Source organism: Dioscorea cayenensis, chromosome 14 (assembly GCF_009730915.1).
Source record: "Dioscorea cayenensis subsp. rotundata cultivar TDr96_F1 chromosome 14, TDr96_F1_v2_PseudoChromosome.rev07_lg8_w22 25.fasta, whole genome shotgun sequence".
Lineage (NCBI taxonomy): Eukaryota > Viridiplantae > Streptophyta > Magnoliopsida > Dioscoreales > Dioscoreaceae > Dioscorea > Dioscorea cayenensis.
Genome location: NC_052484.1, coordinates 21,117,650 through 21,174,052, shown reverse-complemented (window position 1 = coordinate 21,174,052; position 56,403 = coordinate 21,117,650). Strand labels below are relative to the sequence as shown.

The following is a 56,403-nucleotide window of genomic DNA, read 5'->3' as shown; positions in this document are numbered from 1 at the left end:
GACAGCTCTTGAAACGTTGCATGGTTTTTTTTTTAACATCATGTTACTTTGTCTTCCTTTCACTTAATTTATATAATAATATGATTTTGTGTTAGCATCATTATTAAACAGTTTAACAACGGTCGGACTGATCAGCCACGGTCAACCAAAGAGTCAAGTTCCACAATCGAAATGGCTCGTGGCTCGGCTTCGGGCTCAGGCTCAGGCTCAGGCTCGTGTAATGGAAGCTCAAACCATGGTCCAACCGCACCGGCTCCTTCACAAGACAAGAGGTCTCATCGTCAAACCCTTCAGCCACGAACCCAATCGCCATTCGCCACCAGCAACTGGATCTCGAATAAGAGAACGTAAATTCCAAAAAAAAAGAACCCGCGCTCGCCGCCAATCTCACCCCAAGCTCTCCCTGAGATGAAAGCCTCCCCGCCTCGCCAGCATGAAATTTCGAATCCGTGATCTAGGAGGAGGAGGAGGGCGTAGTAGAAGAGCCGAATGGGTAGTGCCAGATCGAGGATGGGAATCAATGGCGGAGTGGTCTTAGAATCCCTTGGAGAGGAGAGATAGGGAGGAATGGTGGGAAAATTTAGGGATTGGGTTTTCATCACTTTGGAGAAATAGATGCAGACATTGCAAAGCTTGCTTCAGAGATTGGAACACTGATCGAGCAGATATATCATATTAAGTACGTTCCCTGATTTTATTTACTTTAACTTACATAACAATTTTTCTAAAAATCTCTGTTTTTTAATGCATATATATATATATATATATTTGTTATTTCAATTGTCATTTTGTTTTTGTGTGGGTGGATTGATGTAATTTATTTTAACTTAAATGTAATAAAGATTTATTGTCGGTATCTTTCCTAATCACAACATCTCAGATATAGAAAACTATTCTAAAACCATCACAGAAAGCGGCACAAATCTTTTCCGTTTCCACAGCAAACTGGAAAATTGAGTGTAGACAAGGCTATTATCAATGGCAAACCAGGTCGACAAGGCCGAGATTTTCAATCTGAGCAACGGGAAGATCACAGTCAAAATCAGCAATTGGGGCGCCACTATCACTTCTCTTTTGGTTCCCGACGCCCATGGTGCCTGATCTGGATCTCCTTTGTTCACTCCTCTTTGCTTTCCTTTAATGTCCTTTCTCCTCTGTTTTCATTTTTCAGGAAGTTTTGCCGATGTGGTTCTTGGTTTTGATTCTATCGAACCCTACATAGTAAGTTCCTTCTCCCATGGTTGTTTGTTTGTTTTAAAAAAACTAAATTTTATATGCAAAGCTTCTTTTCCTCCCCCAAAGATCATGCCTTTGATATCCTGAAAAGCAAAAGCGAACGCCTTTTTTTTTTTTTAATTTTTTATTTTCTTTGCATTTTGATTCTTGTTATTTATCATCTTGTGCTATGACTAAGGGCCCATTGCGTGAGAATTGTTATGTCAATCAAAATTTGTAAAATGATGTATGCTTTATTATGATTATTGTTACTATTTTTTTTTTCCATTGAAATGAACTTATTTGATGGTGGTTGCTCATTGATCAGAACGGTGCAGCTCCTTACTTTGGTTGCATTGTTGGCCGAGTTGCAAACCGGATCAAAAATGGGAAGTTCACTCTCAATGGTGTGGAGTATTCCTTGCCCATCAATAAGCCCCCGAACAGCCTTCATGGTAAGAAACATTGGTTTTGTGCTGAGTCCTGTTACCAGATTATGTTATTTGTGTTTATACATTTTGCTGGACTTGTTTTTGAACTTTTATCACAACATTTCATTGCTGTTGAATTTACAGAACCAACCTTTTCAGTAATATTGTGGATTATCTAGTCTTCCCTTCAACAAACTGTGTGTCGTTAACAGGATTCAATGACTGATTTCTTGCGGAGAAGATTTTGAATGAGAGTTCATGTTACTTACTCTGCTTTGTTGGCTATTGATGTCATGGAGTTCTTCCTTGGCTTGTCAATTAGCTATGTTGCCTGTTTCCCTCTTGAATCAAAAGTTTCCACTTTGAGTTTTGGCTTTCATTGAGATTCTTGGTAGAAATAAGGGTGTTCTTCTTATCCATGATAAGCTATATCAGGCATGCATCTCTTGTGAATGGAGGCTGGAAACACTTGCTCCTGAGTCCTGAACATTTGACATTTAAGGGGCATCAGCTATTTATCTCATTAGAGTAAAAAAAAAAAAATGCATCAGTAGCTGCAACATGTTTACAATCTATCACTGTCAACAAGTTTTGATGCGTACTGCTATTGAAGGCTTGTATAGATCAGGTTCATATCCATATTATATTTGAGCAAGCTCCGTGATTTGTGATTGTTTCAGTCAAAATTCAAAGTTGAGAACTAATTGGGTAGCCTGGTTAGCAAATTGTTGGTATATCTTTAGCAGCATACTGTGCTTCTTTAATGAAATGTATCAAATGGTTTTGCTGCATCTGACATATATTTGTTTGTGTGAAAGAAGCGAAGGTTTGTTTTCGCCTGTCCTCCCATAGATGACCTAGTGGGAAGGGTTTTGTATGTTCCACCCAAATCCCCTCCCCCTTATCCTAATATAAGCTATATATGCATATATGTGTATATATACACTAGAGAGAGAGAGAGAGAGAGAGAAGCATAAGTTTATAAGATCAAAAAGGGTAGGGATAGACTTTAATCAAACATATGCCTTGGATAGGAACATTGAAAAGGAACTGATCACATGAAATATGATGTTTTCCCACTTTCCTGTTAATTAGTGAATCAAAAGGAACAATTCTAATTCTGTATTGTATTATCTACAGGAGGAACCAAGGGCTTTGACAAAGTGTTGTGGGACGTTGCTGAATACAAGAATGGTGAAATCCCATCTATCACCTTCAAGTACCACAGTAAAGATGGAGAGGAAGGTAATGACTAATGATACTCACCCTGATACCAACTAGTAAAAGAGAGAAAATCTGAAGTCACCAACCAATCTATTTGTTACAAAACAAAACAGGTTATCCTGGTGATGTTAGTGTGATTGCAACCTACTCTATTCCTTCTAGCACCACATTGAAACTCGAAATGGAAGCTGTACCTGAGAATAAACCTACGCCAATCAGCTTGGCTCAGCACACCTACTGGAACTTGGCTGGTCACAACTCTGGCAACATCCTCGAGCATTCTATTCAGATATGGGGATCTCAAGTTACTCCTGTAGATCAGTACACTGTTCCAACAGGGGAGTTTATACCTGTTAAGGGAACCTCTTTTGATTTCACAATTGAGAACAAGATAGGCAGCAGGATTGACCAAGTCCCTGGTGGATATGATCATAATTATGTTCTGGACCTTGGAGAAGAGGTGTCAGGCTTGAAACCAGCGGCCAGTTTGAGGGATCCTTTGAGCTCAAGGGTCTTGAAAATCTGGACTGATGCACCAGGAATGCAGTTTTACACCGGGAACTATGTCAATGGTGTAGTGGGCAAGGGTGGTGCAGTCTATAATAAGCATGCAGGAGTCTGTTTGGAGACTCAAGGATTTCCCAATGCTATCAATCAGCCAAATTTCCCGTTTGTTGTTGTTCATCCTGGTGAGAAGTACAGGCACACTATGGTGTTTGAGTTTTCAGTAGAGTAAGGATCTATGTTAATAATCTCTCAGCCTGTGCAAAACTTAAACCCTTGTTGGTGTTGGTGATGAATGAATAAAGATAACCAAGTGTTGGCTTTGAGCTGAACTTGCATCTTGATTTCTTTTGCTGCTGTTGAAAACTCATGCATAATGTGCTCGTTGTTGAATTGAAACTACATTTATCAGGGGAGAACAAGCTGCTCTCGAATAGAGTAGAGATGTTACACTTTTAGGGTTAATTTTGAGTGTGAAACTTATGGTATTTTTTTTTTTTTAAATTTTGATGTCTGAATTTTAATTTGCGTCAAAGTGATATCTTAGCTTATAAAAAGGTCATAGTTAATTGAAATACTGAAAAATAAACTCTATATTTTTATCAACTTATAAAAAGTAGAAGCCATGCAGGCACAACCTCCTATTGCTATTGAACTATAATAATATTATAAATACATTTGACTTTGAAGACTGAACTAAATTCTAGTAATTTTTCAAATGTATATATATATATTTGTATTGAACTATTGAACTATAATGTTACAAACACTTTTGACTTTGAAGACTATATTAAATTTTTTTAGTTTTTTTCTCAGGGTAGTTTGTATGTATGCTTTAGTCTAGAAACAACAATCCTTAAGTTTATAATCGTCTCTGTATCTATTTAATGACGTTCCTTTTCCAAATGCATGTATCCAAATAATTAACATATTTGAAAAGGGTGTAAATGCAATATATATATATATATATATCCTACCTAATCAAAACTTACCATATATCGTCTTTTTAAAACCAAGAAGAAAGAGCGAGAGAGAGAGAGAGTGCGGCATGGCGGACACGTATTGCCCGGACTGCAAGCGAAGCACGAAGGAGGTGTTCGACCACTCCGCCGGCGACACGATGTGCTCCGAGTGCGGCCTCGTCCTCGAATCCCGCTCCATCGATGAGACCTCCGAGTGGCGCACCTTCGCCAACGAATCCTCCGACAACGACCCCGTCCGCGTTGGCGGCCCCTCCAATCCCCTCCTCTCTGATGGCGGCCTCTCCACTCTCATCTCCTCCAGCACCTCCGGTGCCGGCCACCGTTCTGACTCCCTCCCATCCTCCTCCCTTGGCCGTTGGCAAAACCGTGGCACCAACTCTGATCGATCCCTCATCATCGCCTTCCGTACCATCGCTGTCATGGCCGACAGGTCCATCTCAATGCTTCATCTTGTTTTTCTATATGTTTCTTTTCTTCTTCTTCTTCTTCTTCTTCTTCTTCTTATTTTAATGTCTATTCGATGAGAATTCCATGAATATTTATAAAATCATCATCAAGTTTATTTGATTATTTTCATTACACGATGTCACTATGTTGCTTCAAATGCTTATAGTTCCTTTTTTTAAATTTTTTTTTTTTTGCAGGTTGGGCCTTGTAGCCACTATTAAGGTACTGCTTTGTTTCTGTTTTTAATAAATCGTGGTTTATTCGCTGATAGTTATCCTTCTCATCCTCTCTTTCTCCAAAACCGTAATTTGTTTTTAATAAATTTAAATACACTACTCTGCATCTGTTCATGGATGTTGTTGAGCTTCATAGATATATACCCCTTGCATGTTGATAGTCAAACATTGATTATTGGTTCAGGATCTTTCTTTTGATATATCAAATTGGGTTGTTCTAATAAATAGTTGAGAAGACAATGACATGTTATAAAATAATCAACTCACTTTTTTTCTTTGTTGGGGTCAATCCATTGGTTTCTTGTTCAATAATCAATATCCAATAATTCATCCAAAATATATATAAAGCTTTCACACGGCAGCATTTCATTTTTGTCTCAGAAAATTCAAAAGATATGTACCTAACATTGCTGATACTGATAAGACTAGTCTTGTTCTATACTGTTGTATTTGATGTGCATGGTTTTAGCACAAATTAAGGTGCTATATATTAATTATATATGGACAATCATGCATAGTTGGGTGATTTGTATAACTTTACATGTTTATTCCAAGATATAACTTATGAGTTATTATTAATACTTGATAATGGGTGGCAGGATCGTGCTAATGAGATTTACAAGAAAGTTGAAGATTTAAAGTCTGTCAAAGGAAGAAATCAAGATGCAGTTTTTGCTGCTTGTATATACATTGCTTGTCGACAAGAGGACAAGCCTCGTACCGTAAAGGGTATATTTGCCTTTGGTCATGTCTGACATCTGGCCTTTTCTTGTTTTTATTACCATTAAATTTTAGAGATCGCCCTGTATTACTTATTACTTCCATTTAGAAATTTGTTCTGTGGCAAATGGAGCTACAAAGAAGGAAATTGGGCGTGCTAAAGAGTTTATTGTAAAGCAGCTTGAAATTGAAAAGGGTCAGTCAATGGAGATGGGTGCTATTCATGCGGGAGATTTCTTGGTCAGTCAATCTTTTCCCTCTTTTTTTTTAAAAAAAAACTGTATATTTACTGTTTATATATGTATATATCCTCTGCTCAATTAATATTGCAACAACCATATCTATATATAATCATCTTGTATAAGCTTTGGATATGCAGAGGCGTTTCTGCTCTGGTCTTGGCATGAACAACCAAGCAATCAAGGCTGCTCTAGAAGCGGTACAGAAGTCAGAAGAACTTGATATAAGGTGCTCATTGGGAACATTTTGGGAGAACCACCAGTTAATTATATTGTAGCCTTATTAGTTTCATGAGCTGTGGGCTATATACAGTTCTGAAACTTGGTTCGTTCGTATAATTTTCTCTAATTTCCTGCTTCACTTTATTCACCATATATGATATATGATATATGATATATGATATTTCCAAATCACATGCTATGCCTATGGTAGACTTGAATTCTTTATTTTTTGAAGGCCTTTAGTCGGCCATTTTAAGTCTTCTAAATAATAAATATAATGAATTAGTCTAGGAGCTTTGAGGGGTCATTCTTATTTGACCTATCAATTGAGCTTATAAAGCTGCAGCATAATCTTCAACTGGAGTTTGGCAGAAAAATACCATTTTGTCTTTGCTTTTGAAAATATGTGGTGAATAGGCCTTTTGTCTTGGAGTTGTCACAATCAATAGTTAAATCCTCAAAAGAATTCTTGTATTGGTTTGTTTTAGGAATTTACTATTGTTTTGAGATTGAAGATGGTTGCTTTTCTTTTACCCTTTTCCTTGACCACTGAGATTCTATTAATTTGCAGGAGGAGCCCCATTTCCATTGCTGCTGCTGTGATCTACATGATAGCTCAGCTGTCAAATGAGAAGAAGCATCTTAAAGGTTTGTGTTTCAGGCCATATATATTTGGTATCTAATATCTGATATGTGTGTATACCATCAAAAATTGAAGGCCATTTGTGTTTGCACTTTGTAGATATATCTCTGGCAACTGGGGTGGCAGAAGGCACCATTAAAAATTCCTACAAAGATTTGCATCCTTATGCTTCAAGGATCATTCCATCTTTCTTTGCTAAGGATGAAGATCTAAAGAACCTAGGCAGTCTCTGATGATGCTGCATATAAATCCTCACATAACATATTAACATGCATGCGGTCTGTTGATGCTTGATAGTTGATACACATCATAAAGTGCTCTGCGATTATCATGGATTTAACTCTTTTTTATTGTTATGTGATTTATATATTGATACTAACAGCAGCCAAAGATTAGTTTCAGATTATATTATATTGAGAAATTAAATTTCTCTCATTTTATATTTGCCAATTTGTTTAATCTGTTCTGCTGTATGTACTGAAATTTCAAATAAGCAAAAGGTTGTGTGTTTTTATATATATATATATATATATATATATTGAAAAAGTGGATAAACTACGTGCATTACTAAAAATATATATATATAGATAGATCACCTAAAATATATTTAAAAAAAACGACTATAAATAGGTTGGTTTTTCTGTTTTTCTTTTCTTTTATTTAACTGCATTACTGCTTTGGATGTCAGAATTGAAATTTCAAATAAGCAAAAGATTGTGTTATATATATATGTGTGTGTGTGGATAGACCACCTAAAATATATTAAAGAAAAAAAATGATTATAAATAGGTTGGGTTTTTTTTCCTCGTTTCTTCTTGTATTCTTAACACCTCATTGAGAGACTTTTGGTTTTCTTTCTATCTTGTTTGTGTTTATGTTTTTTTTCTTTTAATTTAATAAAACTGTGATTTATCTATTTTTATTAAAAAAAAAAACAAATACAAGTACTAAGAAGTTAGATGGTTGGATAAATACAAAATACAGAAGAAGCGAGTTGGAGTCACACAAGACTAAATAGTTAGTTCCCCTATAACTAGCTATAAGAGAAGATGTGGGAAAACATGATGAGAATTTCAATGAATAACCACCAAATTAAGGGAATCATCCTTCTATAGCATAATTTTTTTTTTTTTTAAATGGATAAATCGTGAATACATCACTGAAACTACAAAAAAAACTACAAAGATCTTCAATCACGCTACAAAATGCCAAAAAAAAAACATATGATCTATTTTCATTATAATCAAAATGGGTGGAACTATGAGAGGAGTTTATTAAATATGAGATTATTCTTCTCCAACCAAATATTCTAAAAAAAAATTTCTGAATAAGGAGCTCTAGGGTGTCCAGAATCAAATTTCAACCATTAAGGTTGGATTCCTAGTGAAGCAGTATCACAATGATTATGCGGTTTTATAGTCAAGAAACATAGGGGCACTATAGAAACAAACAATGTATCAACTCCACAGCAACATGATAAGAGAGACATCATATTATTTGATAATTTTGTTATTCTAAATAAATTATTTAAAAATATTGATTTTCAAAAGACAAAGGATGTTCGAGAGTGTGGGTTACAAATAGGGAAGAGCATAGGTCAGATCATCCAACCGAATTATTGGTTAACAAAATCAAAATATGTTAAAAAATGATAATTGAACTAAATAAAGGTAAAATCGAATTTTTCGGTTCATTTCGATTATTAACAAAATTTTGTTATTTAACATAAAAAATTATATAAAAAAGTTTTTAAATAATTTGCAGGATAATTAATTGAACTATTAATTCATAATTTTTTTAATTCATCATTCTATCATTTTAGGCAGATAACTTATCAAGTAATGGGCTATAAATTAATCATATGTAACTTATAAAAAAAAACTATATATATATATATATATATATATATATATATATATTATTTATATTACATAATTTGGTTCGGTTTCAGATAAATCAAATTTAAAAAAAAAAAAACTGAACCAAAACGAATACCAAATTATCAATAGAATATTCGATTTTCCAAAATAATACTCACCCCTAATTCCAAAGGGCACTCTAGATTTAACTAATAAAATCCTATTACACCTGGGAGTCGATTTTTTAAAGTTGCCACGAAATCATTATTTTTTAAATTTTCAGTATATCAATATTGTTTTGTTTTTATTGGGGGAAAGATGTTGGATGCGGAACTCTGAGATGGATATGAAATAAGATTGCAGTTATGTTAATCAAGGTTGTTGTAGCTACTTTTTTCCTATTGAGAAAAAGATGTTCAATAGTTTATTGAATGCCATTGATTCTTAAAACCGGAATTTCTGCCAAAGTGCATATGACTTGCTTGCTTGCACGATTAGAAAAATGATTTTTTCTTAATTATTTAATTATTTTATTTTGTTAATGGCGCTATATATGTGTGTATGTGTAATTGTATATTTACTCTAGCTTACTCTAGTTATTTGATATTTTTAATTACCATGTTAATAAATAACTTTGAGTTTGGTAACTGTCATTAATTTATCTGTTAATTTATCAAATACAAACGTCAAACTTCTTTGAAATAAACACAAAATATTTTAACTAAGCCAAAAATACTTTAATATGAATTTTTATAATTAGTAAAATTACAATGAGATAAGAGCCAAAATAAAAAAATAAAAAAAAATTAATAATGATTTATCAAAATTGAGCAAAGCAATTTAAAATAAATTAAAACTAGAAATTTTTGTGTTGATGATACAAATTTTATTATAAAAGATGTTTTATAAAATTTTTATTATTTATAGTTTAAAATGCACCGAATATAGTGGTAAAAAAAAAATTTCTAAATGTGAAAGTGAGTATTGCAGTCTAATCCATACATCCATCAAATGAGTACACACAAATCATATAATCAATTTTAGATACTACATACGCTCTTGTGCATGTGCATGACTTGTTTATTTTGTGTAAAAAAAAATAAAGTACAAATTATATAGGCTGCAATATGAAAATGGGAAGGTTCCCAACCATTCCCTTATTTATTTATTTATTTTCAAAAACTTTTTTTATTAGTGACCGGCATCCCCCAATGTAGTTGAAGGAGGTTCTTCATTGGGTCAAACAGTTCATGCAACATTGTCCGCAAAATATCTCAGATGATCATATCTAATGGGGAAATTTGTGCAAATGTAAGTGAAGACGGACCGTGCTTTTGCCAAATAATTTTTTTTATCCTATTAATGGTTAGAATGAATGCAAATTCATATCCGTCTAAAAATGAAACCTTTATTATTTTATTCCCTTTTAATTATAAAATCTCTTTGTCTAGTGTTTTGAATGTCACAAGTTATTCTCTTGTTTTTTCCACAACCATTTTCAATAACTAACAGAAACCACATATGAAGAGCTTTGGGCAGATACAAAAGGTTGTGTGTGTGTACACATGTGGACCCCACTCTCTTTAAAATTATCTTTTTGTTTTTTTATTTAATTTAATTAGTTTCATTCAAAAGTTTTATCTTATCCTTTTATAACCTTCTACCCAGGCAACCTCCCACCTGCGCGATTTTTTTTAAATCTCAATAAAAAGGGATAACTTGCAGTCTTCTCCCTATCGTCTCTTTAGCGTTGTGGTGGCGAGAATCGAGAGGTTCTCCTAGTCCCGATTGTCAAACGAGGATCTAGCGACTTTCCAAATACTGAGGTTAGGCGATCGTCGATTTCATGACCTTGTGGTGGTCTTGTTTTGGCGATGTTGGGTGTTTGTTTGGTGTTGTATGTTAGATGTTCTCGCATGTAGGTTCTTCATGTTCTTTTAAGTTTCTCATTAAATACGTTCTTTATAGTTCCTGCTAGTGGTTTTCGGTGAATTCGAGCAAAGCTTTTACTTCTCCATGTTTTTATCCCAGTTATTTATGGATGCCATTGTGTGAATTTATATTATCCTTCAAAGGTTAATTAGTAATGCTTTTAGCGATTTAATTTTTCTTCTTGATGCACTGTACTGTTTGGGTTAGGATGTGCAGTGTTTTGATTGAGGTCTTATAGTATCCAATGATATTTATGTTCTGATCCTTTATAAGATTAAGTGTTATACTTGGAATCCAAGACTCCTAGTTAATTTGTAAAGTTAGGGTTATTGAATTGATTTTATGTCTATAGGTTCTTTTGTGGAGAGTTAAGTGGGAGTCAACTTGGATTTTTGTGGGTTTAGCGAATATCAGGTAAGTATCCCACATATAAATTATACTATGTATATAGACTTTTTGAAACTTGTTAAATTTGTGAAAATATGTATTTTTATTTATTTATTTTGGATAATTAGATTTCTGTATATTATTCAAATTATATTTATATAATTAATACTAATTTCGGAATTATTTTAAATTATTTAATATTCAAATTAATGAGATTCTTTAGAATTCCCACGTGTTGGTTTAGTTAAATTCCGAATTTTCAAATAATTCTTTTAAATCCTGATTCTTTTTACTTTTGAAATTTCATATGATTTATGACTGTTCAAAATTTCTGAATTTCGGATAATTATTTAAATTTTTGAATTCATGTGTTTAAAGTTCAGATTATATATTTATTTATTTATTTTGAATTTAGGGTATTATTTAAATTTTTTTATTAAAGAATATTATTATTTTTATTATTTGTTCATATTTGTATTCCATTAACCGGGTGTATTTTTGATATGACAAAAAAATGGGATCATATTCTTTGTATTCTTGTACTTTGCTTGTCTTGAATTTTTGTTAGTTCATCGTTTTTGTGAACAAGGTACTTTGATATAGAAATTAGTCCCCAACTAACTTTTGCGATAACCCCATCATCTGGGGGTTAAACACTGGCCAGGTGTCGACACGTATTTTGTTCTAGAAACTATAGTTTCCCACGCTTGCCGTCGGTGCGGAATATCGGCCTTTGTTAATTTTTGGCTCGGGTCACCGAGGGTAAAAAAAATATGACTTTTTGTTTTTGTCTCGGGACAGAGGGTAAATATATGAATTTTTGTGATTTGTTTTTGGGCGATAGTTGTTTGGGGGACCTATATGCTTAATTTTTTTGACATCTATGTTAAGTGAATTAAACTTATGGTTGGTTTTTGCAAATTATTAAATTATGATTTTTTTGATAAGTGATCCCTATATTTTTTTAGTGGGTGCTTACTTTGAAATGTCAAGCTCATAAATTTTGTTGTTATTTTTTTCTTTCGGATCGGGGAGTAGAGGTCGGTGACTGGATAGCTTAGTAGGATCGTTGGCCCACCGTCAATCTTCTTAGCATGTAATAAGTCCCGTTTGTTGTGGGCATAGTTTTTATTTGATTAAATTTGTAGTATCATGCAAAGACACTTAGTTATTTCTTTTTAGTCTTTGAACTCCATTCTTGTTTCTAGCGCTTTGCTCTCGTTAGACTTTTTTTGTGATTTGTTGAGAGCAGGGTTTTGAGGGCCTTACATGCCCTCTCTGGGCCTCAGCTTGGTGGGTGTGTGGCCGTTTGTCAGTGCACTGGGCCTGGGGAGCCAGGTTCGGGGCGTGACAATACAAGTCTAAATATATATACTACAAAATAAAACTTATATAAATACAGGGGTTACATTAAAAAAAAAAACTATATAAATCATTTTAAAGAAACATAAATAAAAAAAAACCTCCTTTTGTATGCATATAAAGGACAATGCAAATGGGCCACGGTCAAATACTTTGGAAGTTACTTATTTTAAATGGCCAATGGCCATCATTGTCCATGCAAATCCAAGTGTAATCCAATAATTTATAATAGATTGAACATCCTTTTCACTTTCATGCCAATGCTACAACTGAAATATATTTTGTAAGTAAATAAATTATAATTTTGTTTTTTAAAAAATAAGACGGTACAAACACGAAAGTGTAACAAAAGATAAAATTGAGATGCAATTAGAAGCCATGATTAGGTATTTTTACCTAACTTTTTGAAAGGGTTAAAAACACAAGGTTAATTAGAATTTATAAACGATGATATGTGTCATGGACATTTTGGGTCACCTCCAATTTAAAGATTTTCAGGTTTCAACTATTGGGTGAAAATTCCTCTCTATACTGGAAGAAATGTATAGAAAATTGAACCTATATATTGTAACTTTTTACTTTCTTCATGAATCATATAATGTTAAAAACCTAAATAATATATAGTTAATTTTGATAATAAATGAAATTGTTTGGAACGAAAATAATTTTATTTATTTATAATCAAATATTTTTAAAAGCTGTTGATATTCATGTCATGTTGAGTCTCTTGGTCTCCAGTGGTCCTTGCTAAGGAAATGCACAGGCTTGAGGAGTTTATTACTGCGGTCCGGCGCTGCATCCAGTTCTCAGACCCCCCTCGCGAGGAGATGGAGCTCGATAGGCACGAGGAGCTCTCTGGCTAGTGTTCCACCGTGGTCCTGAGTCTTGGAGGAGTCCCTCCCTCCTCCCTTCTGTGTCTCATGGTGTCTTTTCTGTTCTTGTTAGACTGTTTTCGTGTTTTTCTGTCTTTGTTTTTTTTGTTTCCACTCCTAGTGGATGGTCTGTTTGTCTTTTGTGCTTTGTACTTGATTTCTTTATTTGATGCATTTGTGGTTTATTCACTTTATAAAAAAAAAAAAATTAAGTTAGGCATCTAAAAAACTAGGGGATTACTAAAATACTTATATTGAATTTTATAATTAAATTTTAAATATTTTGTTCTTATTCAGAATTAAATAAAATATTATTAAATTAAAATATAGTTTTTTTGGGAATAATAATAATAATGTTTGAAATAATTTAATTAGACTTAATTTTGAAAATCACGCGACAAACGTGAGCCTGTGACGCCGAGTTTCCAGTCAGATAATCGCGTCGGACACGTCAGATGGCCTCGTCGCGCCTCGCCGATTCCCGGAAATAATCGCCGATTTTTTACCTCACTGAATTCTTAATTTTTTCTTACTGTAATAATTAATGGTTAATAAATTAATAATAAAAGATTAAAAGGTTTGCCAATTTCGTAACTTTTACTCATCTCGCGTGATTGGTTACTTTTTGGTAACCTTTTTGGGTTTTTTTCGTGGCTCTTTTCGGTTTTCTCTGCTTTTCCTACTGGCCCATGTGCCCATCTCGCTTCACTATGTTTTCTTTAGTTTTTATTTTTAATAGCATATTATTTATTTATTTATTTATTTATTTGAACAACAGAAAACAACAAATAAATTCTTTGTACGGACTCCCTCATGGAAACATGCAGACTTGTTAAATTTTACTATCTTTGGAGTGAGTTGGTAAATTAATAAATTTTCACGAATTATTTTTTATTTAATTTAAAACAATAATTTTATTTGAATTACTATATATATATATAATAAATAGGTTACAACCGCTTTTATTTAAAAAAAATAAAAACAGACATATATGTATTTAACAAATTTAACAAATATATTCGTTTTCCCTTTAAATGAGTTTTGAAATTAAATGTCAAATACACTTTAAAATAAACACTTTATTTAAAGAACCCAATGTAAATAGATCTATTATTTTATTTTTTTTAAGAAATAAAATTACATGAATATGCTAATTTTATTTATTTCATAGATACGGAAAACTAACCATTTGATTTAGATAAAAAAATTATTCATTAGGCTAATTTTGTCTTATGGTAAATAAAGATGGTTTCTACATTCTTCAAAAGTCACTGAAATAAGCTGTGATTTTTTTACATCCATATTTCTCTTCCTCATCCACTAAAAATATTCTACCATTTTACCGACTAAAATACACTGTACCTGTAATTAACTATTATATATTTATATATATATCTTAAGTAATTAAAAGAATGACGTAAATGTTCTTGTTGACAACGGAAAAAAAAGGGGAAAAGAAAGAAGATTTATTTGATTAGTTAAGACAAAAATTATTGAAAGAGTTGGAAAGGGCATTTAATTAAGAAGAGAGAGAGAGGAAATGAGGAATTGGTTAATAATCCTCATAATTAAAGCAGTATAAAGGGAGGGGCAAAGTGGGGGAGAAAGGGAAAGCATGGGCAAAGTGCCCCCACCACGTGGCCCCCACTCTGCCACATCACACACACCTTTCATGCAATCACAGCCGTTCATCTTCTCGTTTCCGATTCCTGCAACGCCCAACCACCGTCTCCATCACACAATGAGCTCGTGACCAAACCCCACAGAATAAACAAATCCAACGGCTCGTATCACTCGATCTCCATCAAGTAGGAGAGATCGTGGCCGTCGGAGACGAGAATGGGATGGCTCCTGTGTCCACGTGGCTGGGGATCGGACGGCTGAAGAATGTCCAGGGCCCACAGCGGCGATCGTGGATGACGTGATTGGGAGCTTCGCTGCGTGTCCGTATAAAGAGCGCAGAGAGAGGGAGAGAGAGATAGAAAGAGAAAGAGTTAGAGAAGAGGCTGAGAGAGAGAGAGAGAGAGAGAGAGAGAGAGAGAGACTGAGGAGCGGTTTCGGAGGTGAAGCTTCGATTTTTCCGTCCTTTTTGGGGCGGTTTTTGAGAGAAAAATCCCATCTTGGTCCTTGGGATTTTGTGAGGAGGACGTTCTTGTATTCTCGGCAACGGCACCGACGCCGTTTCCGGCTTCGAGGGGTATATGATTTATAGCTGTGCGTGTGATTTGTGTGGGTATGTGGGTCCTTTGGATTCTTGGGATTTGATCGCTGTCGTGGTTTTTTCTTCTTCTTTTTTGGTGCATTTTTCTCATTTTTTTAGGATTTTGTTGTAGTTTTATTGGTTTGGGAGATGCTTGCTCGGTGTTTGTTTTTTATTTTTAATCTAAGCTTTCTTTTTACTGATTTTTTTTTTTTATGTTAAACTGTGGCTTTTCATGTGTTTTGTTCTCTATGTTTTCGATCTGAAACTCAGAAAGAAACATCCTTTATTTTCTCTTTAATTTTTCTATTTTTTTGGGATTTTTTTTTAGCATGCCATTCATTCTTTATTTATATTGAAGCCTTTTGCGAAAGGTAACGATTTGGAGGAGATTCTGGGATTAATGGTTGGTTTTCTCTTTTCCTCGTCTCATATTCGGAAAGATCCTTTGGGTTTCTGTCTGACTGGCTGCTTTAGCTCTTGGTGCTGAAGAGAACCAGATTCCTCTGCACTTCTTTTTCTCTCTTCCCTTCTTTTCCTTCTCTCTTTCTCTCGGTTAAACCCCCATCGATCTATGGGACTTCGTCCCGGTATTCACTCACTCATCAAACTTTTAGGCTTGAGAGCCATAGATATCCGCAAAAACAATCCAAAAATGGATTTTTTTTCCCTTTCATTTTTCCCCCCAAAATAGAATGAATATAAGATAAGAAAGCCACGTTTGTGCTAGTATAAACAATCACTATCATCAGTGCCTTCTGTCTGGTTCTTTGTTCATCTGGGATTTTGGTTTTCAGGATCTAAGAGTTCCGGCGATCGATGTTGGTGGAGAGGATATCATGGACGGAGAGAAAGGTCGAGATTTGCGGCGAAGCTCAGGGAAGCGACATCTGAGGGCGTTATCGGGACACATTGCTCCCTCTCTTTCAGGTACTTTGGATCTTTTTGGTCTCTATCCTTTTGTTTCCCAAAATACCCCTCTTCTGGTCACATCGCTAATATTAAAAAACAATGGTCTTTTTTTTTTTTTTGGTTCCTTTGGAGATGAGGAAATGACTTGAAATTGTTTGATGGGTTGGTTATTGTTTTTGTTTTATGTTTTCTTTTTGGTGAGCTGTTGGTTTTGTCTTCAGATTTCTTTTTTCTTTATTTTTCTTCTCCATCAAGTCAATTGATTTTTGTTTCCCGAAATGCCCCTTTCGTGCTACCAAATTTACAGCCACTGGGGGCTATGGTGCTGATTCTTCTCTGCTCTAGAAAAAGCAAGGAAACGATAGAGGTCTTTGTTGTGGCCTTAGTATTTGAATGGATAATGATCCTTTTTTTTTTTTCTTCTTATTTTCCTTAATTTTTTTTAACCATATTTTGTTTCTATTCCCAGAATGCCCCCCTTCTTCTCATTTATTTACAGCTGCAGTTGTGATGAAAGGAAGACCAGAATTTCCTTAGACTGGCTCTTCTTCTTCTTTCAGTACATGATGATGCTCTTTGTCTTTGAGAAATAATTGTTTTCTGCGTTTCCCAAAGTGCCCCTCTTCTGCCTTCTTATTTACAACCACACCTTCAAAACAAGTTCTGACTTCTCCTTCTTGGAGAAGAAGGAATAAAGAATAAATTTTGGGATGTTATTTTCACTGACTTCTTGTTTGGATGATGCCTTTGATCTGTTTCTTTTCAATAATTTGTGATTTTTTTTTCCTGGGCCTTTTTATTTAATGAATGATCCATTTCATATGATTAGAGTAAGGACATATATAATTCAAAACTCTTTTGCAGTTTTGGGCAATACCGTTAATGGAGATGGAGTTGAGGAGGAAGATGGGTTGGAGAGATTTAAGGATGTGAGAGGAATGTGGTTAAGCTCAAACAAGGGAGATGGGGAGATCAGTGGCAGCGGCACCACCGGTAGTGGGTCTGAAGGAGATGCAGGCAGCCTGACTCGGCCACCATTTACTATTGCGACCACCAGTACGCATCATAGTAGGAAGAAACCCAAGTTACAAGCCAAGGTTTCTTGCTTTTCCTCTCGGCATTTTCAATGATTCATTTCTTTGTTTAATGCTGATTCCCTTTTTCTTCATTTGTTTAATCAAGGCATTGGATGACTGCAATGCCATAGATCCTGCTATGGTGCCTAGAAGATTACGGTCGGGTATGAGAACTTAGTGATATTGCTTTGATTGGATTTTTAGTTTGTGCTAATATTATAAATTCCTTATTTTAGTCATAGTCATGTCTGACTTTTTTTTTCTTTATAAGATGCCTCTGTGTCGAATATTTTAGTAGGATTGAGCTTTTGTTTTCTCTTCATGTCTAAGTTTTTGGTCTAATTAGATTCCAGTCAGCTATTGTGGTTTATCCTAAATTTACCGTCTTCACGTAACTGATTGATCGATGTTTTTCTTTACCTTTTTCAAAGAGAACTGATCAATTGGTATTTTGAAATTTACCATGTCATGGTTGCTGTCTTGGTTAATTTAGATTGTTTTTTGTTTCAAAGTTCTAAATTTAAGATCTTTCTGTCTATTGTAAGTTTCATGCTTACTGTCTTTTTGCCCAGCTATTAATAAACGCAACAGCCAATCAGCATCCCCACCAATGTCAGATGCAAGGAAGAGGCACCAACATGTCTCTAGTGGGTCACTAGTGTCCAACATCAATGGATCCAAGAAACTCAAGCAAATTATGGTTTGTCCTTTTTCTTCACTTCCAACTGTTCAGATCTTCAATTATTCTTGTTTTCATGGAATTTTCCTGATAGATCTTCCTTAATGTTTTGGTTCAATTAGCCAAGTGATCCATTCACAAAAGAAGAGGAAGAAGTTGCAGAAACCTTGTCCAGCTTAGCTAGTATGGCCATTCTTCCTGTCCCACTTGTGCACACAGAAAATGGAAGGTCTTCTGAAGAGAATTCTGAGGCTAAGGCAATGAGTGCTGCTCTGGCAGGTAAAGTGTAATATTCTACTATGCCCATGATTCCATCCATGTATTTATCTTGGTTGATGCTTTTTGAGGTAAACATGATATCTGGTTCGACAATATCGCTCTTTAGCTGACTGTGATTTATTGATAATGATACTATTATTCTACCTAACAGTCTCCAAGGGGGAAGATGCAAAATCTTTACTTCCTTGTAACATCAATGAAGTGACGAATCTATCACTTAAAGAAGCTGATAAGGCTGGACCATCTATGTTGGCGGGTGTCACTGTCAGTGGAAGCCAAAAGTTCAAACCTGATATGAATGGAACTGCTCAAAGTGCCACCAAAGGAACTTCTCTTCTATCTGGGAATGAGCAAGTGGACCATTTGACTTTGAGAGATACAATAAACCCTTCAAAATGCACAGAAGCTTCAGTCCATTTGCTTTCTGGAAATGGGTGCGCATTTTTTCTCTTTTTTATATAATTTATTAGTTGTCGATCTGCTAATTCTTTATATACCTGGCTATGGAGGAATTATGGTTCCCATGTCCTTACTCTACTTCACTTCAATTTGCTGACAGATCATCACAACCAACACAGTTTGATGGTCCTCCAGCTCATAATCTGGAAAATGGGCTTTGGCCGGTGATTCTTTTATCAACAAATGCCACAATACAGAAAATTCTATGACTTAACAAGTGATTAATTTTGTGTTATTTTCAGTTTGGATCTGTTACCGGGGAGATCAAACTGCAATCATTCAAGCAAATCACTGATGGCAGCTTGCAGGATGTTCACCGACAAGGTAACCCCATTTGTTCTTATGTTTTGGGCAGAGAATCTATTTTGAAATATAGAAACACTTTCACTTTCATGCTTTACACAGCGGTTTGTTTTTGTGTTGTAAGCTATGATTGTTATTTTCAGCTAATATTCCATTTTGTTTTCTTTATATGACTTATTGGTTCTCTTGGGGTTTTCCCTTTTACAAATCAGTTATTACCCCCAACATCCAGCCTGGCTTGCTTGCTGCTGGTCAAGGGCATTCTGCAAAGTAAGTTAGAACTGCGCTTCTCAAACTTAAGTTTGCAATTCACACGCGTACACTTTTGACAATTTGTTTTGGTTTATTATTAATCTGGTGTTTTGCTCCAAATGTTGCAAATCTGCTGTCATAGGTCTTCTTCAAGTAAAGCAGCAATGTGGCCGGATATTGCCTGCACCAGTTCTTCTGGCCCTAGTACATGCAAGAAAACTCCCGCCGAGAAGGTGAAATATGTTCCTCTGCTTGTGAATTTTCATTTACTCCTAAAAGCTCCAAAATGAAGAAGAGAATAAAAGAATGCTTAAAAGAACTTTCTCAATCATGGTATACACTGTGTCAACTAGTTGTATAGTTCATTTCTTGTGATCATTAGCCAGCTTGTTTATCCATATGATTAATTTCTTTCAACTACTTAGACCTATAAATTGAATATTGTACATATTAAACCCCATGCATGTTTTATCTTATCAGTGAACCATTTAAAGAGGTAGAATCTCTACACTAATAATATTTCTTCTGTTGGACATCATTTTTTGTTCATGCAGCTTCCTCCATTGTTAGTCGACAGGAAGCAGCCATGGAAAAAGTGTGCTATTCACTTACACATCAGCCATCTCATCCAGAACCATCAGAACATAGAAAAAAGATGCATGTTCTCACTTCCACCAGGCAAATTGGATGTCAAAGAAGGTGTAAGTTCAAGTGCACAACCTGCCAATGGGTCGTCAGTTGGGCCAAGGAATGGCATAACCACCATGGCAATGTCAGGAACTGATAGTTCTGTCATGGAGAGGAATCTGCATGAACCAAGGACACACATGCTTGTAGATAAAAGGTTCTCACAAGTACAACAGGCACCTGTCTCTGCTTCCGTTGGAGCATATCCTCAACCAAAGCCGGTATATACTCACATTTCTATACAAAAATTCCTTGTATTGTACTCATTTATTCTGATGAAGCGATGTCTCTTATTGTTTAGGGTTGTGATTTTTCATCCACATCAGCCACTGTCGATAGTAACAACCCTGGGAACAGTGTGAAGTTGCATGGTCAGTTTCCTGTACCTTTTCAGGTACAGCATCACACAATGTTCCCGTTCCCTTTTCCACATGGGCCTTATACAGCTGCCTTTCCAGATCAGTTGGCAGCTGTGGCAAATCAGCAGGTCTGTTATCTTATCGCAAATTATGGATAATTGAGTTCAATGATTATTGATCTATCATACTTCTGGACTAAAACTCCACTTTGCATGGTATGCATGTTACATGTTAGAATTGCAGAATAAGCATGGATTAATCTCTGACCTTTCTCTTATTCAAATTTTCATTTTATATTTTGAATCATTGTATGACTTGTTAAAATTGTTTGCTATTTGGGATTTAGATGCAGCTCCAGCTGCCACATTATATGAGTAGCCCACTTTATGGTTCCCATATGGTCCATCCTGGAATGAAGCACCAGCACCAGCACCAGCACCAGCATCAACATCAACACCAGCACCAACATCATCAACAGCAACAACAGCAGCAGCAGATGTGGCAAGCACATATGGCACACTACAGACAACCAAAGTGGCAGAATGGAAGGCCACATGACTCATTGCCGCCTCTCCTTCCCTCTGGTCAAGCTTCATCTGCACCTGCTGCAGAAGTGCCTGCAGGAGCCGCATATCACCATCCTCCGCATCAACACCAATTTCTTTCCATTCCTCTGTCGATGACGACCCCATCATCAAACAGACAACAACAATTAGACAATGCAGGATTCAGACCAGAAGGTCCAATTCCGATGCAGCTTCTCTGCAATGTCCAGCACATGTAAGCTCTCTGAAAGGTGGTGCAGATGAACATTTGGTTCATTGTTCATTCTTTAATTCCTGACTGTGCCATATTCCTAAAGATAACCTGCTGAACTCTCAAACCGAACTTATCAGAAGGTAACAATGATAACACCGATATCACCGGGATCCACTGGCCTTACAAAGCTCAGGTTGGTAACTGCAATACAGTCGCCTGATACCAGTCGTTATGCTGATGATGAACTGCAGTTCAGCATACAGGCAACTGGGTCATGGTGTTGAACTTGAAGCAGCAAAATAGGAGATCTTCAGTGGGTGCTTACTGTTTGCATATACAGATGATGATTATAGTGATGATCTGTGGCGTGTCCTCATCAAGGCAAAGAAGAATAGATTTATAGAACTTCAGAGAATTTGGATATATTCAATTTAAAGTATGATGAGCTGTCATAGATTAAGGGCTTTTCTTTCTAAGTGCTTGCATCTTTTTGTGAATTGTGTCTTTGAAAATGCCTGCGTTCTTTCAGCTAATTCTGAATTATATACAGTATTCAATCTTGTTCAGAAATTTTGGAAGGAAATAACTATTTTGGTTCTCACAAAATGACCTGATGGAAGTTGAATGACATGAACTTTTGTTGTCTCATAAGTTTTTACGAGGTTAGGTGATTGCAAACTGTGACAAGCAGCTCAATTCATAGAGTTGTGTGCAATAAACAACAGCAATCTCTTTAATTTTTAGTTAAATATATTGACTTGAAAAGTGAAGCCAATTGTGATTGAACTTCCACACAATACATTAGGTCTGATGAGACATTCATTGGGTGAATGAGGATATTATTAGAGAATGTCGACAACTCAAGGAGGATTATTAGAGATTGTCACAAAAATCCCGAACTTGACCAAGTTGTAAATTTCACTCCATAAAATTGTGCGATACTTGTCTGGAAAGGGTGTTCACCGTCCACAACAACATCAAGCAGCCACTTTCTTTGATGTCACTGAATTCACAATTGTAGCAAACTCAGGACCCTGCCAAAAACAATGAAAGACAACAAGCATTAAGAGCCAACTATAAATAGCTTGATGCCTCAACGTACAAAATGCATGCTTGTGCTTGCCATCCTCCTTTGCAAACAGTACATTGATTTAAAGTTCTTAGAATAATACGCGCTGGGTGAAAAGCTCAGCTGTCTTGTCTATCAATATAAACAAATGCACGAGCAGCGATATGTAATGGGATGCACTTTTGCATTTAATTGGATCCAAAATCATAATTAAGGTGAGGATCAGCTATGGTAGGATAATTGGTACCTGATGAAGCTTGCCAACACTCATGCTTGGCATGTGGGAGATGATGAATGGCATTAAAGAAAGCTAGTTTTTTTTCTCTCTTTTTATTAAAATAAAAGCAGTATTTCAAGAAAATGATCATTGTGTGTCTTTTACCGCTATCATGTTATCGTAATTAAAGAAGAGTGGGTTTTGCTGAGCAGTACCTTCAAGGAAGCACCACCAACAAGAAAGCCATCAATATCTTCTTGTTTTGCAAGCTCAAGGCAATTACTCCCATTCACTGAACCTGTAGACAAAGTGTGACATTTTAAATCACATGAAGTCGTCTTCAGATGGAGCACTCATACTTGCATAGCTTGTATAGCTAAGGAGGGGCTTCTACCAAAACAATGAGACTATCTTGATGTTCAAAGTTAATGAAGTTCCTTGAGATTAAAGGATTGTTTCCAATAGAATAGCTAAGGTCAAAGGCAACCACATCTAGCATCACAACTTTGAATGTGGGCGGTAATCCAGGGTGTACTGACTGGGACTAAAAAAAGTAATTTAAATACAGGTAATAGATGAGAAAATAATTACGGACCTAGAAGTTCAGGTTTCAGAGCTTTTTTCTCATTGATATTCATGCTATTCAACAAAATCCTGAAATCAAACTTGATCCTAATTATGTTTGTAAAAGGCTTTAATTGTTAAACAGGTGTTCACAACTTATATAATGCTTCCCTACAATCCAGAAAATAGCTTTATTTATAAGGATGAGCATAAGGCTGAAACAATAGTTGCAAACTTACCGCCGTAAATAATGCGAGTAGTAGTGGCAACTTCTGGTGAGATATTCTCCTTAAGCCAACCCCTAACAACAGCATGCACTTCTTGAGCTTGCTGAGGTGTAGCTACTTGTCCAGTGCCAATAGCCCATACAGGCTCATAAGCGATAACAACATTTGTCCAACTCTTCACATAATCTACAAGCACATCCAGCGTTTTAGTATGGGAAGAACTTCTTATATTTGTCTATGAAGAATTGCAATTCTGTTTTAGAAATTTTGAGGAAGAAAATCACCTGCGAAAGCCTTCAACTGTTGAAAACAAACATCAAAAGTTTTCCCTGCTTCTCTTTCGTCTAACTTTTCTCCTATACAGGCAATAACTTTAAGATTCTGGTCCAATGCATAAGCAGCTTTCTTCCCAATGAACTGAAAGAAAGGATGAACTGTTGAGCCTAACGTTCTTTCATAACACTGAAAATCATTAGATAGTAATTCTCTGTAGGTACCTGATCATCTTCACCTATAACATGCCTTCGCTCAGAGTGACCAAGAATAACCCATTTGCAGCCAATATCTAACAATTGGTCCGCACTAGACAATGTTAAAGCAAAAGAATTTGCTGTCAATGGTTTGAATAAAGATAGGACTAAAAAAAATCAATAGGCAACATTCAATAACATCCCTAAATAAATAAATAAGAAAATTCAAAATGATGGAATAGGGTGTGTTCTTCAAAATCCTGTGTGGTTGCACGTGTGAGCGTGTGTCGGAGAAACAATATTAAGATAATTCATTAAGAGAATTCTTGGAAGCAAAATGCATGTGATAACCAAAATATATGGTGATGCAATGACAACATCTAGATACTAAACGGTTAGCTATGATAAGGGTAGTGAACAAAATCATCACCTGATTTCCCCCGTAAAAGCTCCTCCCTTTCCCACCCAACAATTCTGGGCAGATATCTCCATACGATCAGTCAATGAATTCTTCACCTGGTCAACATAAATATATGGTGGTGCAACGACAACATCTGCAAAATCCATAAACCAATAATTAAACAGCGTTCAGAGTTACAGCAAGACCAATAAACAACTTAAAATTAGTACAACCTTTTGGATTATAAATCTGCGAAATCTAAAAGTATATATGGTAGCCAAAATGGCTCTGAGTTCCTGACCTAGATAGCATGCACACATAACAAAGAAGTTCAAGTCCATCTAACTGTTATATCATTTCCTTAACAAAGAGTGAGAAGATGATAGGAGGAAGTCTGGAATTTATAGAAAGGATCAGATCACAGGGGAGGGAGGATGCTAACAAACCCTTCTAATGGACACAGCAAAAAGAACAAAAATTGAAATCCATCTTGGAGGATTTAGGATCTTATAGTGAGAAAATGAACAGAGAATTGATGGGATTAGCTGATGCTTGTAATAATTATTAATGCAAATGTGAAAAATCTACTTTTTTTTTTACCATATGATAAATAAAGAAACTAAAAAAAATTCTGCTACTATAAAGATCAAGGCCAAGATAGATCTCAAAATATTAATTACATGATGTAGCAATCTAGCATGTCAAACACAGGTTTAAAAGTTGAAATACTTCACATTTGTAACCTTGAATGTTAAACCATGATGATTCACAGCTAAAAAATTGTTGCTAATTCACTCCTTACATCTTGATCCTTAATTAGACCACCAAGCAAATTTTCTAATTGGTGAGCAGTCATGTGTGACTAGTTTGTAAGTTTGCATGATACAAATGAAAAGTTATATTAAATCGAAGTTTGTAACAGATAGGTTATAGGAACAAAATGATGTCAGCGGCAAAACTAAGGCAAATGAGGATAAGAACTTAAACATTAATTGTGACAATAAGAATTTAACGAGTTATCTTACCAACATCATCCTCCAATTTTGCACCATTCAAGTCAGTCACAAGTTTGCTAATAGATTCTTTTGTTCCATTCTGCAAATCACCAAAAGAGTGAGACAAACTTAATAGACAGTAGTCTAGAGGAAGCATTCTTGTTAAAGATAACTCCAATTAAGACTAATTAATTTATAAAAAAAAAATCTAAGCCTCAAGTGTTGACACCAATTGTCAGAAAATACAAGTACAACACTAGCATATATGCATAAAAGATGTTGGTACTCAAAAAGAAGCAAAAATAATGCGAAATACTAAAACAATTTATATGAAGAATTAATAAGCTGAACAGCTATCCCTGCAGCATGTTGGCAACTTCTCCGGCTCATAGCTGCATCAACTAATGCTTGGTCTGTCTGTTATCCTCACACAGTTGCTGACGCAACATGGACTCTTACAATAAATCAACAGAAAAGAACAAAAGAAGAACGCAGAGGATTGTTTTCAGAAGGAGACTCTTACACACTTCCAGTTGCCTCCGACAAAGAACTGCAACAAAAGAAATCCAGTCATCAAAAAGGGAAATGTTGAGAAAGTGATAAATGTCTAAATTCCTTGCAATTGAAAAAACATAATGCACTCGGATTATCATAATTTAATGGGAAATCAGGGAAGCTTAGTATTTGCAATTTCATGGCACACCAGTAATCAATGTACTTTTCCTCTTTCTCTGCACTCTTTTTTTTTTTTATTTGGCAACACCTCATTGCACGATCAACGAAAAGAGCCAGGCAAATCCAAGCAGAAAGTCAAACATTGGTTGTGCCAAATAACAAGAAATATGGCCTAATTCCATTTCTAACCACAGAGTAATGAAAAGACCACAATTCAAAAAAGACGAAGAAAGACAGCATATTGAATATGCTCACAAGCTTCCTGATGAAAATCTGAGACGAAGATCACGAGAAGGACAAAGCAACTGCAGTGCGATAATGGAAAATACAACAAGAGAAGTAAGAAACGGGTGAAAACCAATAATAATAATAATAATAATAATAACAACAACAACCTTTCCAGATCCAGCCATGGCGACGACTCCTCTTGTGGGGGTCCTCCGAGAAGAGGAAGAGAGCCGAAGCTGCGCTTGAGCATGCTGGAAGAACAGCGCCTGAGCTGCGGAGGACTCAGTGCCACGGCGCAATCCAGAGAACTGGGGGCAGGCGAAGGTCCAGGCGGGTCTCTTGATGCCCGAATGCAGCTGAGACGATGCCAATGAAGAAGTGGAAGCCATGGCCGCCGCCATCGTTTGCGCCTGATTGCAAACCTAGCGAGAGAGCCTGAGAAGCAGTGAAAGAGAAAAACAATGGCACTGAATCTGGATGGACTTCACGAGAACCTTTTTTTTTTTTAAATAAAAATTTTTAAAAAAAATGTTGCATTTCGTTCATTAGTTCTCTGGCGGAGCTGTGACTTGATCGGATAGACCGAGGCGCCCCTTCAATGGACACGTGGCTATCTCATGAGGACGCACTTCTTCTGAACAGCGTACAGCGCTGTTCAGACGAATAGGAGACCGCCACGTAGATTCGTGAAAATATCTTATTAGTGATCGACGATGGTTGGTGGTGAATGGAGGACGGTGGGAAAGCGTGATGTGATATGTGCGACACCGAGCAGCAACCACACCTACCAATATCCGTTGTATGACTGGACCAGGTCTTGGATCTGGTTTGAGTTTGGTGAAGCCCATGCCGATGACAATAATGAAAAACGGATAATTGTTTACTCTGATGATGGGGACTCAACGGGTTGGTCCCTTGAAATTCAGCAAACTTAGTTGATTTATCTTTTTGTTTAGATTATTAGATGTTTTTAATTGAAAAATCTTTCCTAGATTTTCTTTTCGAATACTTAAAACCTTGACAGGTGATGTTGTTATATTATATATATAGGTGTAATTAATATTAGCATTTTCACCATTGAAAGTCATACATGAGTCTACAGATATAATTAGAAAAGTTCTACATGGCATGACTTGAGCTGGTAAGCAGCACCATCACATAATCCCGCCACATCCAACCAGCAGTGACTTATTATCACAGCAGTTCAATCAAATTGGACCATCTTTTTTATCTATACTTCTTATGCTATAGTTGTCCCCATTAACAGAACCTGTGTATGTGGGAATGGTCATCATACTGTACATTCTATGGTATGAGGCTGTCAAATGGCATCAGTTTGAAGTTTATCGGTTATCAGTGACCATCTCATCGCCAGCACTAGTGCAGGAACTATCAGGCAAGACAGAGGAAGAACACATGCTTGAGCTGGTCGCTTCGGTAACAATATTGACTTTTGGATGAACAGATCCTGACCACTGTTTCCTTCTCTTACCCTCTTCAGGACTTGGGTCCTGCACAAAAAGATATCAGAACTTGGTGTTATTGACTCTTGATTGAATACTCGTCCGTGTCTCTTGTGTATACAAGTGCACAATGGCAGATCATGAAGGTGTGGGCAACATTTAATTAATAATGTATGAAATTTAAATTAATGTGGTAGCTGCAAGCAAGAGTTCTAGTCCCAAAAGGAAGTGAAATTTGAACCTGATCCTTCGCTGCTTCTGAATGCGCGGAAGGCACAGAAGATCCAGGAGTCTTAAGCTCCAACTCAGTGGCAACATCACTAAAGTCATCACTTCTTTCATTGCAATTTTGCCGCTGATCATTGGACGTCTTTTTCTTAGAATCCTGTGCACTAGTGGTATGAGAATTATTGCTGCTTGCGTGATGATGAGGAGTGCGTCGATGGTTAGATGATGGGTCAACCTGAGCATTAGCAAAGGAAGAAGAATATGGCGTATACATGGAATAAGGAATGGATATAGTTCCAGGATTTTGATTTCTAAAGAAGTGGTATGGTGGTGTTGGATGGACCGGGAATGGACCAGAAGCCATTGGAACTGGCATTGGGAATGAATACGGAGGAGGTGGGCCCATAACGACTGAAGGATCCATAGCAGCCCATGGAAACAGAGCCCTGAGCCTTTGATGATATTGAGCATTCAGATTATCTATATCTGCTTTCAAAGTTGCTTTCTCTTCTCTGAGCTCATTCTTCTCTTGTATCAACTACAAGGATAAAATAATTTTAAATTTAAAAAAAAAAATTTAAAAAAAAAACACTAGATACAACACAAGCATTAAAAACAAATGTTTCTGATCAATCTGTTATTATTATAATGATGAATTACCTCTTGTGACTCATCACATAGAGATGCATGTTCAACTTTCATTCTGTTCACTTGAGCAGTCAAGTCCTTCAGCACTTGGATTGCATCAGTGAGGATGGTTGCCTTGTCATTCTTGGGTCGATCTGGGTCTACATATGAAAAATTAGCAGTGTATCAGCAATTAAGAGAGGGAAGAATGGTACATAAGAATTTAGTTGGCCATATACAAGAATTTAAAATTTTTCAGTGTAAGGCTACCATAACATCCACATAAGCAGCACCAAGTTCAACATAGGGGTGACTGATAATTAGTACTTGATTGAAATTTAAGTCTAATTACTAGAAAACGGAAAATGCAAATCATGAACATAGTCTATCAGTTCCGAAGGAGGCAATGCTCCCTGGCTTTCATCAACTTATACTCTGAAAAATTTCTTAATCAAACAATATGTTGTATGGTCCAAGACAAGTTATGGTTTGCTATCATAATCTACCCCCAAAATTAAAACATATAAAGCATAAACTGATGCTGAAGATGATTTATCAAAATATGAAAAGTATGGTTCCTAACATGAACTTAATGATGTTTAATAGCAAGAACATCACATAAAAGTCATACCGCAGAAAAAGTTAAGTACGCAAATAAAGAAGTTACAAACAAAATGTAAAGTGAATCAGTTAACCCTCAAGTTAACATTATTTATGAGCCCCTGTATCCTTGCATATTCTTATGATATTCTGTAATGAAAAGGATTAAAAAGATCAAGTACCTAGTGTGTTACCCAGTTCTGAAAATTGTTCATTTAGTTTGTCCCTCCTTAGTTTTTCCCGATCAGCTTTCTGAACTTTCCGTGCAGAAATAGTATCTTTGTTTTCTTGTTCAATCTTTTGACTATGAAAATCATAATGCAAAAGAACTTCATTTATTACAGTAGAAATGGAAAAGAAGAAATACATGAGCCCTAAGGTGCAGAATGGTCATTAAATGGTATAGTGACAATATAAACATTATGAGATCAAATAAAAGTTCACAGATACTAACAGGAGTCGAGATGGTTTTAGTACATCTACTTCTGAAGTACAATGTCCAGCCCAGACAATACAAGGAACACTTAAAAGTTAAAACTATCTTCTCAAAGACAAAGTTCTGTTTCTGGTTCTCAATTGAATAGTTAATTCAGCAGATTAAAATAGGTAAAAAAGCATGAATAATGTCAACTGACTGATATTGCAATCCTAGAGTATGCAAAAGACTTTAAAATTTTAAATAAAATTTCGCCTTTAATATGATGACTGGACAATCACCACTAGTTGAATAAAGGCAAATAGAAACTATTCTTTAAGTGAAAAACACACCATACAAAGGATGGATAGGAAATCCCAAGCCAAACCAATCCAACCAACCGTAGAAGCATTGTTACTACAACAAAGTCTCCACAACCACCATGAGGTTCTCTCATGTGAAAAAATATTCTTAAGAAATGATTATATTTTCTTCATTCATTCACAAGGGCCACTTATCAGGAACCCAGTTGTAAGAAAAATAATCCTGCAACCATGTCATCTTCAACCAGCAGGACACAACTTTAACCATCATGCCACTGAGTAACGTTACCATTACATTTCCCTAAAAAGTTGATAATTTCACCATTCTTCTACCACCTTTACATCATTCCAACCAGCAAATTGCAATTATTTCAATCTATGGTAAATGTTTAGTACAAGAGACATATTATGGTAAGTTGGCAATGAGATGGGTCAGATGACCACATAAGGGCATTAACTCTATCCTCACTCAAGCTACCAAACTCTCGGCACAGCAAAGCAATAATTAAAAACTCAAAAGGACAAAAACATGCTACCAAACATTTAGGCACATATAAGCTCTGTAATTCTCCAAGGAAGCGCGAATAACAATAAAATTATGTGAGGAAAAAAAAAAATTTCACCGCAGACTTCATGTCCTAAATTATTAAGTACTAGCATTGATTCCAATTCTACTGTTTGGGGAGAAGCTTAATAATAACCAATGCTCTTACATGAATCAAATCTCTTCGTTCAAAACTTCAAAATGGCAGTACGTTCAACATCTACAGTGACAAAATTAGGGTTTCTCACCATTCAGCAAAGAAACAAGCGCACGCACCCACAAACAACAATCCTCGAATCAAACAATTAATTATGCAAAAGGAATGATAAAGGAAAAAGTAGAATCTAAGAAAGGTAATACCAACTCGAACCCGGCTGTTGTTGGTCGGAAGAGGGTCGGAGATCAGCGCAGGAGGTGTGGAACCCGGAGGTGGTGAGAGGAACGGAAGGCGGGGGCTGAAAGAAGGCGTCCGATGGCTTCCATGGATCCATGACACGAGAGAGAAAGGAGGGAGGGATGGGAATGGAGAGGGGTTCCTGAGTATGGGCGGCGGAGATCCGGGGGAGGCTGAGCTGGGACTGGGCGGCGGCCCCGCCACGAGTGCGCTTACGCGCTGATGGCGTGTGGTATGTGCACTGGGGTAGTGTGCCGCTGATGGATATTCCCGCAATTTCCAATTTCTATATATTTATTTTCAATTTGCTGAAAATAATAATATATATATATATAGTTTTTATTTTCAAGATAAATATATAATATTTAAAAAAATTTAAAATAATTGTGTACTTGTTCATGTATACCATTATTTGTATGTGAATTAAAATATACTAGTAGTGTCTTTTTTTTTAATGTAAAGAGGAATATATACTTTATTACTTGTAGTTATTATAATTTCTTTATATCAAATTTCCTATATTGAGGTCATTTGAGGGATTAATAGGGTACATAATTACAAGATAAAAAAATCTTGACAAAAATAAAAAAACTATCAAATATAGTCTTAATTTTTTATATACATCTTATGGTTAAGAATGTTCTCGTATTCATATAATTGTAAAGTCATACAATATCTTTTAAGATATAGTTTGATAAAAAAACTATAAAAGACTGCAATTGTTATTATAAAAAAAATTCTAATCTATTTTTCTACATATTTTCTATTTTTAACTATTTTTTTTATATAAAGATGTCTAATTATTACTTGTAGTCTGATTTTAATTTTGCTATTCATATGTAGTCATTACTACTGTATATGTAATTACCTCGCTTAAGATATTTTCAGTGGTTACTCTATTTCTATATATTTTTATTATTTTTATTTTTTATATAAAAAAAAAGCTAACAAAACTCTGTTATGGTTGGGGCAAATAAAACCTATAATTTAAAAAACGAGACATGTGGGTCACCATCCACTAAAAATACTAAAATAGACGAGGTCACGAGCATATAATGTTGAGTGACACACATTCCCATCCATATATAAATTTTCCAATGCGTGCAGCTAATAAATCGGTAGCTTATCTAAACCAAATAAATATTCACATGAATAATAGTAACATGCACGCCATTAATTATCTTTAATGATGATTTGTAAAAAAAATAATAATAATTAAAAAAGCGTCACATGAGAAACAGTAAGAATGACGACAAATTATTTTATAAAATATAAACCGAGCAACTTTTATAAGGAAAAAGCTATTTTTTAAAAAAATATATTTTAATAATATTATCATGAGATGGACCTAGTAAATGGCACGCATGATGCATTTCAACAACAGTGCATAGTTAATAGTTTTATTTTATAAAAAAGTATAGGAAAAAAAATCACATTGCAAAAGTTTCTGTCTCATTAAAAAAAAAAACACTATAAATCATAGCAATTTTTTTCTCATATTTATAGAAGGTTCAAATGAGAGCTTTGGATTTAATTTTGGTAATTTTATTGGCATAACTTATTCTTATAACACGTAGTTTAATATTTTTTTATTTTTTATTTTCTTATAGGATAATATTTTGAGAGAATGTAGTGATTAGTTATGAGTATATATGCTTCAAGTCAGCTTTGCAAAAGTAAATATATAAGAAAATTTTGTTTAGTTACATATAAAAGGAATATATATTTTTAAAAAACAATATTTTTCATTAACAAAAAAAATAATAAAAAAATTCAAAGTAAACAAAGACAAAGCAAGGGTCTTTCGAGCGGAAGATACTAACAACGGTCAAATTATTAACAAAGAATTTATTTATTTAATATTATTTTATAAAAAGGCATTTTCAAAATCTGATCCTTTACATTCGAAATTAAGGGTTGAGATGTTTTCCAAATGGATTAAAATATTATTTTATAGAACAAAACTTAAAAAAGGCAAGTAATAAAAATAATAATAAAAAAAAGAAAATAGAAACTCATGAATTCCATGGATCCATCCTAGAAATTATTATATATCACGTCACTTCATCCCCTTCTCGCTCTCGCTCTCTCTCTCGCTGAAACCCCCACCCACCTCTCCATTTGCTTCTTCTTCGCCGAATCACTCACGATGGAGAACTCGAACGAGCTCAGCGCCGGAGCTAAGTCCGCCGATCAGAATCCTAATACCAACGCTGCTGCTGTCGCTGGCGATGGGGATCCTGCCCAAGCCGTATCGCGGCCAACCCGCACGCCGTTCACTAACCTCAGCCAAGTGGATGCCGATCTTGCCCTTGCGCGCACTCTCCAAGAACAGGTTTAATCCCTTACTAATCCCTTCATATGGTTTGGATTTCATTGCTTTTTTCTTGAATTTTTTTGATGGCCTGGGATTGGCGCAGGAGGCGGCGTACCTGATGTTGATGAGCGGCCGTGGAATAAGTGGTGACTATGCGAGTTCAGTGGGGAGCTATGAAGACGGTGGGGAATTTGATGTTCATGATCATGAGGAGGGGAGTGAGTATGAAGAGGAGTATGAGGAGGATGAGTTCGTTGAAGATGGGCATCTTGTCGATCCGGCGGATTTCGATAGCGATGAAGCGTATGCTAGGGCGCTGCAGGACGCGGAGGAGCAGGAGATCGCTGCTCGGTTGATGGCCTTTGCCGGCTTGAATGATTGTGAGGACGCCTTCTTTATGATCTCTTGTTTATGTTTTACTTTTTTGATGTTATGTTGTTGATGATCGGCTTCTGCTCTGAATGTTTCTTCAGGGGGAGTGGAACATCACAGGGCCCATCATGCTGGAAATCCCCGGGTACTTAACTGAGTTGCCTGTGATTTCTTTTTACAAATTGATTTAAAACGATAATCATATGTGAACATCAAAATCAGAAATGGTTTTGTGTTCATTTAAAAATACAAGATTTTTGACTGTCTGAGTTTTCTCTCAGAAATGTATTGAATAATGGAATTCTTGTTGCTAATTTGATTCTGGTTTCTAGCATCCATGTGTAAGTATTAGGCAACTATGTAGGTGTTAATATATGTCTATACATCTGCATGTGTTTTCCTATGTGTTACAATTTCTCATATCTGTCTTTTGCTGAATGCTTATATGTTCTGTTATTGCTTATGCTTAACATTTCTCATTTACATCTCATAACATCATTTTCATTTGTATAATGCACACCTGAATCAATTGTAAAACTATTCTTGGAGCTTTTAATACGCATAACTCTTTTTCCATGTTTTTGACTTTTCTAGCATGATCTTTCTCTTTTTGAGTTATAAACTAGGATCTTAACCACAACATGCTTGGATTATGGCTAGCATTATCATGCTTAACCACCCAAAATGGTTATTTGGTTTTATATAACATGGCTATTTTGCCAAGTTTTTCATGATTGTGGTACATTTGGAATAGACAGATCCAAACATATAGTGGAAAATTCTTAAGAGAAGTGTGATTATTAATGAAGAAAATTCTGAAAATTACTTGAGTCATTGACAATACCAATTTGTTTTTTGTTTTTAATTTTCTTTGGATGCCTTAATGTGCACATGCATTTCCCCATGCTTGTTTAATCTGTGGATTACAAACACAGGTGCTGGGGAAGAATTCTTTTTTGATTATTTTTCTTGTCTTGTGTGGTAGACAATTGTGATGGTTGGAGTAATTCACGAGAAGAAAATGTATCTTGATATGATACAACTTGGAATGCATATAGGGTAGTAAAGTTGTTGATATTATTTTGAAGCATGTTATAGCCATCATTACTTGCTGGGTTCAAGGGGCACTGACCATCTTTGCACTTTATTGTGCTATTGATTTTGAGGGATGTCTCCTAAGTCCTAACTTTTAGTCTCTAGTCCATATATGCCTTGTTTATGAATTCTTTTGCATTGTCAAATCCTTTAAATCGCTCTCTACATGCTTTCCTTTTCTAAGGACCATTTGATGTTTCTTCATATTTCTGAAGAAGATGGGCTTCTAAGTTGTATTTCTGGGCCCTATGTTATCAAAGTTCGTTTTGGTTGAGAATCTGAAATGATGCTTATTTTTCTATGGATGGAACTATACTTCTGGAGTTGGGCAAGGAAATTAGTGTATTAGGATCACATGTTTAATGCACCTTGTCAGGACTTCTCTAAGTATAGAATTCATGAATCACATATGGCTATTGAAGCATGGTTAAGTATTTCCCTTAATTGAATGTGAAAGGCTGTATTCGTTTATATTTTCTCAATTGAATTTTTGAAAGCTGCAGTGCGGGCTTCTTGATCGTCAATTTATCTGTTGTTCTGAGATCAATAATGCTCTGAAGGTCATTGAATTTCATTTCATGATAGTTATGCAATTTATATCCTTTACATTTACATAGCATTCAAGAAGCATGCCCATTTTATCTACATGGTACACGAAGTTTGTCATCATCAGTCTTAATTCTGTAATTCTTCTAATGAGCACACGGTTTCTAGTTGTGGTAATTTATAACACATTCTATAGTTCTATTTAAATTGCCTAAGTCAAGTTTCTACCCCAAGTCCATCCAGACTGTGTGTGTGTGTGTGACATACTTCTGCTACTCTTATTTTAAACTTATTTTCACTCTTAGTTGCATGTAGGCATCCACTGGCAACAGTTGTCAGACTTTCACTTGAATATGAGTTGTTGATCATTTGTCTTTTAGTATAGGTTCTGCTCCTTAAGCTGACGTGAATGGGGCTTTCTCAAAGTCTTCTGGTCTTTGCGGTTATATCCCATTATTATCATTAATATCTTAATCACAATACCTGTCATTATCAGTTCGTTGTTTTGGATGTTAGATCTTCAGAGTTCACCATATTCAATCATTCTTAACTTATTCCCCTGAAAACTCGATTCAAATTGTTTGTTAATGAATAGAATCACAAGCAGTCCTCAAACTGTTATATTTCCCCTTTTTAGATATTATTTTGCTTACCTCAAAACCCCATTCTCTTTTGACAATGATACTAATTGCGTATGTGCCTCGGTGCTTACCATATGACTTCTTTTTTCCAAAGTTGTTTGTGGTGTGGTCAATTCTGAAACTAAAATTTTACAGTTGCAAGGATAAGTTCTTATTCTTTTCTTTGTCTAATATGTTTCAGGATGCTTGGCAAGATGTTGACCCAGATGAGTTATCATATGAGGTTAGCAATTTTGTTTCTTTCATGCTTGTGCTGGATTAAGCTTATGAAAAGCGGTAATATCATGTCAGGAACTTGTTGCATTGGGTGAAGTAGTTGGAACTGAGAGCAGAGGCCTTTCTGCTGATACAATTGCCTCTTTGCCTTCTGTTGGTTACAAAGCTGAAAGTGCTCAAGATGGAGATACTGATCCGTAAGTTTATGTTTTTAGATAACTTTTTTGTGCAAGAAACCCTAACTTAATTATATGCTAACTATATGTTACAGATGCATCATTTGCCGAATGGATTATGAGGATGGTGATTCTTTGGTAGTGCTTTCATGTAAGCATGCATATCACTCTGACTGCATAAACAAGTGGCTGCAAATTAACAAGGTATTTTTGCATTTTAAATTTTATCTGGAATTGATACTTTCTTATGTGGAATTGATACTTGTGTGAATTCGGTGAGCACTGCTGTGTGTCTTATTTTATTTGCTAAGCAGCACCATTGTTTGGTTTTTGAGGGCACACAAGTGGGTTAGGTTTTTTTTTGACCCAATTCATCAATCTGACTCAACCTAATCCCCCAAATAAGATGGCATAGAGATGTTTCTTTAGTGGCTAGGTATTGACCAGGAGCTCATGATCCACACATTATAAATGGATTGGTGAGTAGGTGTGGATCAGACAGAGCAATGCTTCCAATTATCCAAATTTTTGTTGCTGTTTGCTATTTCAAATTATCTTTCAATTTTCCAATTTACCTAATGTAATAGTTCCTCTTGATATCACATATTTTTTTCATGAACCTTCGCAACTACTATTTTAGGAGAACCAAAATTTATGTTGCTTTCATGAATCCCGAGTAAGTCCATGTGGACAAACCAATCGACTATGCATTATTATAGAGGCAGAAAATATGAAGAACAACTAATTGGAAATTTTTTCTATTTCACTTGACTTGCGCACCTGATCAGAGAGTCATTGCATCTAACTTGCAATATATGTATGAAGCCTTCATCTCCAGTGGAAATTTTTTTACTTTTAAACGTTTTTATCCATATGCTTTTGAACGAGACAAAGATTTGACACTGAAAGAAAAAACAGATCACCAGATTTATCACAATAAGTCAATCTATGCATCCAGTTTTCTTATGTACATTTTGAAATGTTGAAATGAGGTTTTTTAATGTATTCTAATTTTGTTGCTGTAGCTGACTATGATTTCTTCTTTCTTCTGTGCAGTTATGCCCTGTCTGCAGCACTGAAGTTTCTACATCAGAGAATGGGCAACAAGCATGACCTTATTTTGGATTGAAGAACACTCCTGGTTTTATTAAAAAAGCCTGCAGCTGTTGTTCCTTTTTGCCTTTTTGGCAAATGAAATTTACATGTTTAAGATTATTTGTAATTGACCCTATAAAAGTTTGTTGTTTGGGGGTTAGATGTTCTTGTGGATGTTCCAAGATGATGTTCATAATTTGATAATTATCTCCTGACTCTCCAGTGCAGGCCATTGTTTGTAAACCATATTACATTTACATTCACATTGATCAAATCAAATGAAGCTTTTAGGTCCTTGTAAAATTAAATAACAGATTACCGGTTAAAGTTTTATGTTCCAAGGGATTAGGGAAAATGAAAAAAATTTAGCTTTGTGACATGCAATTGAATTCTAGTCAAATTGTTGCGAATGGCACGCTTAATGTCTGGGGTTAATATTTATATGTATTTTCAGATGTAGCATGCATTTGTGTGTATATACATATATGATTTCTTTTGCCTATATATATATATATATATATATATATAATCTTTCATCCATTTGTATTCACCATTTGATATTTTTTTCTAAATAAAAGGATTGGATATTTTACAGAATGAAATTTCTTATATATATAAATTTGTTTAAATTGTAATGGTATGTTTGGGTTTAGTTTATTTAGTGTTTTGATTCAATATCAGCTGATCTTGAGTAACTATGTATCTACCCTTTTCATCTTGTAGTTGTAGGTTTTTTTTTTGTCTTTACGAACTTTGTTTTTTGCATACCCAGAAAAACTTCTAAAACTTGATTAAAATCCTAGAGCTTAATCAACCAAAATTAATGGAACTTCCACCACCATAATTGTATAAACAAATTATTAGCTGTATAAGTCAATATAATTTTTATTATATATTTATAACAACTTTTATAGATTCATTCACATGTCATATTTTGGATTTTACCTGCATCAATCATCTATGCTTTTTTTTTTTTAAAATGATATTTTTATAAGTTGTAAAAAACTTCTCTTCGCATGGTGTAAATAGAAATTAATTATCTTTGCGACGTGAAATTGAAAATCTAGCTAAATAAATGCCTCTTTTATGTAAAACGAATCTCAAAGCATCTGTTTGATTTTGGCGCTTTGAATAATTGGGCCCCATTTTGATTTGAGGGCCTCCAAGTCCAAAGTCTATACTATACCTTACCTTGTTGGCTAAAAGCCTAAAACGGGATCGGGTTTTCCATTCTCGCGGCATCATCCCTTGGCGGCCGCCCCCATCGTCCGCTACTCCAATGGAGTTTAGGGCTTTCATCACTCTCCTTCTTGCACTCTTGCTCATCTCCTCCCCGGTCCTCCAAGGTATCATCCTGTTCGCCAATTCCATGTCTCTCCTTTCCTTGCTGCGATTCATCTTGATCAATGAAAGCTACTATGTGACTCTCTTTATCTTTGTGTTTTCTCTTTGTTATGATTTGCTCTAAATTAGGTAAATCAGTGGCGAGGATTATCCCATTTTTTTTTTTCTTTTTGGTTTGGTTTGAAGTAGATGTCAAGAAGCCAGTCGTCTCCTGGGATTAGGAATTTAAAATTTCGATTTTTGTTTTGAAGGCTTTTTGGAGATCTTTCTTGTAGGGGAAATTGACTTGATGGAAGTTTTTAAAAGGGTGTTCACCTAATGATTTCATGATGGAAGTGTAATTATGGTGTGAAGGAAGGAGGTTTGTAGTTATAATTAATGCATTTCTATAGCTTTGTATGAGCTTCTGATTTTCTTGATGGTTCTGCAGAGAAGTGTACATTTGTTACTGACCTCTCAGAAAAGCATTTTCCATCCTGGAATTTGGACTTCTATGCTTATTGTGGTCAGCTTGTTGATCACTTGGTGTCGTAGAATTGATACTTCAATAAGGAGATTTTGAAACCATTTGTCTCGACTCTATAATTTTTTTGTGCAACATAGACTTCCTACATTTATATGGCCAATGATTTTAGGATTTAAATGAATTTGACATTATCCTTTTTTTTATATCTAAAAGTGGATAGACCTTATTAATTAATAAAAGAAAGCCATGGTTTTTATGATGCTTCTTTTTTTGGCATTTAAAAGAAGACGGATGAATCTTCTAATGTTCTCAAAGTTTATTTGTAGTGATTGTCTGACCTGCTTCTTGTTTAATGGTACGTCAGCAACATGCTCCCCATTTTTAGGAGTACTTATGGCACGCATTTCTTGTATCAAATAATTTTAAAGAGTGTTTCCATCTTGGCTTGCGAACAGCTGAATGCTAACTCAATTTTTAGTTATCACAAAGAAAGCTACACAACAGTTTATGTTCTTGATAGAAAGCTTTAAGAGTTGAAAATTTCCTTACCATTATTAATAAGAAATTAATAAGTGATGTCTCTCCCATTAGTGTTTTGCTGCCCCTTCTACTTTTAATCCCTATTATCAGCTGGTGAGATGGGGTGAAATCAATTATAAAAAGCATCAGTCATCAGGATCCTCTGATATACATTTCAGTAGCATTCCAAAACTTAAAAAATTCATGTTGTACACTGCAGTGGTTAGATGTCAGGATGATGCAGCTTTCAGTGTTTCTGAAGCTGAAGGAGGTGACCTTGGCATAGTTGGTGATGATCTTCAAGACTTTGGTGATGGATCTTTTAGTGCAGCCCCCGGGGTAGCAACAGTTTGTGTGTTTCCAAAAAATGGCGCAAGATGTAAGTACAGCCTGAGTGGAAGGAATTAAATAATTGCATTCATTGTTTTTCCTCCATGAGATTATTCAAGGACCAAGCTGTTGTGGTTGCAGTGGTTCCTGCAGGTGAAGAAACTGAGTTGCTGGTTGGGTTGCATAATGAAGGTAAAGTTCGTGTAGCCTTTTTGGTTTGTTATTCAATGATATTATTAGTATTATGTTCCAACCATATGGAATTGTCAAGGTGGCTGCCTGTAACATTTTATGGTCTCAACCATTCTTAGGCAGCGATCGTGAATCATATAGGTCTACAACTGAACATTTACATTCTCAGAGAGTAATTTGGACTCATTCCAATGATTTGTGCGAGCAATATTTGCAAATATCCTCACTTATGCAGCATTGCCTTTGTTTCAACCGGATGTTAGTTTGTTATTTTAAATAGTTTCATAAAAGATGAACTGGCTGGTTTCATGCTAGCTGCACTTTTAACTGGAGTACCTAATTAAGTTTTTGTTTTGATTGGTTTAGTGGTTTTCAATGACAAACCCAAGGGTTCATGGTATGGGTATTTCAATTTAATCCACAATTGAAATGTTATATAGCCTTCTAGTCACTTGATTATTTGAAGTATTGATTTCATTCAAGGGTACCATAAATCATGCTTGAATGACTACCTAGAAAGATAGAGGTGATTAAAATGCTTAAAGACCTAGACAAATCCATCGAATGATATTTGCCCCTTCTGTAACCATTTACTTCATCTTCTGTGGATGAGCATGCTATTCAAAATTTCTTTCAAAAGGAAAGGAATTGAAAGATGCTTGAATTTGCTATCTGATTGGCATCATTGAGTTAAAGTGGATTGCAACTTTTACACATCTTCTTTACAATGAGAGGCAGGAGGTATATTTCACTTTTGTTTTCTACCTTTCTCTATCTTTTCTTTTTGTTCCTTTTGCCCGCTTCCCTACATTCTCTTCTTCTTTTCATACTTCCTTTTCTCCTTAGAAATCTGTTACATCTGGTCCATAGTTTATGTTTCTCATCTAAATTAGCGATATTACTTCTCAATGTTGTTGGAAATGGTTTCTTGTCATTCTTATTGGATTTTCAACCTCAATTTCACAAAAGAAAAGGTAATCAAACGAGCAGTTAACTCTAGTTTCTTTAATTAAGAAACATAAAGTTGGTAGCCAATTCTCTAACTTTCCTAAGCTATTACCTAGGAAACTGAAAACTGATAGTGTCAGATTAAATTAGTCATTAAGTTCTGGCAGGTATCATGGCATGTTGGAACTTGACCAGTTAGTAGTTTAGTACTTTTTCATTCATTGTTGATAATTTATTGGGTGTCTTTTAGTATGGCACGCATGAGCGATCTTTCTTTAGATGATGGCTTTCGGTGTGAAAGTTATTTTATTGTGCACAATTACAGTTTGTTCAATGATGACTGATTTTTTGGTTATTATTTCTTGTCTTTATAAAATGTAGGTGAAGCAACTTTGAATGTTATTGGGATAAGGGCCACTGTCCATTTCCTGTATGACCATCGTATGCTTGTTCAAAATCTGACTGCTCAGGTTTGCTTGCACATACTTGTTTTTACTTTAGCTTATGAAGCTTCACGCCCTTGAATTTATCTTGATTCGTTGTTGTCCTTCCTTTTGTGGAGATAATAAAGTTTTCTCTTGAAGTGCACTGTGAAATTAACTTTTTTTTTCCTTTGAAATAAAATTTTATTTTTATGAGGGCTCAGGAATCTCTATAACTTGGGGTTTCTTGTTATTTAGGTTCCCTTTTATGTAGTTGGTATCTATATATTGCCGTCTTATGTTTGCAAGATCTTTATATGTTTCTGGTCAACTTTCTTCTGAAGGCTATGCACTAAATGTGGATTCTAAAATGAAATTTGTTTGATTGTTGTCATCACAGGAGTTTTACAATGCTTCAGTTCCAGTTTCTGCTCAAGCTGCATTCCCTTACATATTTGCTGTAAGCAAATTCTTGCAGGTATTTGATTTAGTGAGCTTATTATTGTCCTTAGATAAATTATTCCTCTTGCTTTTGCTTTAAGCCTATAATTTGCATATATGTGAACCTGACATTTTCCTTTTTCACTGCAGCCCGGTGCATTTGATTTAGTTGGTACTATAGTATATGAGATTGACCAGCAACTATATCAGGGTACCTTCTATAATGGTTCCATAGAAGTGGTTGAAGCTGGGGGTTTCCTTAGTGTTGAGTCTGTTTTCCTTGTTACTCTTGGAGCTGCACTCATTGGCATTTTTGGATTGTGGGCATATGGACAAATTCAACACTTCTCAAAGGTATTTTTTTTAATTCGCTATCAGCTGTATATATACATATATTTGTGTGTAAATATTGCAGGTGAAGCAAAATTTCAAGGAATCATTTCAACAACTATTGATTCCTACTATATTTTTTCTTCTGATTTATCATTCAAACTTTAGAAAAGTACAGATGCAACATTTTCCTCAAGTGAACTCCGGCTAGCAATTTTCTCCTATGAAACTATGAGCCTCTTTTGTCACTGTACATAGGACACATGGTATCACTTTTACAGTTATTATAAGCTACATACAATGATTGTGTGTTATCTTTGTTATGCAACATTAGTATCATTTCTAAATATAATAATGTATGCTAGGAACATATGTTTATGCATCATATTTTATGGTATTTTTATTTATTCTTTCTTTTTCTTGATCCAGATTTTCATTATCTTCAATATGGAACATCTCTCTCCGCATTACTATTTTTGTTGTCTTCTGTGTGAAACATCTACCTCTGCCATTACCATATGCAAATCTTTAATCTTCTTGCAGTAGGTTTATGTTGTTAACAATCTTTATAACCAATCAGAAACCAATCTTTCATGTAACTACTATTACCAATTCTTTCTCCATGAATTTAAAAGTGAATCTATGCTGATTTTGTCTTGGTGAGTTGATGGTATGATCTTTGAATAATGTGATCATTCTTGATGAAATATTACTGAATTGGACACTGATATTTGTCATCCTCTTGTTTGAAATTGTCATGCTATCTTGTTTTCAGCTATAAATCTGACAGTTTACCTGAAAATTTTGATTCCCTGCATAGAAAACTAAGAAAGCAACCAAAGTTGAAGTAGGGACCAGGAACGCTGATGCCAATATGGACGAGTGGCTGCAGGTGAGTGGATGGATTGAATTTTTCCTCTCTTTTAATTTGGGAGCTCAGTCAACAATATGAATCGATACATTTTGTGTTTTTGTGCCACAGGGAACTGCCTATTCAAAATCGCTGTCAAGTAAATCAAAGAAGAAGTAGATAGGTTTGCCCGCCGGTGATCTGCTGCAAGCGTGATTGAGTGTTGCGTAGCAGTATGGTTTTAGAGTGGGAAACTTGACACAGTTTTTTTATCCAGACCAGATGTTGTGAGGAAAACCTGGATTTTTAGGAATGCTCGGATCTGTATGCTTTCCAACAAACTTCTAGGGGCTATTTCCTTTATTTGTGGAAATATCGATGTGAAGTGAACTATATAAAATAAAGTATTTGCAAGAGCGAATTTTGTCAAAATTTATGAGTTTATACAAACTGTGGTTTTACAGGGTTGGAAGTTGGAACTGAGATAAAATAGAGAGAACTTGCTTCTTTGCATTAAATTATTTAAAGAGAAGCAGATGAAAGAAAAGAAAACGTATTTGATAAGGCTTCCTCCTCTTTTTCTTGCGTCATTTTATCATCTTTTTCTCTTTCCTGCTGATGAGGCTCTAGAATTCCCAGAATTAATTTAATTTCTACGCTCTTAACAGCACAAACAATTAATAAGATTTATTAAAGATATATATGTTAAGAAAATTGGAAGAAAAAGAAGAAAAAAAACAAAGAATTGTCCACCAATAGAAGGCTGGCAATTGTCCTTTCCAAAGAAATGTTTGAGAACAGAGATTTTTAGAGGATACGATTAATATATAAAGTATATATACTCCGATATACATGAGCTTTTTTTTAAGTCAAACCTCTGGTCTTTTTATGGAACAAACAGTGGTAAGGCTGTAAGAGCTTTGCCTCGAGATTGATATACAAATCCAGGTGGCATGATCCGGGACTATATGGAGAACATGGGCGTCTTTGATAAACGACGCTCCATGCTCCAGCATCGTCCAATTTTGTGTTATTATTATTATTATTATTATTATTATTACTAATAAAAAGGCCATAAAGAGTTCTTTTTATCTAGGATTGGATCGGATCTATCTCTGAATCCGATCAAGGTGGAGCCACACACACACACACACATACGGCGAAAGGGAGGTCTTGATTGTGTATCGGATCCCGCCGGAGTATGGACGTGACCGCCGCCGCAGGTAAGCCGTTGACCGCGGAAGAGGAGGCGCTTAGGAGAAGCACCGACTGCATCTACTTCCTTGCCTCCCCGGTCACATGCAAAAAGGTTCCCCTTTTTCTTCTTCTTCTTCTTCTTCTTCTACTTCTTCTTCTTCTTTTGTGTTGGGGGGTCTCTTCGATCTGTTTTATGTACTTCGATTGATGAGGTTGTCTGCGAGGAATTGGGTTCTGGGGTGACAGTGGTGGCTTAAAGTTAGGGTTTTTGATGCTTTGGATTTGGAAAAACAAGGGCCTTGATGAGTTGCTGTTATGGGTGACAGTGGTGGCTTAAAGTTAGGGTTTTTGATGCTTTGGATTTGGAAAAACAAGGGCCTTGATGAGTTGCTGTTATGGGATGCTTATTGGATTTGGTTGTAATTTTGGGCGTCAGGTTTTACTATAATAGTTGTTGATCATTCAGAGTTTCTATTGAGATGTAAGATTTGTCAGGTGTTTGGGTCTTTCGGCACTCGAATTCTCTAGCATGCTCTGGCTATCTGCTTGATTTGCTGTGAGTTTGGGCCAAAATATTAGCTTTTTAGTAGCTGGTGATTCAAGATCATCTTTTGCAGCTTGCAGTTATAAGTTGGCATTCTATATGTTTTACTTTCTAATTCTTAAGTCTTAATTTATTCAAGGTGATGTTAGTGAATGCATTTCAAGGAAAGCTTAGTTTTAATAGGATTTTTTTTTTTTTAACCAAGAAATCTTTCAACTTGTATGGCTTGCGTTGTTTTATGAATGCAAGTTTCCATGTTTGAGAAATTATTTAGTAACATCTTCATGGAATTGATCGATTCTGTGAATTAAAATTCATGAATATAAACAAGGGTACATGATACGGTGAAATACTTTGCCACACTAGGGGCGGTTCAGTTTTGAATCCTTGTTCTTTTTTCAAAATTTTCAGGTGTGTAGAATGGCCAAAATTATGTCTGTCACTTTGGTCTTTTATGGTTCCGTTTCATAGAGCAAGCAGTTTGGATTTAGTTGGTTAGTGTTTTGACATTTGGTTGAGAACGCAAGAATTATTTGTCTCTTAGTGAGTATTAGTATGAGATTGAACTTCCTATAGTTTAGGATCTTATTTTGAAGGCATAGGCTTTCTGGTTCTTTCCCTGTTTTTTAAGTGTGTGACCACCTGCTTAATCACCAAATTCAATGCCTATGATGTTTTAAGTTTAAATATCTTCTTGTCATGTTATTAGTATAGTGCAAACCAATTAAAAAGATCAGTTAGCAATATTCTTGCTGCACATTAGTCAACTTGAAGATGTCTCATATTTAATCAACTAAACATCCATTTATGGAATACTTTCAGTAAATTCTGGTGTTTCTTGATTTCTTAGAAAATGCTTGGATTGATGCATGTGAGTACCACTTGCCTTGTGCATGTGTTTGCACATGAGACTCAGGGCTTAAGTTACAAGTTATAATCTTTCTGTCAAATGTCAATGTGTTCTCTATTTCTTTTTGGCTGTAACATTGCAGCAATTTGTCTTCTCAGGGAGTAGAATGTGAGTTTCGCCACAGTGATGGTGCCAGGCTTAACCCTCGGGATTGTTGGTATTGGTTGAATGGGAGCTGCTTAAACTCTAAATGTTCTTTCAGACATCCGGTAACCACTTCTTCATCTGCTTTTATTAACCATTACACAGCTACACTTTGGAAGCACAATTTGAAGTTTTATTTTCTTTCTTTAGCCACTAGATGGCCTCTATGGAAATCCAGGAACACCTGGGCCAGCGGCACCAGCTTTGCAAAGTGCAGCAGCATCTACGCAAGGCCCAGCACCCACTACTGCGACGTATAATGTAAATAAACAGAATGTTCCTTGTTATTATTTCCAAAAGGGACTCTGTCTGAAAGGGGACTGGTGCCCTTTCACCCATGGGCCAAAGCCAACTGATATTTCAACCATGCAACAAGTAGCAAAGGTTTCTACATCCACCAACGATCCATCTCGCACACTGCAGGCACTCAGGGGCTCCCCTTTGAAGGAGTGGACTGCTCAGCAGAATGTATCAAAAATAAATGTTGATATGCCAGCTGAAGGACTACGTCTTTCAACAAATCGTGTTGCTAGAGCTGAAACGGCTGTAAATAATGGTCAGGCAGGTTTGAAACACTTGCCATATCAACCACCAAAAGGTGTGCACCCAAGACCACAGCAGACTAAGGGTCCTCTCAGCGGGGGTGTTGATCTTCAGAGGCCTCCAAATCGCCAGTCTCAGCCAGGCACTGAACAGCTCCAGATTTACCGAAAAGCTGATGATCAGTTGTTGGGGGGCCTTTCTGGTTCTGATGCTCTCGCAGATGAAGCTAATCATGGAAGACCACTGCTTCAAAGCAGAAGGAATTTGGTCCACACAGATGATTTAGATTACCAGCACCAGGACTGTGAAAGTGATCAGTCTCACAGGTTGAGTGATTGTGACCGTAATGAGCAGGTATCCAACCAGTTTGGTAGGGGCAAAAGGAGCTCTGCTGAAATGTTTGTTGGTCAAAGAAGTTGTGTTCGTGAAGGAAAACTACCGCTAAGAAGTGGAAGCAGTGATGAGGTGGATGGGTCTGATTTGCGTCTTCGGTTAATGAAGCAAAGAAGACTGAATGGTTCAAGCTCTGGTTTACACCCTGATCGTCGTGGTGAAACCTCTAGGAGGAATGACTGCAATGCTGAAGAAAGAAATCAGCGTCGTGACTCTCAAAGGGATCGACAGGATAACCATCAGGAAGGCTCCATAAGAAATCGTCTACAAGGGAGAATATCGGCTTCGAGGAGATTGTCACCAGATAGGCCTGCTGATATACAGCCTGAGAGGGAAAGTGACTGGAGAAGGTCCCAGGGCAGAGTGTCACCGGGGAGGCCAATGAGCCATCGGGGGAGGCTCTCAGAAAGGATAAAATGGAAACCAGATGAAGTTAGGTCTGCAGATATTTGGAGTTCTGGTGGCAAATCGATTCTGATAGAAGATGCGGAACAGTTAAACTTTGCTGGTCCAAAGAGTCTTGCAGAACTGAAAGGTTTAAAGGATGCTGAGAGCTGTTTAAGTTCAGGGGAGCATAAAGGCAGAGTGTTAAAGAAGCAAGTTGGCCACCAGGAACCTGAAGCTTCTTTTTCATTTGAAGGTCCAAAGCCTCTGAGTACCATTCTGAAGCAGAAAAGAGGAGTGGCTTCGACAATCAGTAGAGATGAAGAGGGTGATAATAATGTTAATCCTGCCTTGTCATTGTCAGTGTTAAGTAACATGCAATCCATTCCTCTGGACTTGGATGATGAAGAAGAAGAGGGTCAAATACGCGCAGAGGATGAGGAACTGCCTAATGATCAAGATTCATGTAGAGAAGAAGAAGAGGAGGAGGAAGAAGAAGACATTGCTGATATGGTGGACAGTGTGGTTGTAGATAATATGGAAAACCAAATCCCGAGGAAATCTGAACATAAAGATGAAGAAGAGTCTGAGTTTGAACCAGTTGATGCTGGAGACTCAAAACAAGAAGACGAAGGTGAGAACACTACTTTTCAGGATGATATTGAAGATGTTCATGAAGATGATGATGAAGAGGATGAAGATGACTTTGCTAGGAAGGTCGGCCTTTTGTTCTCTTGAATATTTGTATTTGTTTGATGATCATCTTTTTTTTTTTTCTCATTTATTTATTTTTGTTGCTGTAAACTAAGAAGCAAACAAGTCTAAGTCTACCATTGTATGGTTTTCACGTTTCTATAAATTCCAAGTTTTTATTTAAATGTGTTCCTGTGTGTGTGGTTCGATAAAAGAATTTTTGATCCCTTTATAATAAACAGATCATTTTGCTTCAAGAGATAATAAATCAGATTGGCGGCCAACATTTGGAGAAAAAAAATAGATTGAGATAAAAGGCCTGCCTGGCCTATATATAATATCTTATCCCTTCCCCTAGAAAGAAACTTCAAACAAGAAACAAGTATCAAGTAAAATCTGAGTCTATGTAAAATGCACTAATGCATATGAAAAAAAAAAAACAGATTTTTCAAGTCAAATGTTAAAAACTATCCAAGTCATAACGTTCTAGTCAACATGAGCAAAACAACAATGGTTTTAAAACCTAACCGGATCACAAATCAGTCTCATATTTGGGTCACGGGTCAGTCAGTCCGACTTGATGACCCATTCTGGTTGGATCGGATGATGTCATAAATAAATAAATAAAAAACATATATATAAACAATACCAAACTTTATAATATTTTTAATCATAATTATATAATTAATATAGAAAAAGCAACAAACACAATTCCCTAATTTTTTTTTTCTTAATCTATTAATCATAAATAGATGATGATAACCACATAAGTTAAACCACGCTCGTAATTAGCCATCAAAAAAAGAAATATTGAATATCTAATTATGTGAGGATGAGATAAGGCATGAACAAAAAAAAATTCAAAACAAAACTAGAACTAAGTATGCTTAATTTAATTCTTAAATTTGGTTGCCATTACCATTAAAATAAAAGTATAAAATAAAATAAGCCCTAAGTGATATATCTATCATTCAAACAAGTATCATGTAAAATCTGAGTCTATGTAAAATGCACTAATGCATATGAAAAAAAAAAACAGATTTTTCAAGTCAAATGTTAAAAAACTATCCAAGTCATACATTCTAGTCAATGGGAGCAAAACAAGTGAACCCACAATAACAAATATCAATGTTTTTAAAACCGGACCAGATCACGAATCAGTCTCATATTTGGGTCATGGGTCAGTCAGTCCGACCGGATGACACTGGTATTCTGGTTGGACTGAATGACATCATAAATAAATAAATTATATATATATATCAAACTTTATCATATTTTTAATCATAATTATCTTAAATATTTATTTTAGTATCATTATTATTTTATCAAAATCATTGAAGACTCAATTAATTAATCTAGAAGAAGCAACAAACACAATTTCCTAAATATTTTGTTTCTTAATCTATTAACCACATAAGTTAACTAGATAACGACCTACATGAGGCAAGTTTTCTAAGTAAGAGCCACGTCGGGGCAAGTTTTCTTAACAATGAGCCCCGTCCGGCAAATTTTTTAGGCAACAAGCCTCGTTGGGCAACGAGCCACATCGGGGTAAGATTTCTCGGTAACGAGCAGCAGCAGCAAATCCCAACAGCAGAATCAACTTGAGCCCACCTGCAATTCAACAAAAAAACAGCCATCCAGGCTCCTAAAGCGACCATCCAGGGTCATGATGCGGTCATCAAGACTCGCAACAAGGTCATCAAGACTAGCGAGCCTGTGGTTCATATCCATCATGTTCTCCGGAGACAGTTACTTATAGTCTGCAATGTTTGCATTCCAGTCCTCAGTAGTTGTATATCTGCCCTCACAACACTCATCCCCCGGATTTGAGTGATCATCTCACCCCTTAGCTAGTAGTAATTGAGTATCCATGACTTGCAAATGAACAATCCTCCTATTAATGACAGCCTGATAAACATCAAACAAAGCATCCGAAAGGATCTTATCAACTTCATTCACCATCAACCACAAAAGAGGTATATATTCAATATGGAGGGCAAGGAACTATATGATTTTTCAAGATAAAAATTTAATGTAGAAGAAATTTATCAGCAAGTCAAAGAGATTTTCATACTTAAGTACTGCAGTCAAATGTTTAAAGAGGATCTTCAAGAAAAAAAATCCATAGGGAGAGCAGAATCCCGGTTTTGATTATTCTGGATAAAAGATTTTTCTATGTTTTTATACTATTCAATTCTCAACAATGAATCTATTTGATAGATTTGATATTATTATTCATAATATTGATCCAATCAATTCAATATCTCAATTCATCCCATTGAATTTATAGGAGTTAAATTTCTCATCTTTATGAGATTAGATCCCGAGTTATTGTGAAACAAAAAATAATGAGATTATGGAAGTAAATATTCTCTCATTTATTGCTACTGCACTCTTTATTCTAGTTCCTACTGTTTTTTACTTATCATCTACGTAGTCAAAATGATTAATTTAATTGAAACTTGAATTATTAGTTCTTATCGATTATTGAAGAAATGAAAGAAAGGGATTCAAACTCCAAGTCTTAAATGAAACAATTAGGGGTGGAATTCAGAAGTCTATAGTATGGTAGTAAAGAACTAGAATAATCCACTATTCTATAGTTGTATAGTATTTTTTTTATATAGATGACAATAAACATGTCATATATTAGATCTACGTTTAAATTAAAAAGCACTCCATTTCCCCTTCTTCAATAGATCAATTTGTGTGGATTTCACTCCATTTTTTTAAGTACTGCAATCAAATGTCTAAAGAGGATTTTCACAGAACCAAGCTAAACATCATACAATGAAGAAAAAAAATCCATACGAAGAGCAAGAATCCCGATTATTTATGGATAATGGATAAAAGATTTTTCTATGTTATTATACTATTCAATTCTCGACAATGAATCTATCTGATAGATCAGATATTATCATTCATAATATTGATCCGATATTATTATAATACATGAGGGAAAAACTCAATATTTTATTTAATTTGCTATTCAATGTGTTTTTCCATCAATTCCAAGTTTTTTATTTAAATGTGTTCCGGTTTATATATGATTCCAAGATTTAGCTAGTAGATTGGGGTTTTTATTTGTATGCGAAGAAAATGAGAGGGTGGATTATCAATCATGGAAAAAATAGATAGAGATAAAAAAGTCGCTTGGCCATACATATGTTATCCATTCCCCTAAAAACACACTTGCAACATCGATCCCATTTGTAATTTTTCCAATTATATATATCTATAAAAAAAGGAGAAAATACCTCGAGCCAATGTTCAAGTATCAGATGCTCCAATGCTCGAATGACCTTATACCTATATCCGAAAACACTATGCTTAAATGACCTTCAACAAAATAAAAAAATATCTATACCTGAAATCGACAGCGCTGGAATGACCTTCAACAACAATATATATATACATACCTAAAACCAAAAAAAAAAAAAGTATCTATACTTGGAACAGATACAGATGTGGGGGTGTTGGGGGTTGATAAGTAGGATTTAAACTGTGTCTGTGTATGTTGATAAGCAGATTTAAACTCTTGATTTTACTCATGTCTTTGATAAAACTCATACATTACTATATATTACTATATTTATTATATATATATATATATATAGTATATACATATGAAAGTAAAGGGTTTAGAGATGGGGTCAACGCGAGATAGAAGAAGGAAGGAGATCGGTGTTGACCGCCGCCGACGGAATGTGTTCATCCAAAAGGTATTCACAGTGCTCTTCTTCACGTCCCTGTATGTCTTAGTGAGGGGTTGGCGCCAGAAGCTCACCACCGGCGGCGGACCAAGGTCAGATCTCGTTCATAATCGCTCTTTGACGAATCCGTCTGAGATCGGGGCTGCTGTTTCCTTGACTGTCTCCTCCGTTTACATACTCTACTCTTTGTATACATATTACTTTGATCTGTTTGTTGAGGAGGAGGATGTCAGTAGTGATGATGATAGATCGGAGTCTCCCAGTCCCCGGTCTCATCATCATCATCATCATCATCATCACTTTGATTGAACTCTTGTTTATTGGTTATTTAGCTAGTATTGTTCTATGATTCGATTGATTGATTTTAGAGAGCGCATGCGCATGGTTGATGGATGATGGTTTTCATGTTGTAGTTGATTTTCGTTGCTTGTTCGTTCTCGCACGATCAAAAGAAGATGTTTGGTTTTGTGTAAGCTGCTTTATCAATCATGGGAATTTATAGGATTTTGGTTAGCAAGTGTTAGAAAGGAGCTGAAACATTAAAGCACTGGTATTTAAATCTGTTAAAGATAAAGATATCATCCAAACTAAATTTTGATTTGAAACTCAGAGAAGATAAATATTGTTTGGTGATCATGGATGAATAATATTAATAGAGAAATATTTTATTTGAAACAAACAAATATGAAGTGGACGTGCCGGAGTGGTTATCGGGCATGACTAGAAATCATGTGGGCTCTGCCCGCGCAGGTTCGAATCCTGCCGTCCACGTTTTAGTATTGTGTATTTTTTTTTTTTTAATATGAAAAAAATCTAAGATCTTGAAATAACTTGACGAAATAAATCAGGCATAAAGAATGTGAATGGAATCATGTCTATTGCTTGAAAAATAATTCACGTTAGTTAGAGTGGGGGATTTTAATTTTCAAGCATGGTTCATTCTCTTGGATCATCTCCAACTATATTTTAAATTTCATTTGAACTCTAATTTATCTCCAAATTTTACCTTAAATTTGAGATCATTAAATATTAACTCCAAATTTAGAATCCCACATATTTATTATTTTTTTAATCAAATAATTTTCTAATTTGGAGCATTGGCATTCCAATGCATTTGTTTCCATTTTTCACCATATCATATGTGAGTAAGTATCAAAGGTTATTATTAGAATAAAAAAAAAGAAAAGAATAAGAATAAGACAATATATCAATCAGATTAAATAAAGTTATCTAATTTTAGATTCGAAACATCATCATCCGCCAAACCATTTGAAATACGTGCCTTGACAGATTCTCCATTCCCAAGCAAAAGACAATAGATATAAGACATTGCACATGTAAGCTAGTAACTCCAATTACTTGTTTCTTTCTCAATTTGAGTCAAGAATATTTCATATTTTCACCAGAACCAACACAATAACAGAAAAAAAGAAATATATATATATATATATATACTTAAATACATTTCATGGTGTTATAATAATTGCAATTCCACATATAAGATTATTAACGAGGGATCAAATGGAACAATAACTAAAGTGAAGAGACAGGCTTAAAGACCTTGTTAATTGGCAGGGTCTACAGTTAAAGAAGAAGCATCACCAGATGGTTTAGCAGCAGGCACAGGCTGCTTCTCTTCATCCTTACCAGCAACAACAGCAGTATCCTCATCCTTCACAGCCAAAATCACAAGCAGAACCAACAAAGGATAACTCACTGTGGTAAGACACCAATTCACCACCAATTGAGTCACCAGATGAACTTTATGCGTATCCACTTGCCAAGCCACTGCAGCTCCAGCACTCTGCACACCCTTATAAAACCCACTATACCTGACCAAAACAAATAAATAATAATGATTCCAACATGTTAAAACAAAATTTATCTTTTTTTTTTTATCATAATAATAGTGAAACATCAACAACAACAAGAACAAGAACAATCAGAACAACCAATCACCAACCTGCTGAGTGTCTCAGAATCATTGGCAAGTGCTCCAATGACCCAATAACAAAGGGTCTGAAAGATGGCATCTAAGAATCCATAAAAAAAGTAGAGAACAAAAGGACCAGCATACTTAGAACCAGAGGTTTTGAAATCAAGCTTATCCGGCCAATTACCATCCTTGTACCTCAACTGGTTGGCAAGACCACCAGCCCAAATCCCAGTGGAAAGCAAAGCCACCAAACCAATCCCAACAAAACCTCTGACCCTCCTCCTCTTGAATGAGAAATCAAGAACATAACCAATGGAAGCAGAACCAATCATCTGAGCACCCCAATAGAAAACATTGTTAAGACCACTAGTCCTGAGGTTGAACAGTAATCCATTGACATTGTTGAATTGGTAGCTATAAAAGAAGTTACTAGCCCATGACGCCGGCACCATCAGAAGCATCTTCCAGTTTGTGAACAGTTTCAGGATTTCAACTGACTCTTTGCTCACACTCGAGTACTTCACGTTGGTCGCCCTTGAACCATCATCACGGACCACTTGCCTCGGTGGCAGGATGGCCAAGGAGAGAACAGCACCGGCCAACATGAAAGCCATGAAGGCGATGTAAGTGCCATCGTTGACGGAGACGGCGGTGGTCCGGTTGTAGTTGAGAGAGAAAGGGATGAGCCCGCCGATGACGCCGCCCATGTTGAAGATGCTCCAGAAAATTGAGATGTAAGTGCCTTTGCGAGTCGCCGGAGGGTATGATGTCATGATAGCGCCTTGTCCAGCCCAGAGAAGCCCTGCGCCGATGCCGAGGATGGCACCGGCGATGATGGCGAAGAGTTGATGCTGGTAGTGGTTGTAATAGAGGAAAGATCCGGCGTAGAGAACGTAAGTGGAGCAACCGGAGAGGAGTGTGAGGCGAGGACCAAGGACGTTGTAGATGCCGCCGCCAAGGACGCCGAAGATGGCGAAGGTGGTGTAAAGGGCGGTGTTAGCGTTGTTAGCGGCGTCGTGGTTGACTTGGCCGCCACCGCCCATGCCGGAGAGAGCGTTGAACATGCCCGGGCAGCAGAAGCATACTAATCCAATGAGACATACTTGAACTAATGGTGAGTTCAATCGGAACTTCCCCGCCGGCGGTGTTTGGAGTGTATGATGCTCTCCGTTAATCTCCTCTTCTTCTTTCATGGCTCCTCCGGCGCCGGATCCCCACCCCATGTTCTTAAATTATCAAATCCCAGAGGACTTTGAAAGTGATAATAAATTAAGAAAAATATAAGAAGAAAGTAGTGATCAAAGAGAAAGTTGTTGTTTTTGTTGTTGTTGTTGTTGTTGTTGATGTTGTTTAAATAGGATGTGGAGAAGAAGAATCCACTTCGGATCTCTTGAACCTTTTAACTTGTTTTTTTTTTTAAAAAAAAATGTTTTGCTTCATTTATTTGAAAGTTAATTGGATAAGAACAGATACAAATCTGTATATTTAAAGTGATATTTTTTGTTTTAATCAAAAAAAAAATTTTTTTTTTAAATGCTGTGCTGACCTTTATCTTTTATGGAATTAATATTTGATTGCCATTTGGGCCGATGAATCCAAAATGAATATTTATTTTTTAAAAAAAAAAACAAATTTAAAAGGATGTTTTCATGATTTTAATCATTTAATTTAAACAGGGTTTAATTTAATCTGTTGGATGATAAGCATTACATATTAAAAATTAATTAAAACGTTGGCTTGATAAAATATTTTTATTAACTCTCGGATGAGAGGGCTAGTGTTGCTGTAGTGTCTTTGGCCTTAAAGAGATCTGTCCTTCTAGTTGGCTATTTATGTTTTTACTTTTTAGTTGTTTGGTTGTGTTATGTGTTCGTTTCTCTATTTCTGGTGAGTTGATTTTTGACGTCCATTATTGGTGCTTTGTATGAACGTGCTTTTTAATAAATATGATTTATTTATTTTTTTCAAAAAAAAAAAACAAAAACTCTTTGATGGACAATTTTCATTGTACTTAAAGTATTTGTCGTGAAGTAAAATCAAATACCGATTGCATCTGTATAGGAGGGGGTGGAATTTCAGTGTATCAATTTACAGCTAAGTTTTTGTCTCTTTCCATGAAGGAAATCACAAGACATCAATATTGTTGTTATTGACGGACCAATAGAATTGATTAAATAAAGGCTAAATCAAATTAATTGGATTTGTGATCTAATCTATGTTGAGTGATGCAGTGTAATTGAGGAAACAGTACAACTTAATTTGTTATTTTTGTGATTGCTACCGATTCACACGCTAAAATAATGCATAACCCTTTGGTGGTGCTGTGCTTTCTATAATAGATTTAAACATTTAATTAATTCATTTTTACCATCAATTATGGGGCATACGGTAAGTGTAAATTTAATCACTTCGCATAAAAAAAAACATGAAACACTTTCACGTATTCGGTATTTATATATATATATATATATAAATCATGCAAAGTGAGTGGTCCTTTTATAATTATTTTCTCTAGTAAGAAAAAAAAAAAAAGTGATTTATAAAGATGGAGGTGTGAAACTAATTGCAAGGTGGGTGTGAAAGTTTTAGCAATGTAAAATTCTCATATTATCATTTTTTTCCTTGACATGCATAATTGGTGGTAATATTTTATGTTCTTTATTTCCTTATGTTCTTTACTTTCAATTTCATTTTAGATCGTTTTTACTTTTATCTCATATTTCTATCCTTATTCTCCTTGTCTAAATTTTGAAAACTCTTTGTCTCGGCTTTGTTGTGTTTTTAAGATTAAATTATAATTATGTACCCATATATTTAACTATTTAAAATATGATTGTTTTTTATAATTGTTGTAAGTTTTTTTATAATACAGGCACTTGAAATTGTTTTACTTATTCAGTTATTTTTTTTATGAAGATTTATATTAATTTGCTTAGATTATTAAGTACTATTTGCTTGAGAGA

At 35.5% G+C, this 56,403-nt stretch overlaps 9 protein-coding genes and 1 non-coding gene across 13 annotated transcripts; 7 read left to right on the top strand and 3 right to left on the bottom strand.

The window, feature by feature from the left end:
- Positions 1-304: 304 nt before the first annotated feature.
- LOC120276482 (galactose mutarotase-like) lies at positions 305-3,706 on the top strand. Of its 3 annotated transcripts, none has more exons than XM_039283241.1 (6): positions 305-679; positions 911-1,093; positions 1,172-1,221; positions 1,544-1,670; positions 2,787-2,891; positions 2,984-3,706. In XM_039283241.1, exons 2-6 carry the CDS (start codon positions 979-981, stop codon positions 3,604-3,606), a joined length of 1,020 nt encoding a protein of 339 aa, XP_039139175.1. In that variant the 5' UTR covers positions 305-679; positions 911-978; the 3' UTR covers positions 3,607-3,706. The 3 variants fall into 3 exon arrangements, with proteins under 3 accessions (XP_039139175.1, XP_039139174.1, XP_039139173.1); XM_039283240.1 differs by having other exon boundaries at positions 881-1,093; XM_039283239.1 differs by lacking the exon at positions 305-679 and having other exon boundaries at positions 839-1,093.
- Positions 3,707-4,401: 695 nt separating this feature from the next.
- Positions 4,402-7,260, top strand: LOC120276006 (transcription initiation factor IIB-like). Its single transcript, XM_039282745.1, has 7 exons — positions 4,402-4,787; positions 5,002-5,026; positions 5,640-5,769; positions 5,870-6,000; positions 6,140-6,228; positions 6,793-6,869; positions 6,964-7,260. The coding sequence occupies exons 1-7, from the start codon at positions 4,423-4,425 to the stop codon at positions 7,095-7,097; spliced, it is 951 nt and encodes a 316-aa protein (XP_039138679.1). The 5' UTR covers positions 4,402-4,422; the 3' UTR covers positions 7,098-7,260.
- A 5,591-nt stretch (positions 7,261-12,851) lies between these two features.
- LOC120276257 lies at positions 12,852-21,859 on the top strand. The gene is made up of 16 exons (XM_039282980.1): positions 12,852-12,902; positions 13,143-13,279; positions 15,089-15,473; positions 16,274-16,406; positions 17,253-17,485; positions 17,571-17,628; positions 18,037-18,164; positions 18,266-18,422; positions 18,574-18,856; positions 18,982-19,045; positions 19,124-19,205; positions 19,397-19,454; positions 19,579-19,669; positions 19,991-20,344; positions 20,425-20,610; positions 20,829-21,859. The coding sequence occupies exons 1-16, from the start codon at positions 12,852-12,854 to the stop codon at positions 21,264-21,266; spliced, it is 2,838 nt and encodes a 945-aa protein (XP_039138914.1). The 3' UTR covers positions 21,267-21,859.
- A 112-nt stretch (positions 21,860-21,971) lies between these two features.
- On the bottom strand, positions 21,972-26,602 carry LOC120275186 (triosephosphate isomerase, chloroplastic). Its single transcript, XM_039281708.1, has 9 exons — positions 26,254-26,602; positions 25,707-25,733; positions 25,214-25,283; positions 24,219-24,342; positions 23,816-23,900; positions 23,603-23,735; positions 23,331-23,504; positions 22,743-22,825; positions 21,972-22,275 (listed from the first exon to the last, which is right to left on the bottom strand). The coding sequence occupies exons 1-9, from the start codon at positions 26,485-26,487 to the stop codon at positions 22,219-22,221; spliced, it is 987 nt and encodes a 328-aa protein (XP_039137642.1). The 5' UTR covers positions 26,488-26,602; the 3' UTR covers positions 21,972-22,218.
- A 535-nt stretch (positions 26,603-27,137) lies between these two features.
- LOC120276460 (transcription factor bHLH121-like) lies at positions 27,138-30,926 on the bottom strand. Its single transcript, XM_039283213.1, has 5 exons — positions 30,647-30,926; positions 29,187-29,308; positions 28,438-28,565; positions 27,791-28,315; positions 27,138-27,597 (listed from the first exon to the last, which is right to left on the bottom strand). The coding sequence occupies exons 1-5, from the start codon at positions 30,775-30,777 to the stop codon at positions 27,430-27,432; spliced, it is 1,074 nt and encodes a 357-aa protein (XP_039139147.1). The 5' UTR covers positions 30,778-30,926; the 3' UTR covers positions 27,138-27,429.
- A 1,825-nt stretch (positions 30,927-32,751) lies between these two features.
- Positions 32,752-37,360, top strand: LOC120275952 (E3 ubiquitin ligase BIG BROTHER-related-like). Of its 2 annotated transcripts, XM_039282689.1 has the most exons (8): positions 32,752-33,015; positions 33,101-33,377; positions 33,471-33,514; positions 34,968-35,024; positions 35,833-35,874; positions 35,943-36,064; positions 36,139-36,247; positions 37,100-37,360. In XM_039282689.1, exons 1-8 carry the CDS (start codon positions 32,830-32,832, stop codon positions 37,154-37,156), a joined length of 894 nt encoding a protein of 297 aa, XP_039138623.1. In that variant the 5' UTR covers positions 32,752-32,829; the 3' UTR covers positions 37,157-37,360. The 2 variants fall into 2 exon arrangements, with proteins under 2 accessions (XP_039138623.1, XP_039138624.1); XM_039282690.1 differs by lacking the exon at positions 34,968-35,024 and having other exon boundaries at positions 32,753-33,015.
- Positions 37,361-38,326: 966 nt separating this feature from the next.
- Positions 38,327-43,412, top strand: LOC120276305 (translocon-associated protein subunit alpha). The gene is made up of 8 exons (XM_039283026.1): positions 38,327-38,484; positions 39,688-39,846; positions 39,939-39,989; positions 41,319-41,407; positions 41,760-41,837; positions 41,951-42,154; positions 42,951-43,022; positions 43,113-43,412. Exons 1-8 carry the CDS (start codon positions 38,418-38,420, stop codon positions 43,158-43,160), a joined length of 768 nt encoding a protein of 255 aa, XP_039138960.1. The 5' UTR covers positions 38,327-38,417; the 3' UTR covers positions 43,161-43,412.
- A 625-nt stretch (positions 43,413-44,037) lies between these two features.
- On the top strand, positions 44,038-47,973 carry LOC120275783 (zinc finger CCCH domain-containing protein 19-like). Its single transcript, XM_039282481.1, has 3 exons — positions 44,038-44,289; positions 45,730-45,840; positions 45,926-47,973. The coding sequence occupies exons 1-3, from the start codon at positions 44,182-44,184 to the stop codon at positions 47,831-47,833; spliced, it is 2,127 nt and encodes a 708-aa protein (XP_039138415.1). The 5' UTR covers positions 44,038-44,181; the 3' UTR covers positions 47,834-47,973.
- Positions 47,974-52,193: 4,220 nt separating this feature from the next.
- Positions 52,194-52,275, top strand: TRNAS-AGA. The gene has a single exon. It is a non-coding gene; the product is annotated as a tRNA-Ser (tRNA).
- Positions 52,276-52,842: 567 nt separating this feature from the next.
- LOC120276543 (UNC93-like protein 1) lies at positions 52,843-54,814 on the bottom strand. The gene is made up of 2 exons (XM_039283306.1): positions 53,468-54,814; positions 52,843-53,336 (listed from the first exon to the last, which is right to left on the bottom strand). Exons 1-2 carry the CDS (start codon positions 54,661-54,663, stop codon positions 53,069-53,071), a joined length of 1,464 nt encoding a protein of 487 aa, XP_039139240.1. The 5' UTR covers positions 54,664-54,814; the 3' UTR covers positions 52,843-53,068.
- Between the last annotated feature and the right edge of the window lie 1,589 nt (positions 54,815-56,403).

Excerpts from the sequence above, each read along its gene's own strand:
- LOC120276543 (XM_039283306.1), bottom strand. The coding sequence starts at position 54,663 with ATGGGGTGGGGATCCGGCGCCGGAGGAGCCATGAAAGAAGAAGAGGAG. Across the intron at positions 53,337-53,467 it reads GATTCTGAGACACTCAGCAG|GTATAGTGGGTTTTATAAGG; the intron begins GTTGGTGATTGG and ends TGTTTTGGTCAG.
- LOC120275952 (XM_039282689.1), top strand. The coding sequence starts at position 32,830 with ATGGAGAACTCGAACGAGCTCAGCGCCGGAGCTAAGTCCGCCGATCAG. Across the intron at positions 33,378-33,470 it reads CTTTGCCGGCTTGAATGATT|GGGGAGTGGAACATCACAGG; the intron begins GTGAGGACGCCT and ends ATGTTTCTTCAG. Across the intron at positions 36,248-37,099 it reads AGTGGCTGCAAATTAACAAG|TTATGCCCTGTCTGCAGCAC; the intron begins GTATTTTTGCAT and ends TCTTCTGTGCAG.
- LOC120275186 (XM_039281708.1), bottom strand. The coding sequence starts at position 26,487 with ATGGCGGCGGCCATGGCTTCCACTTCTTCATTGGCATCGTCTCAGCTG. Across the intron at positions 24,343-25,213 it reads AAAATTGGAGGATGATGTTG|ATGTTGTCGTTGCACCACCA; the intron begins GTAAGATAACTC and ends TGGATTTTGCAG. Across the intron at positions 23,736-23,815 it reads TTATAGGTGAAGATGATCAG|TTCATTGGGAAGAAAGCTGC; the intron begins GTACCTACAGAG and ends CCTTTCTTTCAG.
- LOC120276305 (XM_039283026.1), top strand. The coding sequence starts at position 38,418 with ATGGAGTTTAGGGCTTTCATCACTCTCCTTCTTGCACTCTTGCTCATC. Across the intron at positions 38,485-39,687 it reads CTCCTCCCCGGTCCTCCAAG|TGGTTAGATGTCAGGATGAT; the intron begins GTATCATCCTGT and ends TGTACACTGCAG. Across the intron at positions 42,155-42,950 it reads AAATTCAACACTTCTCAAAG|AAAACTAAGAAAGCAACCAA; the intron begins GTATTTTTTTTA and ends TTCCCTGCATAG.
- LOC120276006 (XM_039282745.1), top strand. The coding sequence starts at position 4,423 with ATGGCGGACACGTATTGCCCGGACTGCAAGCGAAGCACGAAGGAGGTG. Across the intron at positions 6,229-6,792 it reads TCAGAAGAACTTGATATAAG|GAGGAGCCCCATTTCCATTG; the intron begins GTGCTCATTGGG and ends ATTAATTTGCAG. Across the intron at positions 6,870-6,963 it reads TGAGAAGAAGCATCTTAAAG|ATATATCTCTGGCAACTGGG; the intron begins GTTTGTGTTTCA and ends TGCACTTTGTAG.
- LOC120276257 (XM_039282980.1), top strand. The coding sequence starts at position 12,852 with ATGATATGTGTCATGGACATTTTGGGTCACCTCCAATTTAAAGATTTT. Across the intron at positions 20,345-20,424 it reads CATATCCTCAACCAAAGCCG|GGTTGTGATTTTTCATCCAC; the intron begins GTATATACTCAC and ends CTTATTGTTTAG. Across the intron at positions 20,611-20,828 it reads CAGCTGTGGCAAATCAGCAG|ATGCAGCTCCAGCTGCCACA; the intron begins GTCTGTTATCTT and ends TTTGGGATTTAG.
- LOC120275783 (XM_039282481.1), top strand. The coding sequence starts at position 44,182 with ATGGACGTGACCGCCGCCGCAGGTAAGCCGTTGACCGCGGAAGAGGAG. Across the intron at positions 44,290-45,729 it reads CCCCGGTCACATGCAAAAAG|GGAGTAGAATGTGAGTTTCG; the intron begins GTTCCCCTTTTT and ends TTGTCTTCTCAG. Across the intron at positions 45,841-45,925 it reads AATGTTCTTTCAGACATCCG|CCACTAGATGGCCTCTATGG; the intron begins GTAACCACTTCT and ends TTCTTTCTTTAG.
- LOC120276482 (XM_039283241.1), top strand. The coding sequence starts at position 979 with ATGGCAAACCAGGTCGACAAGGCCGAGATTTTCAATCTGAGCAACGGG. Across the intron at positions 1,671-2,786 it reads GCCCCCGAACAGCCTTCATG|GAGGAACCAAGGGCTTTGAC; the intron begins GTAAGAAACATT and ends TATTATCTACAG. Across the intron at positions 2,892-2,983 it reads CAGTAAAGATGGAGAGGAAG|GTTATCCTGGTGATGTTAGT; the intron begins GTAATGACTAAT and ends AAAACAAAACAG.
- LOC120276460 (XM_039283213.1), bottom strand. The coding sequence starts at position 30,777 with ATGGATCCATGGAAGCCATCGGACGCCTTCTTTCAGCCCCCGCCTTCC. Across the intron at positions 29,309-30,646 it reads CAACAGCCGGGTTCGAGTTG|TCAAAAGATTGAACAAGAAA; the intron begins GTATTACCTTTC and ends TGATTTTCATAG. Across the intron at positions 28,316-28,437 it reads TATGTGATGAGTCACAAGAG|TTGATACAAGAGAAGAATGA; the intron begins GTAATTCATCAT and ends TTATCCTTGTAG.